This window comes from Papaver somniferum, chromosome 2 (genome assembly GCF_003573695.1).
Source record: "Papaver somniferum cultivar HN1 chromosome 2, ASM357369v1, whole genome shotgun sequence".
Classification (NCBI taxonomy): domain Eukaryota; kingdom Viridiplantae; phylum Streptophyta; class Magnoliopsida; order Ranunculales; family Papaveraceae; genus Papaver; species Papaver somniferum.
Window position 1 is genome coordinate 66,866,679 of NC_039359.1, and position 72,089 is coordinate 66,938,767.

The following is a 72,089-nucleotide window of genomic DNA, read 5'->3' on the forward strand; positions in this document are numbered from 1 at the left end:
TTGGAAATATCTTTGATGGTCTTGGTCAAGGATTTGATTCTCTTACAAGGATTTTCTATGCCAACATTCATGATGTTGATTACAACAAGATGGAGTTCAAATCCATGATTGGTAGAGAAAGGTTTCTTGTTGATAGAGAATTAATTTGAAGGATTACCAAAGTCCCGTTGGGGAACGTACGGCTTCCTAGACCAAGTGATGAACGTCCATCATGTGATGATATCTCAGTTGGGCTTTCTGGGAAGAAGGTCGTTTGGAGTCAAGGAAAGTTCCCTACTAATGATCTTAGTATTGCTTTGTTGGCTTTTGGAAAACTTGGTATCCCCAATCTTTGTCCCTCCACAATTGAAAATTCTTGGTGGAGTCATGAGTATGCGGAATTGGTCTATTTTCTTGAATCGGGTGTTCCTAGTCTCGATATTTGTGGTTTTATTATCTCTCAAATGATTTCGATGACTTCACCCGTCAAGACGTTGAGATACCCATGCTTGATCAGTCAAGTTTTCCATGATCGTGGGTTTGATTCAATTGGCAACTCTCTTGGGGTTCCCAAACCGGTTCGTCCGTGTACCTTCAGGCGCATAAGGGAAAATGCTTGCAAGCGACAAAGAATCGCTTCTCTTGATTTCATTGACCCTACCACCGTGAGCCTTCTTCAAAAAATTCATAAGGGTGTGTGTAAGGTTAATTCAAGAGTGAAGTATGTCCAAGAGCAATTGTCTTTGGTTGCAATAAAGTTTCCCGAGATCAAGGAAGATTTGAACGCAATTCAAGCATCTTGGAGTATCTCCGATGAGGAAGAAGATGAGTAATTCGTGTTCTTATTGTTTCCTAGTATGTATTCTTTTTGGTTTAGTTGGAAGAATAACTAGTGCTTTGGATAGCAATGATTGTGACTACACATAGCTATTTTTTTTCATCTTTTTGTTCTTTTTTTTGGTTTATTGGTTTAAATTCTAAACATATTTGGAGGATGATGTTGTTGTAGTATTAATCTTTATGATTTGCAATTTGTTATGGGATATTGGTGTTTACGACCGTGAACTATGTTTGTCCCATAGTTTTTCAAAAGTAAAGTCGTTCGTGATCGGTATTGACGTACTGGTAAAAGAATGAATAGACTTTTGACAAATACAAAAGTTAAGCCTATATTTTCAAACATTTGATGGAAGATAGGTTAAAATCTTTTGTTTTCAAGGATTATGTCTATTAATTGTCGTTATGAAAATAGTGATTGAAGATAGAATGAATCCTTGTGTATTCCGCAGTATTGATCATCCCTGATCCATATTTTATGTATTACTGTGAGGCTCCGTAATGCATCTTATGTTGAGCACTATACAACCAAGTTGATTTATTAGCTTAGTTGGTGTTCCGTGAGATATGTTATGTTGAGCATATTGAACTAAATTAATCATCTTGTTTGGTTATTTACTTATTGCTTCGTAAGTTTTCTTATGTCGAGCAAAACAAATGACAATTAAATTGATTACTTTTGTGATTACTTTGGTTGTGTATTCCAATTAAATTAATTATGGGTTCTCTTGTAATTAATCTAGTTGAGTTTTTCCGTGTCTCCATAATTTCTCTTATGTTGAGCATAATCAATTGAATTGATCACCTCTTTTGTTTAATTTGATTGTGTATTCCGATTCAATTAATCATGGGTTTACTTGTGATTAATTTGATTGAGTTTTTTGGATATAGAAAATCGTTCTCATGGTTTTTGGTGTCCAATGAAATCCTTCTTTTATTTTGAAATTAAGGTCGCTCTTGTTGTTCTTTCGGGAATGACATCAAATGGGGGAGAGTTCTTTTGAACTTGTGCTTAATGGTCATATCTTGAGGGGTGTGCGGTTGTGGAATTTTAGAGGGGTTATCTTGTATATTTAAACTCCTTGATGAATGCATTTAGCTTCGGCTTTATGATTGCATCTAAATTAGTTGGTATGTATTTTTTTTCTTTTTGTCATGAAATGTCTCTCTCGGGAATTTCATTATGATCCCGTTCTTGTACCTTTGCCAATTTTATTGACAAAAAGGGGAAAAATTAATATGTAGTTCATACTACAAATACATATGGTTTTCAGATAATTATGTAAGGGGGAGTGTTTTCCATGTGAGATGGAGTATTGACTAAGGGGGGAGTGATATATATCACCATAGTATTATTGTTGAAGTTGTGATACAATTGAACTTTGACGCTGTGTAATAATACTATGACACTGTATAACAATGATCGAGAACTATGTTTTCTCATTGTTATAGCTACGGATCTTTAACAGCGGTGATGCTAAACTTACAACCTTTGGGATCATTGGAGTACTTGGAAGTGACGAAGATTTTGAGGAATGTTGAAGATTAGACATGTGGAATAGGAGCTACTAAAGTTTCTTTATCTTTTTTATATTCCATATATATTGATAGTTTTGTCAGTAAAATTGACAAAGGGGGAGATTGTTAGATCATTGCTCGGTCGAACTCGCATGCATTGCTATCTCAATCATGTTTGACAATGTTAGTGATCAAAACTATAAGTCTTGATTTCTAGTTTATTATAGATAAGTCTCGGACTAGGATAGAAAGTGTAGTTGAGCTCAAGGACTTCATGGAGATTCATCATACAAGTAGAAGAACTACTCAAGGAACCGGTGGAACTTCTCGACAAAAAGGTATGTGAAGAATTGAACTTATCTATCACTCAAAAGTCTATCTACTCTATATCCTAATCTTTGAGACAAGAAGTCGTATGATATATATATAGACTTGGATTATACACATTTGGTATTTCGAGCCGAGTATACCTCGCCTATCTATATCTCGACATATGTGTTGGTAAGCTTTTCGCTTCGATCAAGTTTATCTTTACCATGTGACGAAAGTCATGATATGTTTCAATCATCTTGAAAATTGCTTTGACGAGAAATGGTGTAACAACTATATAACATCCTCTAAGAATGTTTCAATGATTGCAATGAGAGTTTAGATTACATAACCAATGATGGACATAAGAATTGTTGTGGAAACACAATTATGTATAAGTCATATTCCTTGAACCAAAGTTTGCGAACTTTGTTGATCAGGAGAACCGGAAGAATGGCGTGAGCCAAGTCCGTGAACTGCCGAAGTTCTCAAACCCGAGAATTGCTGCTGGAGTTGACAAACTACTTGCGTGAAGTTAAGTTCGCGCACTCAGTCCGCGAACCCAGTCCGCGAACCGGCGAAGTTCTCATACCCGAGAATTTATGCTGGAGTTTGTAAACTCTGCCTGGTAACTTAAGTCCGCGAACCTAGTCTGCGTACTTGAGAAGGTTATATATCTGAAGATGATTTCTGAACTTAAACATAAAAAGACTAAGGAATGCAGTTTGCAAACCGTGGCTATAAAATTTCATGAACCGATTCAAGTGAATCATATCATCTTTGCTTCAATTGTGTCTTGTGTAGTACATAAGATTTCCTTTCAATTGAACAACTCTCTAACTATTTCATTTGAAGTCATTTGAACTAGTTATGGTGAAGAAGAACATGGTTGATATGAAATACTCATATGGCTTACCTTTTGGTTAAATATTGTTTAACTAACAAGTGCATACGTTTGGGTACGGTTAACAAACCTAGAAGCGTGCATTGTCAAGTATGTGTAACAAGCTAAGTTTTCGATCTAACGGTTGAGAAATATTAGCTTGAATCTAAACCAGGTTTTCATCTAACAGTGAATATTGAATGCTTTTTTACTAAGCTAACATTGATTGCAAACCCTGATTTGAAAGACTATATAAAGGAGACATCTAGTATTGTGCAAAACTAATCACCACACCTTACGTGTGATACTAGTTTTCGTGCTAGAGACGATTCTCCTTTAACCTTTGGTTTTCTTCTTCTAAAATCAGGTTAACGACTTAAACACTTCATTGGGATTGTGAAGCCAGACTGATAATACTTTTATCATAGTTGTGTGATATGATCTTGCATCTTTTATTGTACGAGTATAATCATATTGATTGGCTTGATATTGATATCTCCGATAGGCAAGATATAAAAAGTAATCACAAACATCTTCGTCTCATTGTTTGTGATTCCGCAACATCTTGTTTCGCTACCATACGATTAAGATTGTTGTGAGGTGATTGATAACTCTAGGTTGTTCTTCGGGAATATAATACCGGATTATCAATTGGTTCATGTTCACCTTGATTATTATCAAAAGACGGAACAAAAAATTTAGGGTTTATCTGTGGGAGACAGATTGATCCTTTGATAGACTTGTCTGTGTGAGACAGACTTGTTTATTGTCAAAGCCTGCGATTTTGGGTCGTAGCAACTCTTACTTGTGGGTGAGATCAGCTAAGGGAATCAAGTGCGCAGTATCCTACTGGGATCAGAGGCGTAGGAGCATAATTGTACCTTGGATCAGTGGGAGATTGATTTGGGTATAACTACAGTCCAGTATGAAGTTAGCTTGGAGTAGGCTAGCGTCTGTAGCGACTTAATACAATGTGTGTTCAATCTGGACTAGGTCCCGGGGTTTTTCTGAATTTGCGGTTTCCTCGTTAACAAAATTTCTGGTGTCTGTGTTATTTCAATTTCCGCATTATATTCTTTTATCTTTATAATTGAAATAATACAGGTTGTGCATTAGATCATCAATTAGAGTAATCCAACGTTTGGTTGTTGATTGTTATTGATTGATCCTTGGATATTGGTCTTTGGTACCATCCAAGTTATTCCTTGCATTTGATTAGAACTCGCAGTTCCTGCTTGAGTAAATCAAATCAAGAGAGAGATATAAACTCGTTGATATACTTTTAATTGATTGAGTCTTGTTGATTCTCTTAAAAGTATATTCTAATTTGTCCATAAAGATTGCTTAGCAAAATATTGGGTGGTGTTGTTAGACCCCCGTTTTTTCAATTATTTTAAAATTGGAAACCTTGAATCAAATTATCAGACTCTCCCTTGATTACGAGTTGCGATAAAATCTTCATACAAATCTTCAGAAAAACTTCACCTGGTGAGCCATTTACCAAAACTGAATAAGACACCGTACTAATACATTGAAAGATTAGATGACACCAATCTTCAGAAAAACCCAACTTTCTAAAAACTAAAGTAATAAAAGTCCACTCTAATCTATCAAAAGCTTTTGAAAGATCTAATTTGATTTCCATGAAACTATTTTTGTTGTTTTTTTCTTACAATTTTTAAAAGAATGCAAAATTTCATGACCAATGATGATGTTATCTTGTATCTGCCTATTAGCTTTAAAAGTAGACTGAAAAGGAGATATAAGAGAGTCTAAGAGAGGCTCTAACCTATTAGTTAAAAATTTTGAAATAATTTTATAAACTGTATTAGACAGACTGATAGGTCTAAAATCATTTGGGGATGAAGGATTATTAACTTTGGGACTCAAAGCAATAAAAGAGTGATTCATTTGTTTAAGAAGAAACTTGTTACAGAAGAAACTCTGAACATGATATATAATTTCAACAGAGATAACATCCCAGTTATCCCTAAAGAAACCCGCCGGAAAACCATCTGGACCCGGAGAATTCCAAGGGGACATATTCTTAACAGTAGTAAGAATCTCATCTATAGTAGGAACAGCTGCTAATTTGATATTCATATCATCTTTAATAATAGGATGAACATCTTTTAAAACTTCATCAATATCAGTATTACAAGGTATAAAAGAAGTATATATACTTTTAAAATGATTAGTGACAAGAGAAACCACCTGCTCTCTATTTTCCAACCAATTACCTTGATTATCTCTTAAAGTATGAATGGTGTTATACATATTCCTCATCTTCACAGTATTATGAAATAATCTAGTATTTTTGTCATATTGAGTGAAATAATCAATTCTAGTCTTTTGTTTATAGAAAGAGTTTTCAATCTCATACCAATAATCGAGCTGATTCGAATAATTTAGAATATAATTACCAATAGCTGGAGTATAAGATATAGATTACATTTTTTCAATTTCTGTATTCAGCTTCGCAATAGTAGTTTTAATATGACCAAAAGAGTTTAAATTTCAGTGACTAAGATCCTGTTTAAGATTCTTTAGTTTACCAGCAGTAATATAACTAGAAGAACCATGAACTTACTTAACCCAAGAGTTAGAAAGAACATTCTTAAAATCAGGATTCAATTGCCAACATTTGAAAAACTTGAAAGGTATCTTAAGTTGTTGTTGTTGGTGAAAACAATTCAATAATATCATACTGTGATCTGAATAAACCCTACCGAGATTTGTAATCCCAGTATGAGGCAACACAGAAACCCATTTATCATTCATAAAACCTCTATCCAATTTTTCAAAGATTAGCTCAAAAGAATTTCTAAAACGCCTATTACACCAAGTAAGTGGATTACCAAAAGAAAAAATTTCATTCATTTTTAATTGTAACAAGTTGTTCTTAATAAAATGCTGTGGGAAAGAATTATCAAGGTTACCTCCCTGTTTTTCAGAAGCATGCAGAATAAAATTAAAATCCCCAATTAGCACCCAAGGTCTATTTCCATCTTCATTCATATGATTAAGAATATTCCATTGATTTCTCATACCCAGAGCATTCAAAGAACCATATACGAAAGAGATTAAACAATTTTCAACAAGAGGAGTTATATCACAGATGATATGTATCATGTTGAAGGAGCTACTTAGTATTTCAACAGTAGAGTTTGCAAAATAACCTAAAGCTAAGCCTCCCGATTTTCCAACAGAAGGCACAACATACCAAGTATCAAAAGGAAGGTGATGGTTATACTTGTAAATAATATCAGTAGCCACCATGGTTTCAAAAATACAGATAGCATTTGGTCTATTTTTCCTAAATATGTTTAATAAGTGTAGCCATTTTTTGTCTGAACAACATCCATTCATGTTCCAACAAAGAATCTTCATGATTAAAGAACACACTAGAAAAAAGAAGCTGTCACACAAATAAATAAGAAAAGCAAGAAAAGACTGATCAAAAGCAGTAGTAAAGTAAATGAGAGATAAATATGCAAGAGACTTACAAGGTCATGAGCTGAAGAAGATTCAGCATCCATAGAGTCCAAAGAGCCCATCATCATGAGATTAACCTCTTTATCAAATTCTTCATCAGTGACCACAGGTTCTGGAGGAAGAGCAGCTAGCGGAGTAGGTTCAAGAATAATTGCATCTTCATAATTTTCCCAAGTTCTAGATTGCTCAAAGTCATGTTTTCAACACTAGAATTTGTAAATACATCAGACGAATAGTTCATTTCTGAGAAGTAAAGACTGTCGGAGAATAAAAAGTACATGATGTAGACCAAACCATATTAGCTCCAGAGTTCTCATTTGGAGTCAACCTAAAACTCCCTAAATTAAAAGAGGCATTGATCGGCGGAGAAAATGGAGGTAAAGTAGTCAAAGGTGGCCACTGAGGCACAGACAACTAATTTATACTAGAGATATTTTGTAAAAGGGTCGTAAGTTTATTGCCTAATTAGGGTCTGGGTCGTAGAAGTTGCAGTTGATGCATTAGGGTTATTGACTGACGAAGACTGTGAAAAAGTTGTCAGCCGAAGTTTTTTATTTTGCCACAACCCTGGACCCTCAATTGACTGATGTTGACTCTTCTATTTTCTTAACGTAGAACTACTCCATCTTCTTCCATGACTTTTTTTTTGATGGTATCTTCTTCCCTGACTAATTACACATTGCATTTACCCTCTGAAATTAGTGTTTATTTCAAACCCTTGATCAATTTTTATCATAACAATCATATTCTTGAATTAGTAAAATGGCATGACAGTCTTTAATGGCAAATGTCTCTAACAATCAACTTAAGTTTAAGGAGTGGGTGAACCATCGAAAGATTTATAACTGCAGCTTCTTATTACACAAATCACCTCCTCGTGTTGTTCAGAAACTAGCTATGGATCTAATGACTCGTATACCTGAGTTATTATGGACAATCATGATGCTTAGAAAATATATTCGAGGACAGGAAATGGGCACAGAGCTGTAAGAAATATGGTAAGAATTTGGTATAGCGTTGCCGTTGATTTAGGTGATTGATGGTCAAGAATTGATGAATTTTAGTTTAGGAAACTTGGGTTGCTGTCGAATTTGATATTGGTGCAGGGAAGGAGCTATAATAGGGAAGAAAAACACAAAAAAACAACTACCTGACGATCACCAATTTCTGGCACATCAAGTAATCTTTAAATGTCCTCGACGAGTTTACATAGCCATAAGATATTTAGAAGATCTTAGACCCCACTGTTTTGTTTGTAATGATAATTATAATCATGATTAAAGAAAACTATGATAGTTTTGAATATGGAAGTGGTGAAGGTGGTTAATGTGGAGTAGATATTTCTGTGGTGGTGGTGGCGGAATGGAAGGAGCCATGAGAAAAAGGAGATACATTCTGTTATGGTTTTTAACGGGTTAGGTTAAAGTGCCTTTTAAATGTTTCGTAAGGGTGCTTTGGTAAAATATTTGAATGGTCAAAGGTAGTCTACGACCCTTACACAACAACTGCAACTTCTACGACCCAGATCCTAATTAGGCAATAAACCTGCGATCCTTTTACAAAATATCTCTTTATTATATTATAACCCAAGATTAATTCTTAATTAAAATTAAATACAGATTTTGATGAAGAGATACAGAAACATGCTATAACAAGAAGAACCCCCATGAGTTAAGATAACTACTAGACCTATTATAACTCATCATGAAGAAAGGAAACACCTTCTTCTAATAAATCCATTCCAAGATTCACAAATATAAAGATCAGAAACAAGTTTCCAAGGAAACTTTTTATAGTATCAAATCCCTACTCTAGGTAGGACCTCAATATCCAGATAACAACCCAGTAAGACTATTCTTCATAAAAATACTCAATAGCGAATAACCAGAACTTTTAAGAACATGAAGATTCAATTAACCATACTCAATATCAGAATCAACCAGCTTCTTCAAAATCACTGTTGTTTAATCAAAACTCATGATGATGTCTCTGAAATTCTATGTCTGCACCCCATTTAGCTCATGACTTATAACGAAAAAACATATAAAAGTTAACTATTGGGGAAATCAATCAAATCTAAAGATATAGATAAGAGCTGTAGAATTATTATACTTTGTAAAACATGATGAAATCTGATAAAAGTGAAACAATTTACAATAACAAAAAACTCATAAAATTAGGGAATTTTTTTTTTTAAAATTCAAATGAAAATAGTTAAAATATAAAGAAGAAAATTATGCAAAAACAAAAAGGATTAAAAAGAGATCATAATAATTGTAAGAGAATCAAGAGATTTGAATCAGAATGGACAAGATCGATCAAGGAAGAAGAAAATTTTGCAGTCTTGACTAAGTCAGCGTCGCATGACTAATCGCCTCAGAGTGTTTTTTCGTGAAAAAAATAATAAACCGTGCCTAGAAAAAATAAACCGTACCTAGACCCGATTTAGCGAGGCTCATATTGAATGGTTGAATCTACAATAAGCTTATCTCATTCTATTTATTTATTTATTAGTTTCTGCCCGTAAAATAGAATGAATAGTGTGGTTGAATCATGAATGTCAAGTTGTCAACTTAATGCTTGTACCGATCTACATTTTGCTATCCGATTGTGAGGCACACTACACATATAGATATTATCAGAAAATCGCACTGTATCTCGTAGTCGTAGCTGTTCCTCATGTCCTTTCCCGTATCGACTCTAACCATTCAACAAAGAGTAGGCATCCCGAACGTGCTTGTGCATTTTTCTTCGACACTCAATCACCGATGAACCAAAATCTGTCCAGCTAGAAGCGCACTCTAGGCATAAAAAAAGAACAAGCTAGGACGCCGCAGATGAGCAAGTGGCGGGAGCTTTTCCTACTATCATTTTAAGTGGACAAGTGGTACTAGTAATTGACCAAAAGCTACGTGTCCGGAATCTCTAGACAAGATCTCGGATGTGGTGCTCGATGCAAGATCTGTTTTTTTCCCCGAGACAGGTAAATGCCTCAAATCAACCTAAACCCGCTGTTCGCTAAGTAAATTTTTTCAATTCTATCCTTATTAATAGTTTTCAAAAACTTTAAATCACCTAGTTTTTAGTTTCAATATTTAGTATAAATTAAGAATTCCGTTGCAAGTTATTTGCGATAGAGTATTTATCCTCCATGGAGTGGATTTAAAACTTAGAATAATTATTCATCTACTAATTTCAATGAAAATTAATGGTACGGTGTGATTCCATAGCAAGGCAAATTAGTGAGAATTTGGAAAAAAAAACTTAAATTCTCATCTATTTTGGAATATAAAAAAAACCCTAAAACATCAAACAAAATGGAACGGAGGAAATAATAAGCACATGAGGAGATTTTTTACTTTAACAGGGTGAGTCCTAAATCCTAATGGACGGGAACTCCACTGGAACAAAAACAAAATATCCCTCATTGCCATGGCTTTGAAGTCCGAGAAGATATACTTAATTCAATCAGTAGTACTAGTATGACAAGAGCAGTTCCTATGGTAATGTTCAAACTTAAAATTTTGTTGAGCCATGTGGATGGTCAAACAGGTTTCTCTATTATAGTAAAGCAGGGTAAAATGAACAGATTTGGTTTTCTAGGACCCCGCTAGTATTTCTTTTTAATATAAAATGTTTTGTAGGATAAAGATGAAAAATAAAATAAAATATTTAAGTGAGATAAAATAGGATGAAGTGAGATAAAATAGGATAAAATAAGGTTAAAAAGTAGTAAAATAATCAGGGATTGTACTTGGCCTCAATCCAAGAGTCGCGGGCGTCAATCTAAGTGTCTCTGGCGTTTTTTGCATGAACGCGCGTCATTTCTTCTGACGCCAGCGTTGGTAGAAATATCGCCCGTTGTTACCACAGACACACGCTGGATGTTCCGACTCGATGTTCAAATCAACAGATTTGTTGATTTGAACATCCATTTTTCATGTTTGTTCATTCCATAGTGGAAACAAAATGAAAAAACTCCTAATTCATTCCATATGAATTGCCCTAAACAACCGGCAAATTTCATCTTTCTAAAAATAAAAAATAAAAAAATCTTCAATTCTTTTTTTATTTTATTTTTGATAAAAAGCAAAAGATTGTTTTATTAGGCTTTACAACTAGAAATATTTCTCTCCAACCGAACTCAATAAACAATATGAAAAAACTTTTCTTGAAAAAGTAAATTGATATAAAAAGAATGCATGGAATGGTGACAAATTCCTCAAATGGTGCCTTTTGACCCCAACCCGAATAGTCTTCGGGCTGCATAACAAGTTCTTAAGTGATGATTGAAGGATGTTCACAACTCGTCAGAAGCTCTTGATCTAGTTTTGTCACCATATCTAGGCTTTTTTTCTTGAGAGCTTACTATGAACATGTGATATTTCATGTGTCCATTTATCCAGATCTTCATTCAACTCTTTATTCTTCTCTTCGAGTGCAGCAATCTCATCTTTTAGCTCTAAAATCGTTTTTTCTAAAGCTAACCCATTAGCCTTTTCACCATCAAGATCTTTCATCACAGCCTCCTTCTCATTCTTCACTCTTTCAACTTCACCTCCGATTGTAGAATTCTCTTCTTTTAAGTCGGATATTGTTTTCCCTTGGATTAACACTTTAGCCTTCTCTTCCTCTAGATCTTTCATCACAGCCTCTTTCTCATTCTTCACTCTTTCGACTTCACCTTCAAGTGTAGAATTCTTTTCTTTTAAATCGGATATTGTTTTCTCCTGGATTAACACTTTAGCCTTCTCTTCCTCTAGATCTTTTATAAGACCGCTCTTCTCATTCTTTATCCTTTCGACTTCACCTTCTAGTGTGGAATTTTCAGCTTTTAAGTCGCTTATTATTTTTTCTTCGAGTGTTGAATTTTTCGCTTCTAGGCTAGCAATGGTTGTCTGTAGAATTGATCTCTCAGCTTTTTCCGCATCAAGATTTTTAACAAGATCATTTTTCTCATTCTCCACCCTTTTGATTTCATCCATGAGAGCTGCATTTGTGGTTTCCAAGTCGGAAATTCTTTTTTCATGAACTTGTTTCTCTCGGTTTCGTTCTTCGACTTCTGCAGCCAATTTTGCAGCTAATTCTTTCTCATTAGCACAAGGGTCGACCGGAGCTGCAGATAAACCAAAAAGTGACAAGTTTAGTTTCTCGGCCGACCATGTATGAGTAACATTCTTTCTCTCGACGTCGTTATAAGCCCACTTGATCACCAAACCTTGACAATTAACATACTTGTTTGGATTTCTACTCAAGTAACCGAAGAAAGTATCGAAATCGCTCAATTTGTTATTGCCCGAAGAGAGATGAACAGAGAACATTACTTCTCCTATGGGAGCTATTGCCCCAAACTTAAAAGGGTCGCCGAATTTTGTAAAAATCTTCAGCAATTTAATCTGAGTTGCTTCATACGTTAGAAACAACTCAGGATCTCTAAAAAATGACATTGTTAAGAGAGGATGAGATGAAGAGTGAGTGAGAGAGAGCTGTAACAAGCTTGCCAAAGATTTGGGGCAATGTAGAGTGAGTGTATGTGGAAGTAGTGTATTAAGGCATTGTCGGTATTGTTTGTTTTTTTGGAAGAAATCCACGTGATGCACGCCAGCATCTGCAACCCAATGGAAGGTGCTTGGTTCGTGCAACGGTTAATTGTATTTATGAATATAGGTCAGAAACCACTCAGATGCATTCCCCACTTTGCCTAGAAGTGTGTGCCCAGAACATTTTTTGGTTTCTCGCCAACAACTTAATACATCAAGCAAGCACTAACCCCAACAAAACCTAACCACAACGAACATAAATAGACTTTGCTCAAACTAGAGCACATACAAGGACTTCAAACCAAAGCAAACACCGAAGAAACTGCCAAAGACGACAAACCAATTTAAAAGCAAACACACTTAATATTCTAGTGGATTAATCCTCCTGAAAAACAACTTCCTGCTGGATTACCTTTGATAAGTATCCTGGTGGATTCATAACCCAACTGCTATTGCAGTTATTTAAACGAGCAAACTTGGCTAACGCATCAGCTGTTCTATTACAGACTCTATTAACAAATCTAAAATAAACATTCACTAACTCTTGTGAAAGGATAAAATTTTCATACATCAGACATTGATCTTCTCATCTAATAGATTCACTCTGGTTCTTATTCATAGCCTCCATCACTGATTTATTATCACCTTCTACCTGAACTTTACATAAACCTTTAAACTTAAGCCACTGCAGCACTCTTAACATAGCTAGCACTTCTGCTTGATCAACATCTCTTACATTCCTTGTCCAGGCCACGGCTTCCAAGCAGTCTCCTAGATGATTTCGCAACACAATAGAGAAACCAACAAAATTAGTATCAGGGAGAATAGAAACATCAAAATTAAGCTTTAACCAATCAGATGAAGGTGGTATCCAATCGTTTCTAGGCTTAATAGATATATGATTACTGATGTAACTACATGGTATATAGCTATTATGAATGCAAAGGCCATAAGCGTAACAAAATTGAAAGATTTGTTGAGTAATAATTGTAGGAGACTGTGATTTTCCTTCAAACAGCTTCAACCATCTGCTTTTCCATAAGAACCACATTGTTATCACTGCCAGATTTCTAAGATGTTGTCTTTTCGACGAAAATAACGATCTTTTATCCATCCAAGACTGGAGCCACTGATTAACATCTCCGTATTTAGTAGCATCTTGGAGATTCTCAGGTGAGACAACAGACCAAACTTCTGAGGTAACAGAACATTGAAATAGAAGGTGTTGGACTGTTTCAATTCCTTGAGAGCACTGAACACAAGTAGTATTCTTTTGTAATCTTTCCGCCACTGGAAGAATATTCTTAGCCAGCTTCCATAAAAACATTTGACATTTATATGGAACTTCTACATGCCAAATCATTAACCACTTCCGCTGCTGCTGGTTGTGAGCATTTGGTTAGTTTGCTGCAAGAGAATGGCCATATAAACTGATTTAACTGAAAATCTTCCATTTCTTGTAAGAGACCATCGAAGTTGATCTGAAGATGGCTGTGGAGGAATGATAATATGTTGAACATGCTGAAGTTGATGAGAAGTACAAATTTGCTGAAGTTTATCAAGCCTCCAAGTTCTTGTTGCATGATCAATATACTCAGCCACTGTACTTTGAGAGCTTGTAACATTAATAGGCTGATGATGATAATTCTTGTCAGAAATCCTCCCAAACCATTGACCTTGTACGTTAATTTGAGTCACATCTCCAACCTCCCAAATATGATATCTTCTAATCCAACTTAATCCTCTTAGAATTCCATTCCAAATCCAAGTACCTTTTTTCTTAATGTGGCCATACAGAGGATCATCATTTGGAAAATATCCTGCTTTAAGAAGTTGGCACCCATTTAGCTTCTTTTTCAGTCAACATGTGCCAAGCTATCTTTGTGAGCATAGCTTCATTGAGACATCTTAAATTTTTAAAGCCCAACCCACGATATCTTTTTGGTTTACTGAAATCATTCCAGCCAATGAAGTATCCACCTCTCTTAGACTGCTTATTCCACCAGTAATTACGTTGCAGAGACTCCATTTTTTTGAGTGATTTCTCTGGAATGTGCATTCAGCTCATTTGATATTGAGCCATGGTTCCTGTGACAGCTTGAATCTGAGTGCTTCTACCTGCTTGATTAACTAACTTTCCCTTCTAAGCTTGGATTCTGCTATCCATCTTATTCCCAGTGTCTGTAAAACATGAATTTTTGTTACGGCCAATAAATAGAGGAATGCCCAAATATTTCTGCGTCAATGGCATTTTTAGCATCTGAATCATTTCTGAGATATAATCTTTATCTGATTCACTCATGTTATTGCTAAAGTGAATAATGTATTTATGTAGACTCACCATCTGCCCTGAAACCTTACAGAATTGAGAAATAATCTTCATCATATTATTAACTGAGCTGTTTGAAGCTACGGAAAAAAATAATGCAGTCATCGGCGAAAAAAAGATGGGAAATACTTGGGACTTTTGGTGCTGGATTCAATGGTTGGATTAACCTTGTTGTTTCAGCTGATTGCAACATCCTACTAAAAGCTTCCATGCATATGATGAAAATATACGGAGAAAGCGCATCACCTTGACGAATGCCTCTGGATGGTTGAAAAGGTGGAGTAGGAGACCCATTTAGTAAAATTGAAATAAATGCAGTGCTGAGACATTGATAAATTAGTGAACACCACTTCTCCTGAAATCCCAAACATTGCATAACTTTAAGAGTAAAACCCCATTCTATACGATCGAAAGCCTTTACCATATCCAATTTAATCGCCACTGCACCTGAAGTAATTTTAGTTCTTTTCATATAATCTATGACTTCATGAGCTATAATAGTATTATCTAAAATGTTTCGGCCTTGCACATATGTAGCTTGCCATGGAGAAATAAGCTTTGGGAGCAACTTTTTTAATCTGTTAGCCAATATCTTTGAGATAATCCTATATGAAATGTTGCAAAGACTAATCGGTCGAAGATCTGATGGAGTTTCTACACATAATTTCTTTGGGATTAAGACTTGATAAGTGAAGTTAATCTGAGGAAGCATTTTACCATGTTGAAAAAAATCTTGTACCATTGCCACTAACCCATCTGCCACTTCATCCCAACACATCCTATAAAATCCCGCTTGAAATCCATCCGGCCCCGGAGCTTCCCAAGGATTGATCTGATTAACAACTTGTTGAATTTATTCTATAGAAGAAATTTGAGTGAGGTCTTCATTTTATTGCAGAGATATACAAGGACTGAGGAGATTAAAAATATCCGAGTCTTGCGATGGATGACAAGATGCAGTGATGGAATTAAATGTTTTATGAGAAAATTCTGAATGTCTGCCCTTGTAGAATACCAATTACCCATCTCATCTCTGATTGAATCAATTTGGTTGCGTCTCCTTCTGTAATTAGCCTGAGAATGAAAAACCTTTGTATTTTTATCCTGACTACTCAACAACTTATCTCTAGACTGTTGATGGCTGATCTCTGCTTTGACATTATACCAATGCTGAAGGTCTTTTTGCAATTCTGCAACCTTGTCCTGAGAAGTACTTGAATAAGCCTGAGATGCTTGAATCTGCTGCTGTACTGCTTTAATGCGATCATCAATATTACCAAAATGATGCTTCTTCCATTTAGTAATACCTCTTCGAACCTGCTGTAGTTTCTTTAGGAACTGCATAGTCGATGAACCAAACTGATCCTGCCCCCATTCTTGCTGAATTAGGTCTTTAAATGTCTCATGTTTAGCCCAAGTCTCATACAATAGAAACAGTTTGTAGGTTCTGATGGATTGAGGTTTAGTGGATAACAAAATAGGTGCATGATCTGAGCCTAAGGGAATAAGATGATTTATGATGGCATCAGGAAATAATGAAAACCAATGGGTGGATGCAAGAGCTCTATATAATCTAGTTTGGACTAATTGAACATTCTTACGTCTATTGGTCCAAGTAAATGGATGACCACTAAAAGGAAGTTCTAAAAGACCACATTGAGAAATAAGATCCTGAATGATCGCTGGAGTATGGTATGCATGAGTAGAAAAGGAGTTTCAATCATGACAAAACAAAGTGACATTCAAATCCCCTATAATGATCCATGGAAAATCCATATGACTTCCCATATCATCTAAAGCTTTCCATTGTTGTGTTCTTTCTAGTTGATAACTAGAGCTATACAAACAAGTTAACACCCATTGTTGATTTTCTGGACCATTGTGTAGAATAAAATTGACCATATAGTCAGTAAAATGCATGAATTTCTAGTTTGAAGCCATCTTTCCAAAGGACTGCAATGCCCCCAGCCTTGAGCTTAGTATTATGACACCAAATGTTTGGAAAATGCATGCTTTGTAATAAAAGATGTGCAAACATTTTTATTTTTCTGCTTAGTTTTAGAAAGAAAAATAATATCAGGGCTATACTGATGAACGCAATCCTGTAAATGATGTCTAGTGTTCTTATTCCCTAAATACTGAACATTCCAGGCCAGTATGCGCATTTCAAAGCAACAATGATGATAATTGACAGAAATGAAAACAGAAATAAAAAACTCTGGCTTAAAAATGAGAAGAAAAATATAAGGTGTAGAAGTGGTGGAAAAAACCTGATCCTCATGCTCTTTTCAAAGATTCCCATAAGATTATCCCATAAGGTGATCCCAGTCTCCATGATGAGGAATTGGTCTATACAAACTCGTATGCATTTGATGTTCATTCCCATAGTAAGCAGGTTGCGTATACTCCACTTGCTGAGATGCAGTCGAAAATTGGTCCTGAAATGGATTTGCATAAAGTGACGCACTGGCAGAGCTACTTGCAACTGATCCATCTCGAGAACGCTTATAACGTCTTGTAGTAGAAGATTCAGCCCCTTGATCTGATGCAATATAGAGTGTGGAACACATGAAAGCCATCTCGTGGAATTTGAAATGGTTTATTTTCCATTCTCTTTTTACTTCTAGACTTCTTAGGAGAGATGAAGATCTGTTCACCCTGCTTATACTTAGGATTATTAGCTCTTGAATCAATAACCTCACCAAAATCTTATCCAAATTTGAAAATATAACTAGCAATTGTCCGCACATTGTCTGCTTTATCTGAACATTCATTTTCATCATGAGCTAAAATTAAACATGCAGGACATAGTTTTTTTGGTTGCCTTTGAAAATATATGGGAATCCATTGGGTTAACTTTGCTGCATTATCTGTCATTATGCCCCTTAACATAGGATTCTAAATATTAAATTAAATAAGAACACTTACAACATTTGTATCAGTAGGATTTCCATCTTATGGAATAAGCTAGAGAGGATTACCAAGGATGCTTGCAATTTGGTTTTCAGCTTCAACATTGAGGAATTCTGGTGGCAGCTTATTGATGTCGATCCAAAATTGCTGAGTTGAAAAATCAATATCTTCTGGAATGATAAATGTATTCCATTCTCTGAATATAGCTAGGTACCCATCTACGATCCAAGGGCCTTCTTCCAACACAGTGTTATAGCTATCCCAATCATAAAACCTGAAGATAAACATATTAGTATCATGCATTCTCATATGAAAATGTCCATGTCCCCAAGCCATGGTAATTTCTTGCTCCACCTTATCATCTCCCATAGGAAATTCACATATTATCTTCCCCATAAGACTAACACTCCATTTCTTAATAGATGGCTGTAACTTGATATGAGGGTATCTAATAACTCTATGAGTGTTATCATCTTCCTCTAAATTGGTATTTTTAATACTTTCTATAAGTTCAGATACCTCTCCTATTGATTTTCTAGTTGACATGGTGAGATAAAAGAAGACTAAAAGAGATACCAGATAGTAAATCCAGAGCTGGTATATTGGACTTACAAGAATAAGATCGAATACGTGTTGTGCAATGAAGAGAACTAGTGCCACTTCTCATAATAAGAAATTGACGAATCATCCTCTTGAGTCGATTTCGATTTCTGTAAACAAATTGATAACTCATGCTTGTAAAATCGAACCACAGAACCTTTCGCCAAAGCACTTTGTCTCTTGTTATGTCGAATAGTACCAAATGCATCCTTATCACCTTGAAAAAACCAACCTTTAAAAGAGAATAACCTTTGAATAGGGACAACCTTTGTAATGGAATCTTGATCAGAGAGAAAGATCAGTAGTCAATTAACAATACCTGCTAAACATGACCAAACAAACACCTTGAGCATAGAGAAAACAAAACAGTGCAATCAATTCAAATTGAGACAGAAAACAACAAAATTAAATAGACAACATTTGAAATTGCGATAAAGACTAGACATGGATGTTGTTTATGTCATTGCGGAGCATTGGTACTGGTATGTCAAAATTCTCAAAGATAGTATAGGCCTATAAGGGCCAGGGGAGTGAAAAGTCAATTTTCAGACCACACCAATTTGGCAATGTAGCAGCGGGCCTTTGGCAAAGGAATTTTAGGCATCCTTAGAAATTGGGCTACCTAAAATAATTGATAAAAATAATTGGGCTGCTTGAGTTATTCTCATGGATGATCTTTTTTTTCTTTTTTTTTTTTAGACCATGAAAAACTAGGAGACGATTCCTCCATTCTGGGTAGGTCATTATGTAGTAAAATTCAATATCTCTTATCCAAATTACTATTTTTTTGGTTTTTTTTTAATAATTAATCATCATCATTATCCAAATATTTTATTTTAATGTCGGTCGATGGTGAAATCTAGATAAAGGATAAAATAGTCATTTCAAGACTGGAAACAAAATGGTAATTTTACGACTATGGGTGAATCATTATTCTGAGCCAATAATTGTCTTTGAGGTTTAACAAATCTACAATGTGAGATGTCCGAAGACTAAACATGGAAAGAGAGCATGAGCAACCATGATTTTAGCACGTCCCGCGAGATATAGCTGGTCGTGATTCCATGATTCCTAGTAAACGTCCTTGACAAGACATTGCTAATCATGGAGGCTTTATAGATTCATAAAACGTCCACGACTGACCTATGAGCATGAGGAGAGACTTCCGTCTCCCATAAGCACGACTAGCCCCTATTTAAGATCAGAGACTGGTTAATATATATCTTCGTGAGATACTAACTAGTCATGTGTACTTTGGGCCCTGACTAGACATACCGAGGCCTCTTCGGTAATTCTTAGAACATACCTACGAGATAAACTGGTTATTATTCCCCCTGGCACTATAATAAACTTCTAGAACATCCTTTCGAGATACATCTAGTCACGTCGGCCCCACTATACAGACATGGTCATAATTGACTCCTAACAACATCCTTGTAAGATACGCTGGCCAAAGACAAGTGATCTAAAGTCTTATAGAAACATTATTACGTATGCAAGCCTCTCTCCCTGTCTGGAACATGTCCCAACAGACTATAAAGAGATTCAGTCTCAAGAGCCAAGCTTCAACCGGCCTCATGACAATTTAAGCTGAACCATCTCATTCAGAGTCTTCTACAAGCACAAAACTCGGGGACAAGCATTACCTAGGGAAACATGCATCTTTCTCAGCCCCTCAAACATACTCACGACTAGTAAATCGAGCCTAAAGTATACATGTTTATCTAAAAACGCGGGTAAACTTCCTTGAGATCCCCATACTCAAAAAAGTGACCCACACATATACGAGAATTAGTCCTCCACATGACATATGTGACCATCCATGAAGAGATAGAGTCCAAAATTAGCTCCTGTCACATTCTACACACGATTTCTGAGGCATTCCCTTTTTTTTTTCACGTGATTCATTCTAGTCACGCTCACAAATTAGAGAATATTTATCAATCTTGGTGAACTTCAACTATATAGAATATTGTGGTATATTTGATACCCTCATCGTTTCACCCATGTGCATCTTAGAAATATAATCCATCCGTTGATACAAGAGCTATGAAACCCGTCAGTTCTTCTTAAATAATGTTCAACCTTCTATTCTTCACAGTAAACGGGACATTTGACAACCTTATCCAAAAATATATATATATATATATATTTTTTTCATAGCTTCAACTGCAGCTCTAACTTTGGATCGAATAACCATATTTTTGTGTTTGTAACCTATTTAGTATCCGGTAATCATCTGGTCTACCAGTTTGCACACGACAAACCCTCTAGACGGTGGATTAGACCTGGATGGAACATTCAAAGGATTGGACGCGGATGAGAGTCACGGGACCAAATCCGCTGGATTTTATCAGCTGCTCAGCTCTACAAGCAGCTCCTAAAAGATGTCAATTGCCTAATCACGGCCCAGTTGCATCCATTCAAATGAAGCCCTAATTGCCCACGTAACCTTACCTGTCAAGGCCCAACCCTCAGAGCTAGTCCTCCACTCCTCCTCCTTAAGGGTTTCTTTCTTTTCTTCTCGACTCTTTTTCTTCCATTCTTTCTCACTCTTGGATTCACTGCTGTGCCGTATTCAGAGAAAACTAACAATCTCTAAACATGGTGGTCGCAAAGAAAATGGTAAGTAAATCGAATATCTGTTAATTCCCCTTTAGACTCTTTTTCTGTTTATGAATTTGGATTTTTGGTTGATTTTGCAGAAGAAGACTCATGAGAGTATTAACAACAGACTTGCTCTTGTAATGAAGAGTGGGAAATACACACTTGGTTACAAAACTGTCCTTAGGACTCTCAGAAGCTCCAAATGTAATCATTGTTAATTTTTTTTTTTTTTTTTTTTTTTTAAATTTTCTTTTGAGGAGGATTAAGAGGGTTTAATACTGATTGGATAGTAATTTTATTGTTGTAGCAAAGCTTATAATTATCTCAAATAATTGTCCTCCTTTGAGAAAATCTGAGATTGAGTACTATGCTATGCTTGCTAAAGTTGGAGTTCACCATTTCAATGGAAGTAAGTATACAATTTTGATTGTTAATTTATCTGGTTTTCTTCAATTTCTTCTTATATGTTTGTGATAGATACAATGTGACTGTATAAAGACATGTTTGATCGCTTTTGGTTGTCGTCCTGGTCTAATAATGTCTTGTTTACATGACCAAGCATGACTTGTTTTTATTGGATGTGTGGTTAGATTCGCTGATAACAGATGCTAAATTTTTAATGTCAACTTGGTGAAATGTTACATTGACATAGTTAAGCTTTAATTCTATTTAGTACGAGTAACTAAATAAAGCCTTATTTGCAATTTACAACAATCAGTTGCAGTTAATAGTCTTTAATAGTCCTTCGTCTATGAAATTGGGTATAAAAAAGAAGTTTACCAGGATTTATATGAGCACAGATCCTATTGGCTACGTTTAACTTGTTCAATAGCAAAGAGCCAAAACCTAGATGGGTTGTGATGCACTTATGGAGAAGGATCTGCCAGCGTAAGAAATCTTTTCGTAGAGTTAGTCTGTCATGTGTATAGTGATCAAGTAAGTGTAGATAAATATCAAATTGGTAAATGCTACATTAACATAGTAAAGCTTTAGTTTTGAGCACGAATAACAAAATAGAGCCTTACCTGCAATTCACAACAATCAGATGTAGTTAACAACCTTTCATCTATGAAATTTACTATAAAGAAGAAGTTTACCAGGATTAATATTAGCACAGACTCTATGGCCGTATTCAGCTTGTTCAATAGCAAATAGCCAAAACCTAATTGGGGTGTTATGCACTTGTGGAGAAGGATCTGCCAGCTTAAGAAGTCTTTGCGTAGAGTTAAAGTCTGTCATATATATTGGGAAATTAATGGTGCATCTAATTTGTTAGCTGCTATGCATCCGTCTGAGGATTTTGTGAGGTAGATCCTGGGGAGTTTAGTCAGGAGTTGAGGTAGATTCTTGAGAAGGATAGGAGTCTGAAAACTTATTATCGTGAGTAGTTCTTTGTATGGTTAGGGTCTCCTTAACCCTGCGGATTGCTTCAAAATAAAACAAAAAACGAAAGAAAAGACCATATTTTGTCCTGTAACTATACCTTTGTACAGTTGCAATACACGTTACCTTCATTATCAGGGTATGCTATGCGAGGTTGTTGTTTGAGAGAGTGCAGTCATATCATAGAGCTCAAGTTTTTATAATTCTGCTGCTTTTGTTATTTTGGAGTTTTCATATTTGATAGTTGTTTGTTTTTATTTTCCATCCTTTTTAGGTAGTTTTGTTGTGTACTCGTTGATGGACATATAATGTTTGCATGAAGTAGATTGTCATATGCGATTAACAAATTGTCATATGCGATTAACAGATTGTCATATGCGATTAACAAATTACTGATAAAGTCTCCTCGGAGTTGTGTCTTCCCGACTTTATTCTTTATTGGTGCCATCTTAGTTGTCTTGAGGTTATTATCCTATTATATCTTTCATGCTGACGATATATTTTATCCTTCTCGTATTGTTTTAGACAATGTCGACTTGGGAACAGCTTGTGGACGATACTACCGTGTGTCATGCCTTAGTATCATTGATCCAGGTGAGACCAAAATATCCTTTTCCTACAACTTCAAATGTTTTTATTGGATCTTCATCTTCTTCTTTTGTCTGACCCTTCCTGTTCCTACATTGTTTACCAGGTGATTCTGATATCATAAAAACCCTTCCTGGTGATCAGTAAGCGGAGAAAGCTAGTGTTTCCAACATTAGAGGTTTTCTATTTCTCCCTTATTTAGTTTTAAGTTGATTCTCAGCTGAATTTAATCAAACGTTAGAGGTCTACTTCAAATTTGTAAGGCCTGAAGAACAAAGAAATATACTTCAAATTTTGGTGAGTGAAAGTAGCTCTTGTACTTTATGAATGTGGTGGGAGACTATTTAGTGTTTTTCTTTCTACATTTCAACCTAGAAGTTTCCACAGCATTGCCTACTGCCATGCTTCAAAAATGCTTAAATGTCACTTTCCTGGTCATTGGTACTTTTCCCATAACTGTTACTCTTCACAATTCAGCTGTAGTTTTGCATCAGTTGTACTTGCTTTGTGATGACGATAACATTGTTGCGGCCTTTTTAGTGTTTAACTTTCATCACCTCAGCTTTACTGGCAGTTTGCCCCATGGCAGTGTTTGCCTATAGATAAAACGAAGTCTAGTCAGTGTTTAGTTTTGTTAAACCAGAAAATATTTCACCAAAGTTGAAATCTGAGGCGAGTCACAGAATTTGACCAACTCTATTATTGTAGTTATAGAGGGATTGACATCATCAATGAGTGAAGCCAGATAGGAAACAGAAAGCCTCCCTTTTCAACAAATTTTGAGAATCTAATCTTTTGGTTAGGAGTATTCTAGTGATGCCCAGGACAGATAAGTTGCTTACCTATTTCAGCCTATAGAGCTCTTTAACCAGCTGATACGCTGTATTTTAAAAGGGCATTTTCTTTAATTTCAATTTTTCAACTTTCAAGATCCTATTATCAGGGAAATACTATCAGAAACTCGGTTACTCAGGCGTCCGCGTTCCTGCATATTTTTTTTAGTGCATATTCAAATCACCCTTGAACGAAATAACTGCTACCGTGAGGTAGAAAACAGGACATGTCGACACCAGTGAGCACTAAACTATCTAGTGCCGTGATTTATTTTATATTTGTTTCTTTTTCTTTAGATTTTCCTTTGAGTTTGAAATGCTCCCATAGCTCATGTTTGGATTTTGTAGAGAGTAGAGACAGTGGAAAAGTAAGCCTAAATTTGATGCACTTCCCAACACATAGATATTCCAAAGTACAGCGCAAATCAAACTAGTTGTCGATAGCATAAGTCAAATTTCCGAAAATAATGTACATAGTTGGCCGGCCAAATCATTCAATGGGAAATCTAACGTACAGCTCAAATTAAACACCCCTACAAAAACATGTGATTTTATGCCGATTTTTCTACCAAAATGAGAAAATATGCCACAGCCGCTTCTTCACCGGCGCTGCCAGACCACGAAAAATAGGATTTCCACATGTGGTGTGGTGTGGTGTATGCACCATAGCCCAACTCAATTTTTCAACAAACGTGACATCTGATTCTAAACTCCGTAGTCACATATAGTTGTTACCTCCATTTTCGAAAAAGAGTTACTATCATTTTTTTTATTTTAGTCTAAAAATAGGTTAAATTGAAGAAATGATAGTAACTTTTTTTGGAAATGGAAAAAGTATTATATATGATTATTGAACTAATGAAAACTAATTTGTGAGCATGGTAATTCTTTTTCGAGAAACGGAGGGGTATTATATATGGCTATTGAACTACCGAAAACTGATTTGTGAGCAGTTTTTTAGCTTTGGGTTACCATATTTGGTTTATCGGTGGTTGTTGCCAAACAAGTAAAAGCTATGGCAATTGGGAATTATAAAGTTGTTCTTTTTGCTTTCTCTTTCTTATAAAAAATTTAAAAAATAGTCCCAGGAGATTGATGTGTCAGGAATGTTTCTTCTCCAATAATCGGATTCTTAATCTCAAATCCGTCGAGCTATATTTCTTTGCTTTGCTAATATGTGACACAAGCAATGACTTTAATTGTTTATGATTTTTCTTCCTTTCTTTTCTTTTAGGTGATTGGGTAATTTTTCTTTGTTAAGCATAAATTAAATTAGAAAACTCAAATTTTAACAATAATTCTTCATCGATGAAGAAATGTTTTAACAAATACTAGAAAAATTATACGTATTTCAACCGATGTGAGGCTAAGTAATTCATGCATTCACCACTTAGATCAAATTGTATTTTGAAAAAGATAATAAGAAAACTTGGAATCTTCTATAGTGGTTGTATGGCTAATTTTATTTTAAGAGAAACTCCAACAAAGCACTCCACATTTTCAAATGAATAAAAATCCAAAAGTATAAGGGAGTGGGTTTCGATGGAATCCAAGATGTGCAAGTTATCGCCTATAATTAAATTTTGAAATGTGCCATTTGGTTTGGATCAGCATTTTTGAAAAGAATCGACATTTTGTTTCTTCTCAGTTCCTTATCAGTTTTATTGATCACCTAGAAATTTTATTATAGTTTCATAATTCATTCTTTATTTCTCTGCCTTTATAGTTCTTCTAGTGTTATTTGTTGTTTGATTCAAACCTCTAATATTTTAAACATGTAAACTCTAGGAATATGTGAAAGAGCAAGTGAAAAAAATCGAATCCGCAAATTGAATCTACCAATAAGCTTATGTCATTCTATTTTATTTTATTTTTAATCCAGTTTCTGCAATAAATAAACGAAATAATGTGGGTAAATGTCAACTTATAATTCTTCTACCGATCTACAATTTCATTGATTCTATACAATTGTGATGCACATATATATAGATATTAGAAAAAATTCAGAAAATCATAGTGAATCTTATAGCTGTTTCCTCGAGTTTGTTTCCTTCTTTCGTTTGTACACTCTCGTTGAACCATTAAACGAAGAGTTGGCTTTTGAGCTGGTATATGCCTATGCATTTTTGTTTCTCTGTGTGTTGAACTCTAATCACCTTTGAACGATGTTGAATGGTTTTTAGCTGGAAATCAAACTATGGCACCACCAACGAGCAAGTGGCCGGAGTGTTTTGTATTTTTGCCATTAGGCTAACTAGGGTAATCTGAGTTGGCAAGTAGCTTTGATCATTTACTACTCAATCATGCAATGTGAATCTCTAGTCATTATTACTCAGAGATCTTCATTTGTTAATTAAACCCCCTTCCTCAAATCTGGGATGTGGTGCTTGATGCAAGATATGTTTTTTTTTTCCCGAGCCAAGCATCAAATCAAGTAAGAAAATGTGTAGTTAACTTGTTGTTCTCTATTAACTTCATCACAATCTTTGATGGATTTAGTAGTAGGTACATGAACATAGATTTTTGTACTTACAAGACTATTATCATTATTACATATCTCAACACTATATATTTTTTTTCATAATACATACATACAACAACAGCTACGCTAAAGAGATCGAGTTGAATGCTGATCACGCTATTGTAAACAGCTAGCTATGCCTCATCAGCTCCATGATTTTGCAATTTGGTGACTCCGATCGACTTGTAGTAAATTCCCATCTCTAGAATAACTTCAGTTAGTAAAAGTTAAAGAACCAGAATCAGTTTTTTTGTTTTTCTTTAATTCTTTAGTCGTTCACTAGGATTCAGGGGAGGATGAGCTCAAAGCTCCGGTTGGTTTCATCCCCGACGACTTTACCAGTTATTCTGTCATGTGAAGAGGTTTCTAGAGAAATATACTAGAAAATGTATTTGTCCTAGAAGAACATGCAAGAAACAGAAATATCATCCATTTTCGAGTGAGGAAACTTTTGTTTCCATGAATTAACCGCAGCATCTACGACTTCTCTTGCAGCTGTTTCTGGTCTTGACGATGACGCAATAGATACAACTTGTTGGTTGCTAAGAACATCCCACACCTGCAATCATAAAACACAAACAATCAGTACCCGCTACAAACAAAAACAGACCATACGTAGCTAGATTATTACAGATATTAATAAGAGTATGAGGGCTTACCCCATCAGACGCAAGAACAACAAACTTGTCATTGATGTTTAAATGATGATGTGATATTTGTGGAATAGCTATTACTCCATAATCTTTGAGCTCGAAATCTCCAAAAGCTCTTGTCATCGCAAGTCCTGGGAAATTCTGGTCAGGTAACCATACACGGGAAATGTGAGGTTCGTTTTCAAGTGCAAATACCCGACCATTACTCTTCTTTATTCTTTCAACTTCTTCTGGTACACTAGGCTTTAGATCAGTTGTTAACTGAACAGCCATCAGTTCACCATTATTAGAACCAGTCCCTAATACGGCCCTCGAATCACCGAGATTAGCAATAACAAGATCTTCACCCTGTTTCATAAATTTTAAATTAGTCCAAGAACAAAAATCATTTACAAAACATTATGATTCTCAAAGAAAAAGTTGCAGTTAATTAATTACCTGTTTGATGACAGTAACAGAAGTAGTTCCACTACAAGAACAATCCAAGTTTTCTTGAAGTTTAAGTTCTTTATCCATTACTTTGTAAGCACCAATACAGGCTTTACTCCATTCCTCAACAGAATCCTTATTGAAAACCAAATCAAGTGAAGAAATTGCTTTCTTTTGGTTTAATATTAAACCAGGTAACCAACTTCTAACTAATCTACTCGCAATTTGGCCGTTCTTTCCATGTCCATCAAACACTCCACAGAAAACTCCAGCATCCATCCCAAAACCCTTCATTAATACAAACAAATATACAAGAATTACAAATAGTTCATAAAAATCAAGAACACGAAACTTAAACGTACGTAGGTGACACAAATATGCATATATATATTTACCTGTTGAAGTATAGCAGAATCTTGGTTTATTCCTTTCTGACCTTGTTGAGAAGAAACTGAACCTATTGGAGTTTTAGATGAACTTGAATGAATGAAAATTGCATTTTGATAGATATCTTGCTGTGTTTTAGTGTTTTCATCATGAATGTTGGAAGATTTAACAGATGATATACACATTCCCATGGTTTCAGAATCTACTTTTTTTTGGTATTGAAGTTAAGAAACTGAATAATGGATGGGTTTGGTGTTCCTCTTCTACATTTTGTTCATTTTATAGTGGAAAAAGAATTCCTTGACGCGTGTATCAGTGTACGTGTTATCGACATGGTTTAATTAGTATTACTTAATCAAGGACAATTCTACACCTAGTAATAGTTAAGATTATAATATTCTTAATTGTTCTTAATTAGTACAAGGTGTAGAATTGTCCTTGAATTAGTGAGCTGAAATCCACTGTCTCTTCAATTAACTAATTATATTTTAAGCTAATTTGGAGTAATTTTTAAATTACCCACTAAGATTCATGTGAAAGGAAGGAGGTTTCCCATTTTTTAGTATCATTACATCAGCAATGGGGAAAAAAGGCCGGTATTACTATAGAATTGGATAAAAAAGGTGCATAAATTTGATCGACAGCAAACCTACAGGCATAGTCATCTGAGTTATTAAAAAAGATGCAGGTGTCACACCAAAAATGACTAACACCTGATTTTTTTATGAGAATGTTTTACGGCAGCGTTCTTGATTGTTTTCTAGTTCAACCAGAGGAAGGTGACGGAATTGTTTCAACTTTTGGATTCCCATTGTTGGACTTCTATCGGAAAAATCACCAGAATTTGATTATGTAGTGTCTAGTTCCTCTGTATTTGTAGTAGTACTTTTCAATTCCCACGGTGTTTTTTTTTCTTTTCTCCTTTCCATAAGGTCCCTGCCATGGGCCATGGCTCATGTTGTGATTCGTTATAGATAGGAAAAGTAGACCATAATTGACGAGCTTTACAGACACAAGTATAAGTACAACGAAAAAGAATTGCAAACAATTGTCAAGACTCGGTGCAATAATTTGAAGGCGTTTTCTGTTTCTATTAGGGCCTTTCTTGGACGTAGTTTGGTGTTTTGTGCGAGATCAATTTTTTTTTCCCTGCTCTTTGTTTTCTTGTTAGGCTGTTATTTTGGACTATGGTTTTGCTCCTTGTTTTCTCGTTAGTTGTATTTTTCTTGCACATTTCTTGTCTTTATGTTTCTCTCCAAAAGAGATATTATAGGCTAAAATGAAAAAAAAAATGAAAGTATCGCTTTTGCAGAAACGAAAGGAAATACTATTTTGTATGTTTTTTAGATCGGTTATCCAAGAAAATTTGATGTGAAATGTTTTCTAATGTATACAAAGAAATGCTGCTGATGAAGGAACTAGGCATACTACTATTTGGTCAACACCATGCAACTTGCAAATTTGGTATGGCAGTCGCTTGAGTGCGACATCAAAAACTCTACACGGCCATTGAGATTAAGCAAAAGGGTAGTATGAGCAGTTTCTTAGTTTTGGGGTAGGATATTTTGTTCATTAGTTGTTGCTAAAAGCCAGTCACTATTAATTAATGGAACTTGGAATTTTGATTTGGAAATATACTCCTTTTTTGGGTGTGTTCTCTTGATTTGGGTTAAGGTATTAGAGCATCCACAGTGGGCGATCAAACTCATTTATTTGGTCGAGGAACGAGACACAGTGGTACGGACTAAAGACTAAAATCTGGACCAAAACCCAAATTTCAGACTATATTTGGTCTGGGACCAAGACCAAAACCAAATTTGGTCGAGCGGAGATTAAAAGTTCGTCGGGAGTGGGGCGTAAGTATAAAATGCGCCTGACGAAAGTTTTTGAATTAAAAAAAGAAAAAAAAATGAGGCGGACATTATATGTCCGCTCTTTGAAAAAAAATTTTTTTTTTAAAATAGAGAAAATGGGGCGGACATACTAGAGTCCGCCCCTTGAAAAGTTGTTTTCAAAATTTTTTTAAAAAGAATTGGGCGGACATACTTAGTTCGTCCCATGAAAAAATGTTTTATAAAAAAAAGAGGGACGAACATATAGTGTTCGCCTGATGAAAGTTATGTGGGACGGATATTTGAGTTACGCTCGATCAAATTTTAGTCGGGTACCGTTGCTTGTTGCCACGGACTAAACCTAAAATTTGATCTTTTTTTTGGTATTTGGTCTTTGGTTTTGATCGCACCATTGCAGTTGCCCTTAGGTATAGTTCTTCGCTAATATATGACGTTGGCAACGAAATTGTACGCCCAGATCTTATGTCCAGTTTGGAAGAAAGAAATTAATTAAATTTGGGTTTCCAGAGATGCATATTTATGCTGCACTCGCTCTGAGGGTGTGATAACACTAGTCTTTCCACTACACCTTATTCAGTGATTAGTAACTAAATTTAGTAACAGACATGTAGCCGTTACTAATTCGTAACAGGAAATCTCAGTTACGAAAATTTAGTAACTGCTATGGTTCAGTTATAAATTAAAACAAGTTTAGTAACGACCCAGCCCATGTTACTATTAGAAACTGCTGGAACAGAATCGTGTTAAAAACGCGTGTCCCAGGTAACACCTAAGTTTACGCGTGCTACAGACGTGTGTGAGAAAACTAACCCTAACTTATACCTATCGTCTTTTCTCTCACTTTCATTCATTCACCAGCATAGCAGCCTCCATGAGGAAAACCTGAACAAGCATCTCCATCTATTACCTCGATCTTTCAGTATCTCCGTCTCTCGCTCTCAATCTTCTTCCTCTTTATCGATGGAGATTCATTAAAATCAACAACAAGAAGAAGAACTTTTCTCTTTGTCCTGGTCTCTCTACCTCAATTAAAAGGTAAATCATCATCATTTTTTTTATCATTTATCCGATTTTCTAATCTTTAATAGGTTCTTGTGGTATCCCTTTCAGTTTTTTTTCAAAATCAATACTTCTATTTGGCGATTTTAGAGCTGATTGCTTAGGTTTTGATCTTGTTTCTGATTAATGTTGTTTGTTTGAAGCGACGAAGAAAACCTAAAATCGAGAACACAGATTCCTCTTCAAACCTAAAATAGCTGACGATGATCAAGATATGGGTGGTTGAGGGAAACTCTTTTCTATTGTTTTATCGATTCCACCCCTAAATTTTCAATTAGGGTTTCCAATTTTGTGTTTTTAGGTGGTTTTAGATTTCGTTTAGGTTTTTGTGCCTAATTTTGGTAATGAAAAATGGGTTGTCTTTCAGATCATTGATAATAATCTTTATGGAACCTAAAACTTTGGCGTACAAATCATTGATTTTATATAGTTGTATGATATTGTGGGTGATTTCTTTTATAATGCTTTCTTGGCCATATATTGTGCATCTCTGAGCTCACTTAAACTCCTACTTGTAGATTAGCAAAGAAAATTATCCTCGAGTCACTAAAGGATGGTGACATCCTTATTGGGTACTTTTTAAACTCCAAGTCTTACTATTTTAATGCCATTATGCCAAAGCGAATGCTAATTGAAATTTTTTTTGTGGGTTTGTGCTGTAGTGACGTTCATGAAATAATGACTGAAAGCATAGGTGTTGTTTTTATGCCTCATGGTCTTGGGCATTTGTTAGGCATCGACACATATGATCCTGGTGGTTACCCTAAGGTGATTTACTGTTTTTCAATGGAGTGATTGTTTCATTGTTGCTCGCTTTTTTGGTACAATCTGAGATTTTACGTGATTGACAGGAAATAGAGAGGCCAAAGGAACCAGGATTGAAATCTTTGCGTACAGCTAGAGATCTCCGAGAGGGAATGGTTAGTAACCTAGAAAACAAGACATTCACAGCCAACTATATTGCAATCTTCAAGAAGGCTAAAACCTTATGTATATCTCTGCAGGTAATTGCACAGCCTTATTGCAATCTGCAAGGAATTAACATTGTCCTCTATAACTATCAATGTCAAGTTTTCTGCTTTTTTGTCTTTTTTTCTTTCGAGATGTGTGTTTTTATCAAATGGGTTTCTGGAATCACAAATCAAAATTATGCATCTGATTTTTTTGTTGTTGAAGGAGTAGATGAATAAGAGCAGAAGCTATTTACTCATATTGGACTTACTATTGATAGTTATGCATAAGCATTCTTCTTTGGTATAAACTATTTGCGAGCTTAACATTTAAATGGCTGACTTAATAATCCAAAATTTGCGTTTCAGGAAGTGTTGGTCACCTGATGATACTACTTTTGATAAATCAAGTGCGCTATAGTGAGCCACAGGATCCGGGACATGACTGCTGCTATTGAAAAGGTACAAACATGTGTGACTTATTTTTCTCCAACTCTTACTCTCTTCTTTTCTGTTTATTGCATTTGTTGAATTGTTCTGCACAGAGGTTTGCCATTGGATCAGCTGCTCTTTTGTATCACAACTTTTTTTTTTACCTCTGTTGACGAGGGACTAAGTCATTTTGATTACTTTATTCTGCTATTTTTCTTCTTAGGTTATCAAATACCTTGGTGAGACAGATCATTTTCAAACTGAAGTTTGATGAATAAACAAAGAAAATGGTTAGAGAAATAAATTGATTTGTTGATTTTTGATCCTTTTGATAGGAACTGGAAGGTTTTAGTTGATGAGTGAGTGAATCCAATACATCAAATAACCAATATTGGACAAATGGGTTCAATTCTGAGAGGTGACCTAAATCAAAGGTAAATCTCATACCTTAGACATATTTAGTTTAAGCATGATAATGCTGTTTGCTCATTCATAAACCTGAACTCAACCCAAACCTTAATTTAATTGCTTCATATGTCATTAAAAAGATGATCCTTAATTTAAAAAGATTCTCTTATGAACTGTAGGGTAGCTTTACCTTTGAAAGGGATAATGAACAAAAATCCTCTGAGCTATTTTGGAGGAGCAACATATGCTTTTGGTAGTATGTTTGAGCTCTTAGTACAATAGGCGTCAGAGAGGGTGAGGGAAAAGTAAAACTGTATGTAAGAATAATAAACAGAATTTCATGTATGATTTTTCTGAGAATGTCTTCAGCTCAGTGTAAGTTTATATTATTGCTTGAATAGATGTGGAACAAAAACCTATTGTCTAACATCTTGAGAGAAAATCAGTTGACTGGTAATAGTTATGTGGATCAACAGAAGAGAAATTGAACAATCCACTTGTTGCTCATGATTATAAGTTTGTTGAAGTTGACAATGGTCAAAGGTTATGCAACTACTCTCTTTCATCATCAAGAAAGGTTATGCAACTACTCTCTTTTATCATCAAGAAATCAAGATTATGTAGCTACTCTCTTTTATTTTGTAGATCATATGTGTTACAAAGAATGATGGGCTAGCGACTATACTTATACACTGGTTGGACATGTAAAGATAGTGTCATTCTTGCTGACATTGACTTTAAAGCATTGACATGTTATAGTCTGTGGCCTCTTTTCCCCCATTTGTTTAAGCCTGATGACTTACTTTACTTTTGTTTACTTCCATAGGGTTCAGATTGGGCGCCGCAGCTGCACTGAATTCTCAAAAGGACTGATGCCCTAGGTGCTGCTGGAAGAACCAAAAGTCTTGATTGGTTTGCTGTTGGAGCCCTGCTTCCATACTGGTGTTCTGCTGTGACCATGCATGAAGATTGTAGGAAGCTACAACTCTTAAGATGGTGAAAGAACTTCCCAGGAAATTTACCACCTTTCCTCGTCTTATAGAAGGTACTGCAAATGCACACATTCGAAATGACTTTCATGATTACACGTTTCCCATACTATATGTTTGTTTGGTTATGACGGAGTTGTATGCGAGAGTTTGCGAAACTCTATTCCTAAATCCATTGTATTTTTGCTTGCAGACGAAGCAGTTATCAGGATTGTCAAGGACAAGCGGATATTGAATTAGAAAAAGAAACAAGTAGAATTCAGGTAATCTTATTTGTACTGCTGGAACTCAGATTTTTAGATGAGAAAAGAGTCATCTGCCTATACTTAGCAGTTATGAATCATCCGACAGTTGAACTCACTATGAACCTAAGTATCATCGAACAAATCGATTAACTTATATATTGATTCAAACAATGTTTGCTTCTTTTGAATGTAGAATGAATGAACGTCTGAATGTAGAATGAATGAATGTTTGCTTTCTTTTGAATGGAGAAGGAATGTTTGAATTGAATTGAATGAAAATAATTCCAGGGGATAGAGTACTTGCAGGGTAAAATAAAAGAGGTGGGAATTAATTTTGACCAGGTCAATGACGACTGGCCTTCTTTTCTTTTTGGTTACAGAAAAATTAGTAACGGCAAAAAGGTGTTACTAAAGTTTTATCAGGATAATAGGAGTCGGTCAACGTTGACTTAGTTCTATATATTTGTAACTATATTAAAAATTTAGAAACGATCGCAGGGTGGTTACTAATTTTCAATCCGTAACGGCTGCATTTCAGTTATGAAATCAGTCGCAACCCCGAATTCGTAAAGGCAACATGTAGGTTACGAAAATTTGTTGCACCCTCTTTTGTAATGGCCGACGCACGTTACAAACCCATTTAGTGACTGAAATAGGGAGTTACTAAACCCTAAATATGGTGTAGTGTTCTTATGGAAATCAACATCAACATCCATGTTAATCTTTTTTTACTGGGCAAAAAATCTCACTATGAGCCTTTATTTGCACTATCCCACATGAGATGCAACATTTTGGATTGAATCGGTCGCCTTTAAGGTAAGAAGAATTAATAAGCCAAGTTACCTATTATTTTCCTAGTTTTTGCTTCTACTTTTCAGAGATGTCTGTATCATCTACACATCATATCAGTATCATTCAACATATTTTAGAACTTAAATTCATGAATTTGATTAAAATTGATAATCTTAATTTTTCGAAAAACCATTGACTAATTAAGAAAAAAACTAATTTTTTCAATAAATTCATCAATAATAGCTTAGTTAACCTTTTAATTCGTCTAGAAAGCGCTTCTTTATTAGGTAAGGCAAAACATACCCAGATACCCTAATCAAATTTCTGTTTTGATAATCATATAAAATGGGGTTTTCATCTATCGCACGTAGATTCCTCATTATCATGTGACATGTCACATGCTTATAGGCTAAAAGGTGATGATTCCCACCCTCAGGCCTAATTCTTTGGATAGAATACCAACCACTAACAATTGTCAGCTCATTTTAAGAATCTAGATAATTGAAGTTAGAAGTCAGTTCATTTCATCTACTTATTTCGTCGGAAAATATGTAAACTATTTGCATGTCAGGAAGGACATCATCTATGCGTAGACATAAGACCTTATGGTAATAGAGAAAGCCTGCTGAATGAGTAACTGCGTATGCTACTGTAAGATTATAATGTTATGCAACTTGCAAACATGACACCGCTTGAGCATGACATCGATGCTATTCAGATAGTAGATTGCGCAATGAGCTGCAATTTCTTTGTTTTTGTTGCGATATTTGTTCATTACCTGTTGCTAAAAGCCAGTCATTGTTGATCAGGCGAACTTGGAATTTTAGTCTGAAAATGCACTTGGTATTAATATTTCTTAATCAAGGACAATTCCACACCTAGTAATAATTAAGGATATGATATTCTTAATTATAGTACTTAATTAGTACTAGGTGTAGAATTGTCCTTGAATTAGTGAGCTGAAATCCACTGTCTCTTCTATTATCTATTTGGTTATGTATTAATTTATGGATCACCCACTCATATACAGGAGGTTTCCCAATTTTTGGTATCTTTACATCAGCAGTGGAGAAGAAGGCCGGTCACATTACAATTGAATAAAAAAGGTGCATAAATTTGGTCGACCTTATACGTACGGCATACTCATCTGAAAAGAGATGTAGGTGTCACTAAAAAAAATGATTGACAACTATTTTTTCCCGAGAATAATTTACCGTAGCATTCTTGATTGTTTTCTAGTTCAACCAGAGGGAAATGTTTTAACTTTTGAGATCTTGATTTTTGGACTAAGGGCATCCAGGATCGCGACTTTTATCAGAAAATTTGCTAGAATTTGATTTTGATTTGTATTACATGTAGAGTCGCGTTCAACCTTTGTGTTCCTTTCTATTGTAGTAGTGCTTTTCCATCTCCACGTTCTTCTTTTCTCATTTTATGGGCCATGGCTCATGTAATTGTTGGGTATAGATAGGAAAAGTAGACCATAATCGACGAGCTTTACAGAACACAAGTACAACGAAAAAGAAATGCAAGCAATTGTGAAGACTCATAGCAATAATTTGAAGGCAAATCACCAACTGCCGGGAATGATACACTGACCGCGGGATTCTGATCCTGCCAGACACAAAAGTTGGGATCCCGTGATCCGGCGGCTTAGCAGGGGTGGGACTCATTCCCATTGTCTCAGTCGGAATTTAACCCGATGGATACAAATCATTTCTGTATTACCAATGGGTCTCAAATATTTACAGCTTTTTTATTTTTTAATCCGAATATTTACAGCTCATCATTTCCTAAAACTGAGTGATTTTTTCATTTTCGAAGTTTAGATTTGACTTCAACTTAAAGTGGGTGGTATCGCATTCATCACGGGGATGATTTTTGATTTTAGAAGGGCCTTTTATTTATTTTTTATAGAAAAGGAGGATTCCTCATATTATCGATAAGAAAGTTCCATTCTCGCTGTACGGAGAGTTCCGGAACACCGTTACATCTTCATTCCAATTTTGAATGGTTTAGTAGTTGAAGATTTTCCATAGATCATCTCCTTTCCAGATATGTTTGATGGTATATTTGTTACAAAAAACGGAGATTTTAGCTGCCCATATCACATTAATTCTTAAGACTAGAGTAAAAGTCTCGACTTTGAAATTTATATCTAATTTAGCAATGTTTCCTACCTCAATACTATTTTTATATGTTTGCTCCTTTGCTTCCGCATACTCTCCTATTAGCAACAATGATGCCTACTTCAATACTATTTTTATATCTTTGCCTTTTGCTTCCGCATACTTTCCTATTAGCAACACGAGAATACGTTCTGAATCGCTCCTAAAAGTGATAGAGTGACCGCTCCATTCTGCTGCCCACTGGAAAGCCGCATCTGCACCTGCCATCTCTAGTTTTTCTCTAGTTGTGCAATCCGTGTGAAGACCTCTAGCTTCCCTAATTATCCCTGCATAATCACAAAGAGTTAGGCCAATACCGTTAGGCCAATACCGGCTTTTGATCCTGAATTCATCATAGTGAGGACGATATCGATTTTTATTTCTATTAATCATGTTTGTTCATGCCACTGGTTTGTCGTAACCTTGAGAGTCTTGTCATTAAGTGGATTGTAGTATAGTAATTGCACAATATCATAATCATACTTATGGACAGTCTCATAGCTATTTATAAACTTGATAATATTATTGGTTGTAACTTCACTATTTTGACTCTTCCTTTTGAATGTTATATCACATCTAGCCTTCCAAATATGCCAAATTACAGTACTACAAAGAACCTTCCATTTTATGCCATAGCCACCTATGTTAGTGTTCTCAGAACAATTATTTAACCAATCATGAAAAGAGTAGTAACATTTTTTATAAATTGCATATCAAAATTAAAGTGCATCCAAACTTGCTTAGCAAATACACAATCCAGGAACAAGTGTGTTAAGGTCTCTTTTCCTTCATTGCAAAGTTTGCAAGTGGTGTTTGTTTCTGGGAGAATAGATGCCACTCTCATACTATTTGGCAGTATGGAGTGAGCTGCTTTCCAGATAAAGATCTTCACAGCTGGAGTTGTCTCCATACTCCAAATTTGATTCCATTTTTCATCTGCATTTTCATTGGAATTTATTTTATTATAAAGAGATTTCACAGTAAACTTAACTGTTCCATTTAGGGTCCAGTGAGGAATGTCTTCTCTGTTACCATCGTTTAGGTGAATGTTCTTTATTTTCTCAATGGTTGGACCATAAAAACATCTACCTAGTTTCCCTAAGTCCCAGGAGTTGTTTGTAGTAATCAGATCACTCACCTTTTATAGCCCTTCAGTGTCTGTTTGTGGTTTATGCATAGGTGTCGAAGTTTCAGGGATCCAAAAATCATTCCAAATTTCTATACTTGTTCCATTACCAACTTCCCAAAAGCAAAAATGTTTTAATTGTTGTATACCTGATAACATACCCTTCCATATCTAGCTATCGTTTTTGTTAGCAATATATTGTTGATGTACAAAATATCATTATTAGGGAAATATTTAGCTTTGAGAAGGGAGGCACAAAGAGAATCAGAATTCTCTTTTAGCCTCCACCCCATTTTTTTTATGATGGCTAAGTTAACTTTTCGAACATTTTTGATTCCTAGTACTCCCTCCTCTAAAGATCTACAAAAAGAATCTCAGTTTTTAAGATAGACACCTTTCTTTCCATTCTCATTTAGCCCCTTCTCATTTCCCCCCACCAATAATCCCTCTGAATTTTTGTTATGTCTTTACAAATTTTCATCGGGATCTTAAAACAGTCCATTTGGTAAATATATAGCGAGCTTGTGACATTTTTAACCATAACCATTTTTCCAGCAGATTTCAAGTCTACCCCTTTACAGCTAAGCATCCTATTTTTCATCTTTTCAACCAATGGCTCAAAACAGGTTATTTTAGATCTATTCGTGAATAGAGGAGAGGCTAAATACTTGTCATATAAAGGAATGGAAGTGACTCCAAGAATCTCTTTGACTCTCTGTCTGATCCTAGGTTCAGTTTTAGGACTAAAAAAGACTCCAGACTTTTCAAGGTTGATTAACTGGCCAGAAGCTAAGCCAAAATAAGTATACAATTTCACTAAATTGTGACAAGTTTTTTCTCTCACCTTACAAAAAAGAAGACAGTCATCGGCGAATAAAAGATGGCTTACGAAAGGAGATTGATGAAAACTTTTAATCCTTTGATCAGCCCAGTATCTTCAGCTTGTTTTATTGTTCTGGACAAAGTCTCCATACAGAACAAGAACAAGTATGGGGAGATAGGGTCTCCCTGCCTCAAGCCTCTCGAGGGTTTAACGAATTCAGTTGGACTATCATTGATTAAGACAGAAAGGGTAGTCGTTAATATACATTGGTGAACTAAGTTACACCATTTCTCATTGAACCCAAAATTGATCATTATTTGCATCAAAAATTTCCATTCGACTCTGTCGAAAGCTTTGGACATATCAATTTTTAGTCCCATGAATCCTTTTTTTGACTTGGAGTTTTTCATTTTATGTATGATTTCATGCGCTATTGTTATATTTTCAGAAATCTTCCTACCTGGTATAAAATCCGATTGATAAGGTGAGATCATTTAATGTAGAAGACTTTTCATTCTTACTGCCATAAGCTTCGAGATTATCTTATAAGATGTGTTAGCAAGATCAATATATGTCTGAACTCCACTGGGATAATAGGATTGAGAGTTTTTGGTATCAGGGAAATGAAAGAGGCGTTCATTTCCTTAGAGATATTACCAGAAATAAAGAAAGTCTGGACCATACTGACTAAGTCAGGTCCTATACTGACTAAGTTTTGATGGAAAAAGTTTGGTGGGAACCCATCAGGCCCCAGGCTTTTATCAGGTTCCATGGAGAATAAAATGGTCTTAATTTCAGTCTCCGAGGGAGTGACACAGAGCATATCATTATCTATTTGGGTTATGCAGGTTGGGATAATGTTGATCATACTTTGATCAATATCTGGTGTCACAGTGGTTGCAATTCTTTTAAAGTGGGTTTTTATGCAATCTGAAATGTCTTTTCTAGTATCCAACCATTCATTATTATCATTCTTTATGGTTTCTATCCTATTTCTTCTAATTCTCTGTTTAGCTCTGTTGTGGAAATATTTCGTATTTGTATCTCCTAGAGCAATGTTTTGATCCCTGCTTTTATCTTTCCATAATTTCTCCTTTATATTATACCAGTTTGCAAGATCTTTCCTATGTTTAAGTAACTCTGTAGATTTGTTAGGATATATTACTCTTTTGTTAATTATGTCAAGGTTTTTTTTGATGTTGTTTATGTTAGTATGAATATTTCCAAAACTATTTTTATTCCATAGTCTTAAGATATGCTTGACTGTCGCTAGTTTTTTGTTTACAGTAAAGGCTGGAGATCCCTGAATGTTAGAGTTCCAGCAATCAAGAATAATAGGTTTACACTGTTCATGCTTTATCCACTCCCCAAAATATTTAAAAGAAATGGCCCCATCATTCCAATGATTGTACGTATTGAGTCTAATCGCGACATGGTCAGAAGCAAGAGGACCCAAATGTCTTATGCTAGAATTAGGAAATTTCTTGTTCCACTTACTATTAACCAAACCTCTGTTTAGGCGTTGTTCTACGTTATCTCTATCTCTTTTGTTATTGTTCCAAGTAAAATTATATCCTATAAATCCCATGTCCATTAGACCACAATTATTTATCAGATTGTTAAAAACAGTTGCTTCGTTTCGTTTAAAAGGAAATCTACTTAACTTTTCCTCCTCATGTAAAACTACATTTAGGTCTCCTATTATTATCCACGGATTATTCATGGTTTGAACCGTATCTTATATTATTTTCCATGAGTGAAGTTTCATCTTCCTATAAGGACTGCCATAAAAACATGTAAGAGTCCAACTACTATCATTTATGTGATTTGTAACCTTAGCATTTATATAATTATGGGCATGATCTATTATTTGAATGATAACATTAGTTTTCCAAATTAGACACAACCCTCCTGCTGTTCCTCTTGGTGGAACCAATTGATAATTCTGGACATTTACATTTTTTATGATCTTATGCATTTATTTATTTTGTTGCTTGGTTTTAGATAAAAAATAGGATGACCGGGTTCTACTTATTTAGGATATCTAGATCACTACTTCTAGTATCAAGTTTTCCTAGACCCTAGCAATTCCAGGCTATCATACTTATAAATTGCCAAAAATAAGAGATTACAGGATAGCTAAATTTTACTAGAACAATACAATTCATATCATGCAGACAATTACCAATACAATTCTCAGGTGAGCACAAACTACATTGTAAGTTTTACTCAAGTTTTCTAAACTTACGGGATTTATTAAATTTTCTTTTAACCAATCAACAAACATTTTAACGACAAAAATGAGATGTACAGATAAGAAAATAAGGTGGCATTTGTTAACACACACAACGAAAAAAAGGAATTCCATAAAAATGCTAATCTTATCCTTGTGGTAATATGTTAACTCACCATCTTTAAAAAAATCAACTTGCAGAATAATAATTAAAGGAGTTTCAAGGTTCAGGGGTACCTCTTTTGCATCCGATACAAATGTCTTGATTAGAATAGCATCTGAACCAGGTGGATAGAAAGTTGATGAATTTCCATTGATTGGGAAATTAAGATGACCATTAAACAGTTCATCTGCCGTATTATCAATTTTACCAAAATGCTTTAAAATCTTCCATGTTTTGTAGCGGAAAATAAGACTTCTGTAGAGTTTGATTTCTCAATTTTTTTCCTTAGAATCAAGGCTTGATACCCCTTAATTCCGTACCATACCGGTTCCAACAAGAGAAAGATGGATTAGATTTTGGTAACACTTATCCTGGGTAGTATAGATTTTCTTCAAATTGTTATAGATCGACAGATACATAGAACGGTTTGGGGATTGATTATTTTGGATGCTAGGGTTAAGGTATTTCTTAGCTTTGTTGTGAATCAGTGGGAATAGAACGGAGAAATAGAGATCTAATCTTTCGTTACATCCCAAATAACTTTTTGGTTTTTCCCCCAACACGTGTCTCGTTCTTTTGGTCCACGCATAGCACGGGATGAGATAATTGCTAAAGGGAGACATTTTTTCGCCGGAGTCAACACACCTGGAAGGGTTGGGAAAGAAATAAGAGTTAAAGATAGGGATAAAATGTGAAAAGAAAGAAAAAAAACAAAAGAAGAATGGAGGAATTTTCTGGATCTCAAAATCCGGCGGACAGAATGGAGGAATGTAACTTAGTTCCTTCGTATCACTTGCATCTTCTTATCAATGATGTTTTAGTAGCTAGAGACCAAGAAGGGCCTTTTATGGACCATGGTTCTTCTCTTAGTTGGTTGTATTTTTCTTGCACAATTCTCCATAATTACTATTTCGGTCTTGTAAATCGGTTTCCAAAAACACAAGACATGAAATGAGGGGAAGATCCTTTAGGTTGGTGGTGCAAATTTTTGATTTGGGATGCGAATTTTTTATTAGGGGATACCAAGAAACAATATTAGGCTTATAGGATGTAGCTAAACTTAAATCTACAATAAGACCCAAATTAGGCTTTGGAGCCAGCTGAATTAAGGGTGCAAGTTCACATCCCTAGACTAGTCTGGTTCTGCCCCTGCGTGAAATATTTGTGTTAAACATTGTCTACTGATGATCGCAATTAAATGCACTTTGTATACTAGGGCTGCACACATTTCGGTCGGTTCGGTTATTGGTTAAAACCTCTGACATAATCTTTTATAGTGCGGTTCCTACATTTGAAACCGAACCGACACAATTAGGTTAATTTACAGTTCGGTTTTAACTATAAGTAAATATCAGATAATTATCTGACAAATTTTTGTGCCTATACAGCTATACCTGCACCTGTACTTCCATTCCATACTTAAGTCTTAACAAGTAGATAAGCAAAGTCTTAAATTTTTACTAAACTGATACAATAGTCTAAAAATTAAAAAACAGACTTGAAGTTCAAAAAGAAGGAGTCTAAAGATCAAAACACAATAGTCTTAAAGTTTAACATAAGAAAAGAAAGTAGCATGAAGAGTTGAAGACCAAGTAAAAGACTGCAGTCCATCCAATTCTCAAGCCAATCATCCCCTTAATGTTCAATATTGCCCAAAATGTCTACAACAAGAATGCCAAGAAAAAAAAACAATACAAATAAGATAAGAGAATGACTGAAAACAAATGAATTGTTGAAAAGCAATACAAATTTTAAGTCAAAAAAGAAGAGAAGAGATTCCTTTACCATCTTAAATGCTAAAATTATCATCTGGTACATAGTCACATATGAAATCAAGACAAATAGGTTTTTGTAACCAGCTTCGCGTACAGAGAAGTGCTTCAACTGTCCTGGCAGATAGCGAGCTTCTCCATGGACTAAGAATGCGCTTTCCGGTACTGAATGCAGATTCAGAAGCAACTGAGGACACTGGTATTGCCAAAATATCATTCGCCATGAGTGATAGTACCTTAAACTTGGTACTATTAGCCTGCCACCAAGCCAGAATATCAAAATCCTTGGTAGATGTTTCACAGTCATCAATCAAATACCTTCCAAGTTCTGACTTTGGATGAGTACAGTGAACATCCATTCTTCGCCTTTTCCTACTCGGCTCAAGCATATACTTAACGTTCTCTTCTAGCACACAAACTACCATGTCATCTACACCTACAATAGTTGTTTACCCAGTGCCTTCATCTGCATTGGCATTTGCATACATGATGTTGTACTCTTCATAAAGTTTTCCCATATCTTGTTTCACAGCTTTCAAAACAGTTGTAACCCTGAAATCATCTGGATCATACAAACATTCAAGATCAAACTTCAAACCAGACTCTTTATCTCGAGGATCATGCAACTTAGAAAAAAACAGAACAGGTTCGTATCTTCGTAATCCCCCAAATATGTGTTGTACTTTCGAAACATTAGTTCTGCCATCCTAGAAATATGAGAATCTCGGTCTCCTATAACTCTAAGACGAACCGATTGTTCATGTATCAAAGCCAACTGCCATAAAAATTCATGTATGGTAACTTGTATTTAAGCCGAGAACTTAACAGTAGCATCAAAGAAGATCTTTAAACATTTCACAAGACACCTAGCATATGACCAGTCCGCAGCATATGAAGCATGATGACGGGGCTTGTTCTTTTTCTTCGTATTCTTCTTCTTAGTTACATCAACTTCACATTCAGATTCACTAGATGAACTAAGAAAATAATATTCACTATCAATTACAACAATGTCATCATCCGTATTAGGTAAAGCTTCTTCAGAATTTTCTTTGAAAATATACTTATCTCGAAAGCTCTTATCTTGTCTTTCTAACCTCTTAAAGACCTTTTCATATGGAATTGCAGCTTCAAGCATTAGATATGTGCAATTCCATCTGGTTTTCACATCTAAAAAAACCATTTTCTTACAATCAATCTTCTCAAGAGCAGCACATTCTTTAGATTTGGCTAACCTAGAGGGAGAACCGGTAACATACTTTATTATTAATCTGATCCTGCTAATTGACTTGTGATACAACAACACCGCATCTTTAACAACAAGCGCAAGAACATGAGCAGGACACCTTACCTGATAAGAATGAAACAAGAAAATATCATAAGTTGAGACCACTACACAATTTCAAAAAAATAATAGATTGTAGTTGGCTAAACTCTTGCGACATAACCAGATGCGACATTATTTTCCAAAAGAAAGACAATAAGTTAATAACAACAAAGAAATATGAAAAGTAACAAGGACTGTTGTTACAGCTAGAAGAGCAGAAATCAGACAATAAACCAACCAACACAGAGTATGCTAGTTGTTTCCTAGCTAGTTCATCAAACAATGAAAGCATGAAAGAATCAGTAAAACTGCGCATCTCTTGGAACATATGAAAATGAAAATAAAAAGATAATCTTAAGCAACCCTAGAAAAAATATTGGGTGTATTCAATTGGGTATATTAATTATATGTCCTTTTTTCAAACCCAACAAATATATCCTTATTCAACAATAAATATGTCTGTAATTTTTTATAACCTTATCAATTTAATATTACATTACCTTATCCTCACCCATGTAATATTTTTCTTTATTTCAAAATGGAACAAATTTCTTCCTCTACCACCAGCACCACCACCACCAACATTCAATTACCATTCCACCACCACCGTTCAACAACCACCACCTACTAACCGCCACCACCACCAAGTATTCCACCACACTCCTTCACCACCACCATTACACTACCAACATTCCTCCACCACCACCAGTCCACCGCCGCCACCACCACAAATTCGTCGCCGTCGCCGCTGTCGCCGCCACTGGTTCAGATATTTTTGTATCAACAATAGTAGTTGATCCATTTCAGTTGGATCAACAATGGATGTTTATGCATTTCAGTTGGATCAACAGTGGATGTTTATCCATGATGATGTGAAATTGATATACCCTTGATAAACAGTATAAGTTTATCCATTTCACAGTAGAAGTTTATCCATTGCAGTTGGATCAACAGTAGAAGTTTATCCATTTTAGTTGGATCAACAATGGATGTTTATCCATGATGATGCAAAAATGCTACCATTTCACCAGCTGCAGTTTCAGATCCACCATCAAAACCATCAACCACCATTAATAATCCATAGCAGCAACCACCGCCACCATCGGTTCAGATAATTTTGTATCAACAACAGTAGTTTATCCATTTAAGTTGGATCAACAATGGGTGTTTATCCAATTCAGCTGGATCAACAATATAAGTTTATCCATTTTAGTTGGATCAACAATGGATGTTTATCCATGCTGATGGAAAAATGTTACCATTTCACCTGCTGCAGTTTTAGATACACCAACAAAACCATCAACCACCATTTATAATCTATAGCAGCAACCGTCACTGTTTTCTATGAAGCTTCAACACCAATTCGAACCACCACCACCGCCGCCACCAGAACCACCACCGCCGCTACCATTATTATCCTTACTTCTCTCTTCATAATTCTATATTCCCTGTAATTCCTACACATTTGTCACTACCCTAAAATTTGTCACTACCCTAAAATTCATCTAATTGTGAATCTTCCCGCAACAGACCCATTCTTCCACCAGCTGCAGTTTCAGATCCACCAAGAAAAACATCAACCACAATCTATAATCCATAGGAGCAACCGCCACTGTCTGCTCTAAAGCTTCAACACAAATTCGAACCATCTGAACCAATTGAGCAGATAAAAAATCCTAAATCGAATCTCCATCTCGTCAAATCTAATTTTGAAAATTAATCTTCGAAATCACGAACTAGTTGGCAGCGATGAAGATGGTGATAGTTGCGTAGCTGGTGACGGTGAAAAAATCATCGTTAGAAGAAGAACCCTAAAACTAGCAGATCTATGATTTAAACATGAAAATCAATTTAAAATTGATTGATTAGATCTAAATTGATTGGAGAAACAGTAGTGATGGTTGTGGCTGTGACGATGGATACAATCGTGGTTGTGACGATGGTGTTGGTTACGGTGGTGGCGTAAGAGACGATGGTGGTACTGGTAGAAGCGATGGAGTTAGCTAGGTTCGACTGATTTTTTTGGAAGCGAAGAAGAAGAACTAAAAGGATAAATAAGAAATTATTAAGATTATGTTTTCATATAAAATTTCAATTATGCCATCAGGGACATTTATAAAGTCTGTTAAGGATATTTGTGAAGGCTCATCAAAAGCAAAGACAATAGTTCAATTACCACTATTCAATTGCCAAGAGGAGGGTGGTGCCTTGAAAAAAATAAAGTTGTCAATCGATGGAGAAGATGTAGCATATGAAATATAGTGATGAACAAATGGTAGTGATTCAAGTTCAATGGCCTAAATCTTCAATTCTAACTCAAACTGAGTACTTGTTCTAATCTGTATTATCAATTAATCTCTATGTCTGCGCTAGTATTTGGTTGAGCTAGAGCTAATTCATAGTAACTCATAATATTGAGCAAGTTGTAGTATATCCACATATTCTTATGCTATAATCATCTTTTAAATAAGAATCAGTAATAATAACATTAAAAATATGGAATTCTTATCCGCTAAACAACTACAACATGACACTGATTTGGTTTCTCGAAGATTAGCAGATGCCAAGACTGTACCACTAAAACATACATATCACCCGAGAAACAAAATTTCTGAATAAAAAATTTAACTAGCAAATAATACAAGTAAAAAAGTAAAAACACCACTAAGTAAAGAAAAGCAGTCTAACTTGCATGTTTTGAGATCTAACTGTTGCTCCTGTCCAATTGATGACACTGATTTGAAGATACTCAATTGCCACACTATTTGCACTGACATTTTCCAAAGTCACACCGAAAAGATCTTCTAGCCCCCAATCCGGCAAACATTTCTCAAGCATTTTCCCAATTTCCACTCCAGTGTGATCCTTGATCTGGCAAAACAGGATGATCCTCTTTTGAAGCTTCCAATAAATATCAACAAAGTATGCACATAAGCAAGTTCTTAATACAACAAAACTTGATCCAACCATTACCAATTACAGGCTACATCCCCTGTGAAATTATACACATAAGAAAGTTATTAATACAACAAAAGTATATACATAAGCAAGAACCCATTATCATCATTTAGCCATATCTCTGTAAGAAACATCATTTCCAAAATTTCAGCCGTCTAACTCAATTTAGATTAAAATCAAACATAAGATCTTACCAAATCACTATTATCATCAAACTCGGATAAACTAAAACTCAAATAAGCAAGAACCCATACTATGAAATAAACCCATTAAATACGAAACAAGCTCAGATCTATAAACCCAATAAATCTCAATCAAAAACACAACACAAATAGTCTCAAACACATTTTCAAACAAATGGGTTTTCCAGTAACAAAAACAAATAAAAATCTCTGAACAAAAAGAAGAAACACTAGTTATCTGTTTGAAATAATCCACAACTTTACTTAATGAAGAACTCTAGTTGCTCATACTACTCCTCAGGGTCTTCTACATAGAAACAAAAAATAGAAAAAATAATTATAACCCTAATATAAGAAAAAATAACAGAAAAATACGATTGACAACAAAAAATGATTGATAAAAAAAAATCAAACCATCTCGAAGTAGTGAAATCAAAAGAAATCCAAACAGAAGAATAATTAGAAAAAAAAACTAGAATTTGCTAAAAAAACAAATCAATCAAAAGAAGAAACGAGAAGGAGAAACAGAAGAGGAGAAATCTACTTACTAGATAGAGATGGTGGTGCTCTTGATAGAGGCGGATGAGAGGTGGTTCATATGCTACTGGTGTCTGGTGGTAGAGGCGACTGAGTGAAGAATGAAGACTAATGAGGAAAGATGAAGAAGAGAAGCTGCTTAACGATTAGGGTTTTCTATATATAGTGTAGGTTTAACTATTAGACGGTTAGGATTGATCAGAATAAATGTGAATCTTCGGTCTAAATTAATCGGTTTATCGGTGCGGTTAAGATGTGGTTAATGGTGAAACCATTGATAGAACCGAAAATCTAACGGTTATCAAAATTCAAACCGTGACCGACCGTTGGATTAACGGTTCGGTTCGGTTACGATGCGTTTCTATCGGTTACGGTGCGGTTTCTTTGCAGGTTTAATGTGTACTTTCTCCCCACAAATATGTTTTGCAGTGGTTTCTTTTAGTAATTTAGTTTTTGTAATTGAATGCAGTGCTTGCTAGTATCTAACTGCTCTTTGCACTTAGTTTTTGCAATGCCCCTCTTGCTTCAATGGACTTTCCAATAATAATAAATTTTCTCAGTCTATAAAAAAAAGAAAAAAAAAAAAAAGAGAGAGAAAGCTGCCGGTTAATGTGATGCAACTTGCAAACTTGGTATCCCTTGAGTATGACATCGGACAGGATACACGGCTATTCAGATTATGCAAAAGTGAACTATGAGCAGTATCTTAGTTTAAGGTTCAGACATTTTGTTCATTAACTGTCGTTAAAAGTCGGTCATTGTTAATCAATGAAACTTTAAATCTTAAATTCTTAAGTTGAAAAGAAAGAGAAACTAGAACACCGCTGCCATGGTGGGAGGATCGACCAAAGAAAAACGAAACAAATAACAATTTCCGCCGATAGGTATATACTATTTTCGTTTCAGGAAAAACGATATTTTCATAGTTTCATTTTGCCTAATAATAGGTCAAATTGATAAAGTGATCACTTTTCCTGAAACAGAGGGAAATTGAAAAGGTGAAAGTATCTATTTTGCTGAAACGAAGTGAAAGTATCACTTCTCCTAAAACGGAAAATTATTCGATACATAAACCAAAATATGGTTGCATGATATATTATGCATCTTTTGTGGTGGTTTGCATAACGGCTATGCATTGAATTTTCGTAACCCATGCCTAAAGTGAAAGTATCACTTTTTCTGAAACGGAGGGGGTACATCGTTTTATTAGTTGCTACGGAAAATTAGTTTGATGCATAAACCAAAATATTCTTACATAAAGTATTATGTATCCTTTGTGGTGGTTTATATAATGGATATACATATAATTTTCTAAAATTGTGCCTAAAATGATAAATAACTTTGAATTTTTCGTAAAAACTTTAAATTTAATATTGTTGTTTGTACTCATTGCGTAGCTTTTTTATAAGCTTTCCAACGACATAAAATTTATAAAATTCTAATGCACGGATTTTTAGATATGTAATATTAAAGTTTGGTTGTCAATTATACCCTTAAAGAATAGGATGCATAAGGAGTTAGGTCTTGTTTGGTATAGTTTTCAAAAACAGTTTTCTGTTTTTAAAAAAAGAGAAAACAGAAAACAGGAGAAAACGCGTTTGGTAAGGACATTTTCAGAAAATGTTTTCTATCTATTTTCTGTTTCTGAAAACAAAAAAATGAAAACAACAAATTATTATTTTCTGTTTTTTCTGTTTTTTCTTTTCTTTCTTTTTTTTTTTTTTTTTTTCTTTTCAGAACAAAGTAAGAGATCAGAGGAATGACCACAAGTGAGTCATGTCTAGTATCACTGTCTCTTAAACAAATCTTTACATTTGATCCGATTTAGTTGATTTTCTCTGTTTTCAAAAACAGTTTACCAAACAATTTTTAGAAAATGAAAACAAGGAAAAGAGTATGTTTTTAAAACAGTGGAAAACTATTTTTGAAAACTGTACCAAACAGGCTCATATAGTAATTAGACTAAAAGGGAAGGACATTTTAGTATTATCAAGTGCATACTACAAAATCTTTTTATGAAATTACAAATTTGTGTGAGGTTTCAATTTACAAAAAAATGGCCATATCTCCCTCCCTTCGGACCCTCCGGTCGGTCGGCCCAAATATACACTCGGTACTTTTTAGTATAGAATAGTATATTGTATATTTCTCCTTTTACCATGGTTATATTTCTTTGCTAGTATGTGACGCTAGCAGCCACATTGTACTCACAGATTCAGTGGCGGAACTAGACATTGGATATAGGGATGGCTGGAGCTTTTTTCAGGACTTGCTTAAGAATAAAACTCATAGACCAATTGTGGCCCAACTTTAAAAAGGCTTTGAAAAAAATGACTTTTTCTCTTGTTAGGGCTGGCTTAAGCTAGCCCTAGTCACAAGGTAGTTCCGCCCTTGCACAGATTCTTCTATGTTCACTCTTGGAGAACGAAATGAATTAAGTTTGGGTGTTCTATAAAGTTCGTAAACGCGGTGAACCAAAAAATACAAACTGTACTAGAACAATTCAGACACGGTGTAAACAGTTTTAGAGTTGACAAATTTTATTATCACCAAGCTTTTTCTACATTTTAGGTTTTAAACCTTAATAATATTATAAACTTGGAAACTCTATGAATATGCGAAAGAGCAGAATCACGATTTAGAGGAAAAACGAAAACGAAATCAATTTGAGAATAAGCGGTGGGGCTTATGTCAACGAGTATGTATATCTAACCTTATTACACAACGTACAACTAATTAATAAACAATCCGGATGATGTCAACCTACCATGTATTCATTCATGAATATTGATTCTTCCATAAAGAGTTACCGCTAAATGATACATCTCTGTAATTTCAAGTTGATGATAAACTGGCCATCGTTATAACGTTTGGTTTCGTGTTATTACATATTCGAGCGCTCAATATCGCAATAAATAAATATTGCTGAATTTTGTATTTTTTTTGTATATATTCTATGAAAACAAGACGTTTCAAGATATGCATTTACTGTGCATTCGAGTGCATATTAGCATTAGTTTTTCTTTATTGTAATCGACATCAACATTGAACATCTTTGTTGATCTTTTCCGTCTAATTCACTAAAGGTCTTCGGTACATTCTCACATGATCCTTTTTACTAGGCAAAATAGTTGATAATAATGAGATTCTATTTGCAGTTATGAACTATCCCACGGGAGATGCAACATTTTGGATTGAATCGGTCACTTTTTAGGTAAGAAGTATTAATAAGCTAAATTATCTATCATTTTCCTACTTTTTGCTTTTTGCTTCTCAGAGATGTCTGTATCATCTACACCTCATATCAGTCTCATTCCGCATAGTTTAGAACTTAATTTCATGAAAATTGATAATCTTAATTTTTCAAAGATTTTGCTTCTTGGCTATGCAAAAAAACCATTGACTAAAAATATATATGTTTTTTCTAACTTTTTTCAATAAAATCATTCCCATCAGCAATTGCTTATTCAACCTTCTAATTTATCTAATAAAATGAGCTTCTTTATTAGATAAATGTGTAAGACTTTGCAAGCCTACCATAATCAGTTTTCTCTGTCGATAAGTAAGTTCTAAAGTGTTTTGATTTCAATTTCTTAATTAGGGTTTTCATCTATCACATGTAGATTCCTAGTTATCATGTGACATGGCACATTCTTATAGGCTCAATGGTGATGATTCTCATTCGCAGGCCAAATTCTTTGGATAAAATACGAGAACACTGGCGATTTGTCAGCTCATTATAAGAATCTGGATAATTGAAGTTAGGAGTCAGTTCATTTCATTTGGTTGTTTTGTCCGAAATATGTAAACTATTTGCATGTCCGTGAGGACATCATCTATGTGTAGGCATAAGACTTATGGCCATACAAGAGAAAGGCTGGGAACTGCGTCAGCCACTGCATGGTTAATATTATTATGCAACTTGCAAACTTGATACCGCTTGAAAGTGACATCGGAAACTTACATTTATCGTTTGACTACTTTCTCTAGAATGACTTGCTCATACCAACCAAACACATTCTTGACTCTTACATTTTGGTTAGTAGACCTCACGACTTGCTAGGCTGCTATTGCCAAGATGTAAGTTGATTTTTTTGCTCGGTTACGTACAGATTTTGTTTAGTATATCATTTCCTTGATTTTCAAACCTTAATACTATTATAAATCTGCTAACCTTATTGATATGTGAAAGAGCAAAATCACGATATGAAGAAAAATGAAAACGAAATTCGAGGAAAACAATAAGCTTATGTAGCTTGTGTCATTCATTAACCTAATTAAAGAACTTACAACAAATGAATAAATAATCTAGATGATATTAATTTAGATTTTTTTTTAAATCATGACTATTAGGAAATGGGGTTATACTTAGCCTAGAGTTATATTTTGAGTTATATTTCTGTTTGGAATACGTGTGGCTCAAGTATGTAACTTGAGACCCAAGTCTGGTCTTTGTATAAATGTCTAGAGAATTAATGAGAATGGTAATACTTGACCAAAACTTAACATGGTATCAAAGCTTGCATACTTTCCGTCTGGCAGGCCAACTGAACATGCCTTAATATCTTTCACTTCTATCATGTCATCAATATTACAAGTGACATGATTTGTAGCCCCTGTACCCACAATGCATGAAACGTGATTCTTCTTATCTTGTATTTGAAAATTTGATTTGTTTGAGTTTAAAAACTCAAGCACATGCTGAAGTTGTGTTGTTGTCACTCCAACCAAACCAGTTCCATCTGCAGATGCCACACCGCCTGACTGCTGAGCCGCTGGTATATTCAGGTTATGTGCACGAACTAGATTGCTGCTTCCATGTCCTCTACCACCTCTGACCTATGCAGAACCACCTCGACCTCTACCACCTTTCATGCCTCCTCTGCCATAGACTCTTCCACCACGAGGTATATCTCCCCACCATTTAGGGTAGACAATTAGTTGATAACAACCCTCATCAGAGTGTCCTTCTCTATTACAGTGTTTGCATTACATGGAAGGATAATATGTATTGGTGGTTGCTCGCTGATCAGGTTGAACTTTAAATACCATAACATTGTCTTGTAATTGTTTCGATAAAACTACATCACATATTCTCAGACGCTCAGAATTCACTATTGTTTGGTATGTTGCATCGATCGATGGTGGGGGATCTCGGGCCAATAACTGTTCATGTAATGAACTATGCACACTATCTAGACCGATCAAAAAATAACGAAGAAAATCTTCTTCTCGCAAAGTAGTCAACTGAGTCGCAATATTACAGGTGCAATGAGCAGTCTTGCTTTCAGACGTACCAAATTTCCATTTTCATCACGCTTTTCTGTGTAAATCCATTTACTTCCTAGTTTCTTCTTACCATGTGGTAATTCTTCAAATTTCCATGTTCCTTGTTCCTCTAGAACTCTTATTTCTTCGGTCATGGATTTTTGCCATCATGGATGCTTCATAGCTTCTTTGAAGCTCTTAGAGGCTCATTTCCAGCAGTTATAGCTGCAAGATATTTTCTATGAACAACAGAAAAACGATCACAACTAACGTAATATGTCAATGGATAAGGTGTACCTGAGGCTGATGATTGTGTAGGATGCGTGGAAGAAGTGTATATGAAGATACCACCGGGATTTTCCAAGGGAAATCCTAATATGGTGTGTAGAATGAAGAAATCATTATATGGCTTAAAACAGGCTCCTAGGTGTTGGTTTGCAAAATTATCAGCATCCTTGAAATAATTATGGCTTTAAACAGTTATACTCATATTATTCTCTCTTTACTATGCATGACAAAGGGAAAGATGCAGCTTAATATTTTAGTGTATGTTGATGATTTGATTGTAGCAGGAAATGATCTGGTTGCACTTCATAATTTTAAAACCTACTTGGGACAATGTTTCAAGATGAAAGATTTGAGGAAGTTGAAATACTTTCTAGGATTGGAGGTGGCTCGTAGTAAACAAGGTTTCTACATATGCCAGAGGAAGTATACATTGGATATTATCATGGAAACTGGGTTATTGGGAGCAAAACCTGCAGAGTTTCCAATGGAGACAAATCATCGTCTGGATTTGGAAAAGGGTAAGATATTATATGATCTGGAGAAAATATAGAAGACTGGTTGGTCGTCTGATTTATTTGTCAGTCACCAGACCAGATCTTGCTTACTCAGTGCATATTTTTTCGCAATTTATGCAACAACCAAATATGGAGCATTGGGAGGAAGCCCTTCGTGTGGTTGGATATTTGAAGAACAATCCTGGACAAGGAATTCTGTTGCGCTCTGATAGCGGTCTCAGTTTAAAAGGATGGTGTGACTCAGATTGGGCAAGTTGTCCATTAACTAGACGTTGATTGACAGGATGGTTTGTTCTTCTTGGGTTTTCACCTGTGTCTTGGAAGACTAAGAACCAACATACAGTTTCTCGGTCCTCAGCTGAAGCAGAGTACAGATCTATGGCGGCAGTTACTTGTAAATTAATGTGGTTGAAATAATTACTCGGTGATTTAGGAGTTCATCATACACATGGGATGAATCTCTTTTGTGATAGTCAATCAACATTATATATTGCTCAGAATCCAGTATTTCATGAGCGAACAAAACAAACAGAAGTGGATTGTCATCTTGTCAGTGATGCTATAATAAGGAAGATTATATCACCCTCTTAGAGCAACTGCAGTGGTGCGATCAAAACCAAAGATCAAAGATCAAAAAAAAGACCAAAATTTGGGTTTAGTCCGTGTTGTGACGCAACGGTACATGATTAAAATTTCATCAGGCGGACTTTAAAAGTCCGCCCCATTTTTTTTTTATAAAATTTCATCAGGCGGACTTTAAAAGTCCGCCCCATTTTTTGTAAATTTCATCAGGCGGACTTTAAAAGTCCGCCCCATTCTTTGCAACTTTCATCAGGCGGACTTTAAAAGTCCGCCTCATTCTTTTTTTTTTTTTTTTAATTAAAATTTCATCGGGCGTAATTTAAATCTCCGCCCGTTAACAAGCGTACTTTAAATTTACGCCCAGCAACAAGCGTAAATTAAATTTACGCCCGACTATATTAGAATTTGGGATTTGGTCGCGACCATATTTGGTCTGGAATTTGATCTTTGGTTGGGATTTGATCTTTACTCCGTCCCACTGTGTTACGATCTCATCCCAAATTTTTGGTTATACTCGCCCACTGTGGATGCTCTTACACTCCTATAACATTGCAATTGGCAGATATCTTTACAAAATCCTTAGGGAAAGCTCAGTTTAAGTTTCTTTTGTCCAAGATGGGAATTTGTGACCTCCATGCTCCATCTTGAGGGAGGGTATTAGGAAATAGGGTTATACTTAGAGTTATATTTTGAGTTATATTATTATTTGGAATACGTGTGGCTCAAGTTTGTAACTTGAGCCCCAAGTCTGGTCTTTGTATAAATGCCTTGAGAATGAATGAGAATGGTAAGACTTGACCAAAACTTAACAATGACAATGTATTTTTATGGTGATCCCTTTTATCTTACCATTAACCGAGATCAAAATGCATGCCGATCCAGCATTGATGAGGGAATAAGCATTAAACTTGGGCCCAAGTTTTCTTAGTCGCAGTTCATGATGCAACGGTTGGAGCCATGCTCCAATTTCAGTTTTCTATCCCAGCAAGTGCGGTGCCAAAAGACATATGTAAAAAGACGTTGGGCGTACCCAAAGTGGCGCCAGCCTTCTTTTTTTAAGGTGAAGCCACGGAAGAACAGTCGCCAATATCCAAGCGACACTTCTTCTGCCATATGGTGAAGACTTTCAAACTCTATTTCGTCGGATATACCGTGCAATTGAGATTGCGATCTTCGGCTACTTATAACTTTCTATGCTAATTCATAGTGTATTATGGTTCCTAGAATCCTAGTTCTAAGGAGGTTTAAAATATACTTCAATCCAATTCTACATAACCCGCGAATGAGAGATAGCTTCAAACTCCTTAAATACTAAGGGCCAAAGTAATCATATTGTACTTGACAGAGTGAGTAACAAGTTCCGAATCTGATTGCATTGCTCAAGGATCATGTGTGGAACCAAGGCCTGTCTTATTTGGGCTCCAGCACACCCCACCCAAAAGCCTAAAAAAATTCAATTTGTCACCCATGTTCTTCTAGTTGGGCAGTGGGCACAAATTTTATGTGTAAAATTAAGGCTTAATCCCGGTATAGATAATCAAGCCCATCTCCACCTGGCTACCGCCACCGTCGAGGGTAGAAAAGTGAGAGATGTATTTTTAAGAGATCAATTTAAACCAGTACTCTCCGCTATGAGAATCCATCCAACCAAATGTGGAGGATCCTAGGACAATCTTATTTGCACGCTATCTTACAAAATTTGTACCAATTTTACTATAAAGCCCAAATGGCTATGAATTTAAAGATAACATTTTGGTGAGACGTGACCCTAATTTCGTACCCAATATGAGCATAATTCGAGATACCAAACCTTACCATCTACCAATCTTAATTTCAACCATTTATTTTAACGATTGATTTTTAAAATATAAAATATTGTCATTTTACATCTCGGATTGTGCTCATTTTTTACAAAGTTGTCGAGTTTTTATAAGAAGCACATATCACCAAAATATCAGCTTCAAATTTTTTATTGTCTGAGCTTTATAGAAAATTAATGCAAATCTTGTAAGAAAGTATTTTTTTTTTTAAACAACAATTTAATAATAAGAAAGGGAAAAAAAAGAGGGACATAAAGCTAGGACCTCCAACAAAACGAAGCTGGGAAATAAAACTAAAATAACTATCTACTTATCAAATTTGAACAAACTAGCTAGTAAAAAGATGGTGTAAGCTACAAGTTCTGAAATATAACTAAAGAGTTATTCTCGTCTTTCTCACTATCGATTTCAAGTTCAGAAATATGAAACCGCAAATCCAAAAAATCCCGGGACCTAGTCTAGTTTTGAATATTCTCAGAATTAAGCCACTACACAAAGTACAATATCAACTTCGTATAGTTGGGACCAAGTAAACTATCCATGGTTACTTATCTCCTTCTCTACGTCTACGACCTACCGGTCATGCATGTGAATCCCAAGATAGGAAATCAATACTGAGTTGCTTAGCTGATATAAATTCTTAAGAACTCAACTCCTTTTGATCGCCTTACGAACAGTAAAGGAACAAAGATGTTTGGTAACTACTCCAATAGTCTGTTAGAAAAAGATTTGTTGAGTTCCAAAAAAGGATTTTCCATTTAAACAAGTAAACTCCTTTGTGGGGTAAGATCAATCCAAATCAATAACTTAGATTTGGATTCACAACTATCAGATTCGGATAGTTGCCGATCTAAACGACTTTGTGATCAGATAAATCTAATCTAAGTAGGATCCCGAAAGATCAAGATGTGTGCACAAATCACGAGATACAAAAACAAATAAGAAAATTCTTATTGTCTTTAAATCTCCAATCGCCTTCTTAAATAACATGCAAAACACAAACTTGAATCCTCTTGTGATCAACCACGCACAGAAGGGAGTCTTTTATCAATGGATTATCATAAGATGTCTTTAAATCTAAAAACAATTATAAAGATCCCGTCGATACTTTGATCTAGTTTGTAAGAAGAAAAGGCTCTCAAGAATAATCAAACTAGGTGCAATCAAAGTTTCAACAACTGTTTCCAAGAAATGCAAACTCAACTATTTATAGACCAAGGTTGTTTGGACAACAAGGAAATTCCAAAGCCGAAAATATTCTCAAGATATGCAATAAGTACCTAATTTCGGTTTTTTTATTTCCAACTAATATCCAACCTGCAATTCCAAAATCTCCCATTAGAAAATATATATTATTAGTTTAGCACTTAAATAATATAACTTTCCAAGAGTTATGTTTTGATTTACTGGAAAATCAAAAGCATAAAATCGAAAATCCTTAATTAAAAGATTATCAATATTTCGGATTGGGATCACCTTGAGTATCAAGGAATATTTCTGGACAATAAAAGATAAGATTTGTATTCATGCCCAAATTATGTTGACATCTGGAACTTTCCTAAATAGCAACCTGAATTCCAAGCTCACACAGAACCTTAAAGTAATATGTGAATATTAAGGAACAATTTTGATCTTGGGACCAGTTCGACCATGACTCATAAACATAGTTTAAGATCGATTTTACCAAGTCTCCAAATAGAATCAATTGGTTGAAGCTTCAGGATCACTTCTGGTTCGATTGTAAGAAAAGATTCCTTTTTTATGTGGAAAAGGGTAGAGATCGGTTCTACCATGATTCCCAACAATATCTAGGATCGGTTCTACAAATTAAAGACTTCCAATATATTTAAGGATCGGTTCTACCATTACTTCCAACAATAGCTCGGATCGGTTATACCATGTATACCAAAAGGATCGTATCTACCAAGGTTCTCAACATAAGACAAGATCGGTTCTATCACATATCCCAAGCTAGGTAAAGATAGGTTCTACCATAACTCTCAACATAAGTCAACATCGTTTCTACCAAAGTTATTACCCAGGTTTCAAATTGGTCATCCAATAGATCTTCAATGAAAACCGGACCAAAACGCCTATTAATTTCCTTTCGGTTACGAATTTTTTTTCATATATGTATTTCCTTTAAACATGTGTAATCAAACATAGTTTTCTAGAATGAAATAACACACATATTTTCCATAGATTATGTAGATGTCACATTTAAGGAGTTCAAAGGATAAACGTTATACGTCGTAATCAAATATTCATCCTTGAAACTTTGATCATACTAAAATGATCAAGTCAAATACTAGAATAATAAATATAACCTCAATTGTTATGTTTTCAATCTTAAACAACTTGAAAGCAATGATAGTAATGGAAACAAGTATCACAATACTTCAAGTGGAAGGATGATGTCTTCGTTCTAGTCGATACGTCTTCATATCTTCAGAGTAATACTTGTATGTCTCAACATTCCTAGACTTTCTGGTTTAATCAAGAAACTCTAATTGAGTTTTGATACTAAAATATGACAACCAAACTTTACATACCCACGCTTGGTGGGTTCAACCGATAAATGTTCTAACAATTTCCCCCTTTTGTTAAATTTTCGCCACAAATTTGGCAACCGATCCTGTATCCGTAAGAAAATTTACAACAAATCATGTGGCCGGTGGGTTACGAACTGCAAAAACTTTTCTCCAAGGGTGCGACAACAGATCCTGTGGCAAGAAGTATATAGTCGCACTGCAGTTTCTTATTATGGCAAAATATTACATTTTGTAGCACCAGCTATACTGTCGCAAAAAGTAATTATAATTTTTAATTATTTATTTATTATAAAAATTTGTTGCCACAGAGTTTTTTTTCCTCAACAGTGTTGGTGCTGCCTAAAGTTTGTTAGCAACGTCCTCTTCTGATGCAAAATGGGAAACTTTGATGCTATTAACATTTGTTTGGCGACACCCTCTTGTGATGCGAAATGGGATCCTTTGGTGCTTCCAAAATTGTTTTTGCAACACCCTCTTATGGTGCAAAATGGGAATAAGCGGCTGTTTTAAAAACTTAATTTAAAGAGGAGCCACAAGGGGTTTATTATTATTATTATTATTATTATTATTATTATTATAACGATTATTACATGAAACTAGTTGGAAGCCTAACAAGATAAGCTCCAACAACCCACTACCACATTACTTTAACAGGTTGTCGTGCTATTTTACCAACGAGTCTTATGAGAAACCATCCAAGGGAGCCGAAACGGATAGGAGGGCCGATTATGTCACAAGGGACAAGCTAATTCCACCTTCCATGTCAAATTATGTAATACTGTGCCATGGGGGACTCGAACTTAGGACCTCCTGGAGCGCATCAAATTTTTGGGGAACGAGATGACCAGCTGAGCTAGAACCCGTTCTTAATAAACCAAATATATTTTTGGACATTAATGACAAATTAATTCAAAATAAGTATTAACTATATAATAACATCAAGACAAAATAATTTGATTACTAACAATAAGATTTTACAAGGCACATCGGGTCTCTTGCATTGCCTCATTAGATAAAATTTTCCATAACCCCACTTTATTAGGAACGCGCGATTGGCGGATACTTCAACTAATTGGGAGATATAAATCACTTCCCCCAACCAATATTGTTTTCTAAGGGGTGTTTTCTGGGGTAAAAATATTAAAATACCCTTCCCTCAAAATAAAATCAAAAAACAAAATCATATCCCCATTTCCATCTTCACTTCTTATTAATCTTTTTTAGGGTTAGGGCTTTCAAACCTAAATATTCCACATTTCTTTTCAAATTCTAAATTTTCCCCACCCCCTTTCAAATTCTCTTCTCCTTTTTTGTCGGCCCCTCACTTTGAAAACGACTTTTTTTTTTTACATTCGGAAGGGATGAAGACCGTGGCGGAAGTGATGAAGACCATGGAGGAAGTGATGAAGATCATGCCGGTCTTGATGAAGACCATGCCGATAGTGATGAAGACTAAGGGTGTCAATGGAAGAATATCCGTCGGATATTTGGAAATCTGTATCTGATAGATTAAGCGCTATCGGATATTCGATATCCGATGATATCCTATAGGATATGAAAACCAGATATCGATTCCGACCATGCCGGAAGTGATGAAGACCATGCCGGTAGTGATGAAGATCATGCCGGGAGTTATGGAGACCATGTCGGAAATAAAAAAAATTTACACCGCTGGAAGTGATGAAGACCATTCCGGAATTGTGTGCCGGCATGCTTAGTAACTAACATTCAATGCCGTAACTAATTACCGACATGCTCGATAGAAATATATCAATGCCGGTAGTCAAGTGAAAAAAAAATCAATTTTCTGGATACTTTACATTATGTGCCAGCAAAGAAATTTAAGCAACATACTATGCCGTTAGCAGTACCGGCATGCTCGAGAATTAACTAACTGCGCCGGCAGTGGACTGATTAAAAATAGAAAAAAAATCAAAACGGAATAAGTTTTGAATTTCAAAACTAGAAAAAATTCAAAACGGAATAGTTCGAACACATTCGAGAGAGGCTACGCCCCCACGGATGGTGGGCCCGAAGGTGTGTGAAAATTAAGCGATAAAAATGGGCCTACAGTAATACCGCAAGTGCACGGTCGTCGGTTGTAGCTCGTGCAAGTACGGGTCGATCCACAGAGACTGGGGGTGTTTGGAGTTTCTAGCTATTTGGGATCTAAATTGCTATTGGGCTTCTAATTGTGCTTTGGGCTTAGTGGGTTTTTGGATTGACTGTGAACTTATGGGCTTTTGGTCTTTTGAATTGCACTGGGCCTTGGGCTAACAGTGACTGTGAATTGGGCTCAATGACTTTTGATGTGAACTGGGCCGTTGGGCCTTAGGTTTTTAAACAGATACAGTGGGCTTTTGTAATGACTGGACTTGTAGCCCAGAATTGAACTGGACCTGGAGCAGCAGCAGTGGTGGCTTCAGCAGCAGCAGAAGCAGTGCACAGCAGCAGCAACAACAACAGCAAGTAGTAGCAGCTGGGGGAGAACTGGCAGCAAGGCCAGTGAAGGAAAAGGGCATAAAAGCCAAAAAGACCTAGTGCAGCTGGAGCTAAACAAGGCAGCAGAGCACTAGGCCAAGGTAAAACATGGATATTTACAATGGCAAAAGCAAACAGCACAAAAGTATTATGAGAAGGTGACAGAACAATGAAACTAAACAAAGAACAAAAGCAAAACAAAATGGAACAAAACGAAAGTGAGAAGGTGACAGTGAAAGTGATAAAATGTGAAACAATGAACAAGTAAACTAAAACAGCAAAGAAACTACTAGGTGATGACAGTGACTGGAAAAGTGACAGTGACACAAAGAATGACAAAGAGATAAACCAAGGCCTAAGCCAAGGGCAGTGGCACTGAGGTTTTTGATTTCACCTCAAACTTATGCTAATCAATCTTCAATGTGACTCAAATTTCTGCCTCTTGTTCTTCCTATGGGATATCCTAATTACAGCTAAAATACTTACCAAAGTACTAATTGTCTGATTAAAGTACAACTAGTCAAAGGGCTTAGCAACAACTGTGCATGAGCTGCAGCACCATTAGTCACAAGGCTAGCCTAACTAAGTGCTTAAATTATGATTATCCTGCACAATTTCAGACTACAAAACTCTTCTCTACATATCAGTTAACTAGCATTCACATGAAGCTTCATCTTTTTCCTCAGCAAGGTGACAAACTAAAACATGGTAAAACTGAAATTAAAAGAAAACAACAACAATAACCTCACAGTAACAGTTAACAGTGGATAAAACAAGAGCAAAATATGAACAACACAAAGATTGGAGAGACTGGCTAATCCAGCTCTCCCAAAATCAGACCAAATGACACTGGCTATTCCCGCATGGTTACAACACACTACATCGTTTCCCTTTTATAGCTTACAACAAAATACCCAAATTTTCTACAAACCCTAATTTGAAAATCCCCAAATCAGCAGGATTAGGGTTTCGATAAATAAAATTAACTCACCCTCTGATGCAAATAGACTCGACCCATGCTTGTTGATGTCCCTCTGATGCTCTTCCTGCTCCAATTGATGTACTGCAACCCTAGCTCGAGTTGTTTCATCAAATCCACACCTAGGGTTCAGAGAGATGTGGGTTTGAAGAAGCAACTAGGCTAGAGAGTTGGGGAAAGTGATGGTGATTGAGGTGGTGTCGGGGTATGGAGATGGTAGTGAGGCAGAGGGTGGCAGTGGACATGGAAGAGAGGCAGGAGCAGAGCTCGACTGCAACTGTCGGGGGAAGAAGAAGGTTTTTGGGGAAGATAAGATCGATGGGAAGAAGGGAAGGGAGTGTTTGGGTGAAGGGTATAGGTTCCGATGCTAGGGTGTGAGGCGTGTGTATCAAAGGTTGATGCTTAGCGAAGCGAAAGCGTAGGATGAAAAGGTGATGGAATGATCCAACGACGCGATAGAAGCGACCGTTGGATGATGAGATACAACAAAACTGACGGCTTCAGATGGAGTTAGGTACTATAGTGTTTGACAGGAGCTTCGGATTTTGATGCACAATGATGAGGCGACCGTTGGATGATGAGATGGATCCAATCTGACGGCTCTCATGGAAATGGGTATGGATAATGGAAATGGATTTGGGTAAAGGTTTTGGGTCTTGGGTATGCCAAGACCATATCTTCTTTAAGAACTATTCTTCCTCTTCAATCCCACTTCTCGTTGATCCGGCTCTTGCAAACATCATTCTTCGCTTCCTCCTATCGAGAGTCTTTGTCGTTCCTTTGCTCTTTTCGCTCCGTGAGTTAACCAGGCTTTATTTAGTACCTAAAAATGCAAAATTAATTAAGAAAAGTATTTATTCTTGAAAACAACGAAAACACAGAATATGGGATAAAATGTAGAATTAATGCACAAAAGATGAGTTAAATGCCAAGAAAAATATATAGAAATATGCACTTTTTAGCACTCATCAACGGACCCCCCTGACCCCCTGGATAGCGGTAGGTAAAAAACAACATTTGTACCGGCATAGTTTTTTGGTTGAATACTTTATCGGCTTGAATTTCAAAATGGGGGATAAGATCGGCGCCGGCATGGACGTGGTATAAATACCATGACGATATGGCTTCTTCCGGCATTGTATTCATACCACGTCCATGCCGGCACCGAGATTTTTCAGCTGCAAAAATGGTGGATTCAAAGAAAAAAAATCAAATTTTCATCCTCTTAGCAGCAATTCTCTCTTCACAATCATCCTCCATTTTCACCAAAAAAAAAGTTCCCTCTCAAATATTTTTCCCTCCTTCTACTCTCACCTCACTCACCCAAATACAAATAAAAATACACACTAATCATTTAACAAATACTTAAGATTTTTATTAATTATAATTAAACATTAAAACCTGATTAGTGAGGAGTGGATTAGGAATTATATAAAATACTTAGATAAGGGGTGACCCTGATTTGATATTTAAATCTAATTTTTTTTTCCTTTTCCTTTATCCCCCAATTATTTTTAGTATCCCTAATCGCGCGTTCTTTATTAGTGGTTTCTTTCATTTTAAAGATTAGACTTCGCTTGCACACTCTACTTAAAGGTATTGGGTAATTAGCCTCGGTGGATGATGTTTACTTCAGATTGTCAATCATAATTTAATTATTGAACGCGCAACTGGGGGATATCAAAACTAATTGGGGGATAGAGGAAAAAGACAAAAACTAGATCTTAATATTAAATCAGGGTCACCCCTTATCTAATTATTTTATTAATTCCTAATTTACCCCTCACTAATAAGGTTTAGTGTTTAATTATAATTAAGAAAAATTTTAAGTATTTGTTAAATGATTAGAGTGTATTTGTATTTGTATTTGGGTGAGTGAGTGAGGTGAGAGTAGGAAGGATTTTTTTTTGAGAGGGAACTTTTTATGTTGAAAATGGAGGATGATTGTGAAGAGAGAATTGTTGTTGCTGAATCTTTAGCTCAACTACAACAAGAAGCATATCTTCAATCTTCGGTTAATGATAACCACTCACAATTAGAATTATATGATGAACCAAAACCCTTGGATCGTGATTTTTGTGAGCATGAAGTGTTTTTTGAAGAACCAACCCAAGAAAGTAAACAATTTCAACATACAGTCACTCACAATACTCACGTACAGGTGCTAGTGTGTTAAAAATTTGATTTTTTTTCTTTGCATCCGCCATTTTTTCTCTTAAAAAGCTCCGTGCCGGCATAGAAATAGTATGAATACCATGCCGGCACCACCAATAACTGCATGGTATTCATAGTATTTCAATGCCGGCAACCGATATCCCCCATTTTGAAAATTTTGCCGGCGTGGTGTTCAACCAAAAATTCCATGTCCGCGTGTAGTTAACTTTTTACCTACCACCGATTATTCTATGGAATATTTTACCGGCATGGTTCACTCCTAATTTTACCATGCCGGTACAACAGGAAAAAAATCCAGAAGTTAAAGAATTTTTAAGTTTAATACCGGCGTAGTTTATAAATTATCGAGCACGACGACATCTGGTCCCGGCATAACACCTTATGTGAAAAAGCACGCCGGCATATAGTTCTGGCATTGTCCTACAATGCCGGTACTACAAGAAAAACATCTAGAATATAAATAAATTTAAAGTCAAATACCGGCGTGGTTTATAAATTACTAACCAAGATGGTAGTTTAATCCGGCATGAAACCTTATGTAACGAGTTAGCCGGTACCTGTGCTTCTGGCATTGATTTCCAAGAAAAATATAATGTCGGTAGATTTTAAAATTAGGTCCTCATTTCAGGTGCTGTTCGAGCATGCCAGGACATTAATCGAGAATGTTAGTACTTGTTTCCAGCGTAGTTTGTTTATAATTTTGGATGCCGGAATTTAGTCGAGCATGCCGGAACATGTATCCGGCATAGTATTTAAATTTTGTAACTAATTTTAATTTCTTTTCATTCATTCCTTAGACGGGGACATATATTGATCCAACAAATTCCAAACCGCTTGGTCCGGATACGTCGCAATACTATAAAATGCCTCCGGTATGTTACCAAACAATACTTTTCACCTAGTTTTTTGAAATTTACGTGGGGATTGTTTATAATGAACCTTATAATCTCCCGTTTTTGTCCTTATGCAGGGAATAACAGACAAAGACGAAGCAATTGCTTGGGATAAAGAGACGTCTCTTAAGCACATGTGTGTTTTGGTGAGGAATACCCAAGGTTCAAGTAATCTGTTAGAGCATTGCTCGGTTGAACTCACCAAGCGTTGGTACGTCAAGTTTGGTTGTCATTTTTTAGTGAATCAAAATTCATGTTAAGAGTCGCTTGATTATGTACTAGAGTCAACTTCGTACAGGTTAGCTTGAAAGTATTAGGATATGAGACATTACAAGTATTGCGAAGTCTTGAAGATGTGAATAAGCAATGAGCTACAACGACAGCAATCATTCTTCCACTTGAGGTTAGTGATATTTGACTTGAACTGTTTCATTATCTAACGTATCTTTCAAGTCGTGCATATTGAAAACATAACTGCGAAGCATATTTGAACTCTATATAGACATAGTATTAAGGAATACAATACGAGGTTTATCGCTTAACCATTAAACTTTGTAGATAAGACATTGCCATAATCATTTGAATGTTATTGTGATTATGTATGAGTATGAGGTAGGGATTTCATCCTAGGGAACAATGTTTACATGTGTTCTAAGGAAGTAAGTTCATAAACTTGTTTGTGGACCGAAAAGGAAATTTCCAGGTGTTATTGGTTTTGTTATTCACTGCATATCTTATGAAAAACAATATGTGTGATAGAGTATAACCGCTCATAACTTGTTGTGTTCTTGGTACAACTATTCACAAAGGCCTGACTTATGTATTGGTATAACTTTTATTAACAAAACCGATCTTAAGTAATCACCTGTGGTATGATCGGATTTTGTATGTCTGACCAATTAAAAGGAAAGGGGAACCGATCCTTGTAAGGTGTGTTGTACATCAAAGGGAACCGATCCTTGTACGGGGTGCAACAAGGTTTATAGCAGAAAGGGGAACCGATCCTATGGACATGTGCAACACATATAAGTTAGATACCATATATATGTGGGGAACCGATCCTAGTACCTAGTCAACCGAATTTTTGGAAAGCTAGTGTGACTATGCACAGTACTCACATGGAGGTAGAACCGAAACTTGTTTTGGTAAAACCGTAAACTCATGATTGTGATTGAATGTTGGTTTGATCAATCACATAGTTCTTGAAAGTCATATGAACCAAAACAAAACGTGTTTGGAAGTGTGGCAAATCGGTTTCAAGGTTGTAAGTGTGAAAGAGAACTTACAAAGTTAAGATGTCGACAAACTTTGAACACGTGTTGTGAATGTTTGTTTCTTTAATTATTCAAAGATATTCTTTAACGGCTAACGGAAGAGAATCCCAGGATCGAAACATAAGTAAGTTAGGAATCTTTTAATTAAGGTTATTAATTTCATTTTGTAGGGAAATTACAGAACTAATAATGTGCATTTACTAATTAGATTTTCTGAGAGATTTCGATCGTTATTATTGGACAAAGCATTTCCAGGAATTATAAAAACCGAATTTGTGATTTAATGAGTATCTTGAGAATATTTTCGGTTTTGTAAATTCCTTGGTGTCCAAACTTCCTTGTCTATAAATACTCGAAGTTTTACTTTCTAGCAAACTAATCCTTCATAACAACAAATTTACTCTTTTGTTGTTGTTACTGGTGTAGCCGCCTATTCGGAGAGGAGAGTAACCTAATTAGGCAACTCTTACGGCCGCTCAGTTTAAAGTCTTCTTTGGGATTGAGAAGCTCTAGCGCAACCCGTTGGTGGGAAACTAGATAATTACGGTTTATATATTTTTTTCGATTGATTTGATTGACTAACGGTGGTTGAAATCTGATTGCACCTAGTTTGTTTATTCTTGAGAATCTTCTCTTCTGATATAATACTCACTCAAACTACTTCAGAGTTTAGACAGGGATCTTTAGACTGTTGTTAGTTCTAAAGACGATCTTGTGATAATCCATTGTTAACAGACTCTGTTCTGTGCGTGACTGATCACAAGAGATTCAAGTGATTGTGTGCAGGTTTTTATTGAATATTTAAGAATATTTGAAGACAAAGAAGATATTGAAGATCTGACTTGGGTTTTATAATATTTGGTGTGCACAATACTTGTTTCGGTAAAAGAGGATCCAATTAATAATCGGTTTATCCTTGTGGTAGATTGGATTGATTTATTGAGTAGATCGGCATCAACACGATTCCTCGGATTAAAGGTGTTGTTGGCTTAATCTTAATCGATTACCTTTGGGTGATTGAATATAAGATAGATCTAAGGACCTGACGAAGGAGTTTATGTTGAGATAAACGGAAGAGCCTTTGTCCGACTCATATTACTTGGTTGAATAGAGTTGATACCAAACAGATTTGTTGATCCTTACTGTTTGGAATACGAACCAAAGAAATTTTTCCAAGTACGTGACTTATTTATAAGTTGGAGGCGTGGGAATACATAAGGAACTAGGTGAAATATAGGTTTAGTTACGTGGTCTCAACTATACGAAGTTAGTGTAATTTTGTGTAGCAGCTTAATCCTGAGAGTATTCAATTCTGGATTAGGTCCCGGGGTTTTTCGGCATTTGCGTTTTCCTCGTTAAAAAAATCTTGTTGTGTCATTTAGTTTTATATTCCGCATTATAATTGTTTTATTATAATTAAATTAAATTACACAAACGTTAATTTCTATTTACTTGATAAGCAATCCTTTTGTGTTTGGTTAAGTCCGAACCTTTGTATCAAGTAAACATACTTCGTTGTTGTATTGTCTCGATCTCGTATCCGTAGAAAATCACACGCAGTATGAACCGATTAGTTGTATTGTATCGACTCAGTCCATAGACAATCACTTTCGGAGAAAGGACTTATAGGTAGGAAAAGTTTTAGCTTGAGGTATATTTGAGTACCCTCGCCTTTTCAATTGGTATCAGAGCGGGCAAACACGAAAAGATCTAACAATTTGTGTTTGGTGCGATCCAACCTATAAGAATTGAATCTAATGTCTGATTCAGTTAACGTTATGCAAGAGTTTGAATGCTCAAAAGTTGAAGATGTTAATACTTCGTTGACTCATGATCCAGGAGTTACGAAAACATCTATGTCTTTTTTTGAGGAAAAAAGGGATGCTGATAAAGAGTTGGTAAAACTCCTAAAGCCTATACAATCTCTGTCTTCTAAAGTGTTTATTTTAAATACAAAGCCAAATCTTCTTAAGCAGGAGATCAGAGAAAAAGACATTCAACTGAACTGTCTAGCCAAAGAGAAAATGGATCTCGTTGTCAAACTAGAAGCTCTTGGTAAATCTCTTACATAAAGAGACACTACCTATGACTCTGACTAATTATGTTTTTGTGATTTCTTCCGATGAGGAAACTAAAAGTCCTTGCTCGACTTTTACATATTGTGACAAAACCGGGTTAATCACATCTGAAACAGATCAAGATGATAGTAGTTTACCTAACTACATCAAGTGAGAGGAGGATGAGAAACCAGCTTCTAGATCTACTGATGATCAAACGGAATCTTGTCCAAAGGAACTTTGAACCGATTCCGTGATGACTCTAAGGAATACAATTTTCAGTCACTTGACAGGAAACTTATACTTCTTCAACATTCGGTGGTAAAATTTTTGAAAGAAGTTTCTTGTCTTAAAAAACTGAAATATTATTCCTCAGTAGAAAGAAAGATTATACTACATCCCAATAAGATCAACTCAAAGGAGTCAGAGGAAAGAGTTGATAATCGCTTCTGGAAAAAGGTTCCTCTGCACCCATATCGAAACAGTTCTGTTTTTGATGAGTAACGACTTCAGAAGGAAGGGAAAGAGAGAATCTCTGCCAAAAAAAACAATCAGGATTTTCCGATAATTGTTTCAAATGATCACACTAATGTGAATAATAATGAAGTCTTTAGAATGAGAAAATCTTATGAAAATCTCATCGAAAGAATTAAGAGATATCTAGCTGTCTCAGAGAATTCTCACATTAGTACATTTTCTCCACATGATCATATCTCTAGAGTTAGAAAAGGTCATCGTCTTGGGAGAAAATATTTTGGGCAGAAATTCCCTAAAAGAAACATGAACTATGTTTCTAATAATCACTGTAAGCTGGAAAAATCTTACTTCGATGCAACTTAGTTGTATCATATGTTGTGCTTTCTCATCTTTTCGTGCTCATAATCTTTGATGGGAAAGGCACAATAAAACAGGAGCACATGTACCTTGTGTAGTAGTTTATCAGAAACTCTGTGATAGTATATGGGTTGCTGCGAATCCATGGCAGTCTAGAAAAATTTCATGTTTAAACATGTTTCTCCAAATTGGAGTTATTTGGAATTTTAGGATGTTTTTAATAAACCTTCCAACTTAAGTTTCTCATATTAAGAGAACAAACTTTATTGTTTTTATTTTTTCGGATTTTCCAGAGGTCTTTTGGTCCGAAAGTTGTCTCTTTTAAGATGAGAACCTTTTTCTTGTATGTATTCAAAACCCTGAGGAATCCTTTATTTTCGTTCATAATCGATCATGCCTCCAGTAACTAGTCTCAAAGACTAATAAGAAGGAAGCTCAAAAGGTTAAGGGTTGTCAAGGAATCAATACAGAGATAAAGAAGAAAGGCATTATGTCTGATTATGACTCTGATAGTTCAGTCGGATCACAAGATGAGTCATGTCTGTTGGCTTACAACCTTCAAGATCCAACCAAAACCAAGTGGATTTGTTCTGATATTATGATTGACTATATCCAAGGTTTTGAGGAACTGTGAACCAATCTCATTACAACAGTTCGAAATCCATATTGGCTCAAAGACAAGATGATGAAACAAAAGATGATATAGCTAATATGAAAACTCAAGTTGAAAGATTTGAGAAACAAGAAGTGGTTGCAGACAAGTTTCTTGAGACATGCGTTAAGAGTTTGAACACTGAAGAGACTTCGGTAAACAACAAGAGCACTACTAAAGATTAAGTGATTTGCTGTAATACTTAATCTAGTATAATATACATCAATTTTTGATTTCTTTCATTGATTGTATTGGTCTATTATGAATAAAATTATTTGATTAGTAATTTTTCTTGTGATAGTTTTCGATTTACATAGCCCGTGCTTAATTTCTTTTATCTTATTGCTATGTATGTTTATGAGATGTTTGATTTCGTTTTTACTACCTTAATATTCGATCTCATATATTGTGAACCCTTATGGTTTGGGTGACTTTTTGATTTAGCGGGATTAAGTTCTAGCCCTAGTAGGCAGGCTTTATAAGGATCATGAGGGGTTCTGATAGAAACAATATGTGAGAAAGTCACAATATGTTGAATCGGTTTTGGTTTAGCATAAAAGCATATGTGTTTCGACGGTTTTCAACTTTTGCTTGCAATTGTTAAAATCGGTTTTCAGCCTTTCTATGGTAAAGGTTGAGGTGTGTTGTTATTCTTTTGTTTATGCATAAGGATGACAACGTGGTGATATTTCGATATCAATTCTCCCTGGACGATGTTATCAAATTGGACAAGTGGATGCGAAATTTGAGGTAACAATCTTGTTAATTAATTTTTTTTTCCTGTTTAAGAAAAGACTGAGTTTTTATTATATATATTTGTTGCTTTTGCTTAACAAAATTTCGTTTCAATTGATATTTATTCCATGATATGTGTATGGAGGTGTGTTTCAATTGGATCCTGTTAAGAAATTTTTATCTTGCTTTATTGTGTGGTGTCAATTGTTTAGGCTTACAAAATTTCGGTACAATTGATGTGTGTGTGATTCAATTGGTTCCGGATAAGAAAAACTATTGTATCTTGATTTTGTATGGTATCAATTTTTTAGGCTTACAAAATTACGGTGCAATTACGGTGCTTTTAGTGTCTATGTTGTTTCAATTGCTTCTGGTTGAGGTGAATTATTATGCAAGTTGATTTATTTTGGTTTCTATGAATTAATTATAGCTTAACGAAATACTTTGTGTACGGGATGAGTTGTTTAGTCCAATTCGATTCCGGATAAGAAACTAAGTTAATTCTGATCTTAGTTTGTCTTATCAAAGTGAGGTTTCAATTATTCAAGTCTAATCGAACGCCTAAACAAGGAATGCTAGTTAATTAACCTAGTACTTGTCTTGTTTAAAATTGAAAGGTATAAGTTTATGGATAATTAGAACCCGATTTGAAAAATGGATTTTAGCTTTATTTTGGTCTTATCGAATTAAGCGGTTGTTTTTGAACAATCGGTTTAGCAAAGGGACTAATGTTATTAGTTGTTTTTGGTTTGCTAAACTAAATTGGAAAAATTATTTCGGAAAATTGTTTCCTTGGTAACATTTCAAAATAAGACTACTTGTAGTTTCGGTTTTGATGTTGGTTATCAGAACGTGATGTGTGGAACCCTCGTGCCTAACTCTACAGTTTGCAAGTCTATTCTGAGATTTGTAAGATTCTTTTCGTGTTGTCCTTTATTTTTCGTTTCTTTCTCATTTTTGTGACAAAAAGGGGGAGAAATATATGGAGTAAACTGGTGATGCTGGCATTGATTTTATATCGATTGGCATCGCTAGGGAAAAGAATATTAGTACTTGAATGTTTTATCTAACGAAAGAGTGAAAGCACAGACTAAGGGGGAGTAACATGTCATATAAATTGGTATAAAAAAGACGTGCGTATAAATATCTACATATCTTCCTTA

The 72,089-nt window shown here is 35.4% G+C and overlaps 4 protein-coding genes and 1 long non-coding RNA gene across 5 annotated transcripts; 3 read left to right on the forward strand and 2 right to left on the reverse strand.

Annotated features, from left to right (window-relative positions):
- Positions 1 to 13,147: 13,147 nt before the first annotated feature.
- Positions 13,148 to 13,888, reverse strand: LOC113351268. Its single transcript, XM_026595284.1, has one exon. It carries the CDS (start codon positions 13,886 to 13,888, stop codon positions 13,148 to 13,150), a length of 741 nt encoding a protein of 246 aa, XP_026451069.1.
- Positions 13,889 to 20,926: 7,038 nt separating this feature from the next.
- Positions 20,927 to 23,474, forward strand: LOC113353449 (60S ribosomal protein L30). The gene is made up of 5 exons (XM_026597048.1): positions 20,927 to 21,028; positions 21,109 to 21,214; positions 21,318 to 21,419; positions 22,919 to 22,987; positions 23,088 to 23,474. Exons 1-5 carry the CDS (start codon positions 21,008 to 21,010, stop codon positions 23,126 to 23,128), a joined length of 339 nt encoding a protein of 112 aa, XP_026452833.1. The 5' UTR covers positions 20,927 to 21,007; the 3' UTR covers positions 23,129 to 23,474.
- A 2,783-nt stretch (positions 23,475 to 26,257) lies between these two features.
- On the reverse strand, positions 26,258 to 28,063 carry LOC113347919 (probable protein phosphatase 2C 12). The gene is made up of 4 exons (XM_026591611.1): positions 27,813 to 28,063; positions 27,427 to 27,705; positions 26,995 to 27,336; positions 26,258 to 26,894 (listed from the first exon to the last, which is right to left on the reverse strand). The coding sequence occupies exons 1-4, from the start codon at positions 27,993 to 27,995 to the stop codon at positions 26,733 to 26,735; spliced, it is 966 nt and encodes a 321-aa protein (XP_026447396.1). The 5' UTR covers positions 27,996 to 28,063; the 3' UTR covers positions 26,258 to 26,732.
- Positions 28,064 to 30,608: 2,545 nt separating this feature from the next.
- On the forward strand, positions 30,609 to 32,053 carry LOC113351269 (xaa-Pro dipeptidase-like). The gene is made up of 5 exons (XM_026595285.1): positions 30,609 to 30,692; positions 31,235 to 31,288; positions 31,379 to 31,484; positions 31,568 to 31,720; positions 32,036 to 32,053. The coding sequence occupies exons 3-5, from the start codon at positions 31,395 to 31,397 to the stop codon at positions 32,051 to 32,053; spliced, it is 261 nt and encodes an 86-aa protein (XP_026451070.1). The 5' UTR covers positions 30,609 to 30,692; positions 31,235 to 31,288; positions 31,379 to 31,394.
- An 8-nt stretch (positions 32,054 to 32,061) lies between these two features.
- On the forward strand, positions 32,062 to 34,008 carry LOC113353450. The gene is made up of 4 exons (XR_003361290.1): positions 32,062 to 32,128; positions 32,434 to 32,532; positions 33,333 to 33,551; positions 33,689 to 34,008. It is a non-coding gene; the product is annotated as an uncharacterized LOC113353450 (long non-coding RNA).
- Positions 34,009 to 72,089: the final 38,081 nt, after the last annotated feature.

Excerpts from the sequence above, each read along its gene's own strand:
- LOC113351269 (XM_026595285.1), top strand. The coding sequence starts at position 31,395 with ATGACTGAAAGCATAGGTGTTGTTTTTATGCCTCATGGTCTTGGGCAT. Across the intron at positions 31,485-31,567 it reads ATCCTGGTGGTTACCCTAAG|GAAATAGAGAGGCCAAAGGA; the intron begins GTGATTTACTGT and ends CGTGATTGACAG.
- LOC113347919 (XM_026591611.1), bottom strand. The coding sequence starts at position 27,995 with ATGGGAATGTGTATATCATCTGTTAAATCTTCCAACATTCATGATGAA. Across the intron at positions 27,706-27,812 it reads ATTCTGCTATACTTCAACAG|GGTTTTGGGATGGATGCTGG; the intron begins GTAAATATATAT and ends GTATTAATGAAG. Across the intron at positions 27,337-27,426 it reads CTGTTACTGTCATCAAACAG|GGTGAAGATCTTGTTATTGC; the intron begins GTAATTAATTAA and ends TTTATGAAACAG.
- LOC113353449 (XM_026597048.1), top strand. The coding sequence starts at position 21,008 with ATGGTGGTCGCAAAGAAAATG. Across the intron at positions 21,215-21,317 it reads GACTCTCAGAAGCTCCAAAT|CAAAGCTTATAATTATCTCA; the intron begins GTAATCATTGTT and ends TTATTGTTGTAG. Across the intron at positions 22,988-23,087 it reads CCTTAGTATCATTGATCCAG|GTGATTCTGATATCATAAAA; the intron begins GTGAGACCAAAA and ends ATTGTTTACCAG.
- LOC113351268 (XM_026595284.1), bottom strand. The coding sequence starts at position 13,888 with ATGTTTTTATGGAAGCTGGCTAAGAATATTCTTCCAGTGGCGGAAAGA.